The 72089-nt window shown below is 36.4% G+C and overlaps 1 protein-coding gene across 1 annotated transcript; it reads left to right on the forward strand.

Annotated features, from left to right (window-relative positions):
• The first annotated feature begins 21226 nt into the window (after positions 1-21226).
• Positions 21227-23162, forward strand: LOC129890420 (9-cis-epoxycarotenoid dioxygenase NCED2, chloroplastic). Its single transcript, XM_055965977.1, has one exon. The coding sequence runs from the start codon at positions 21354-21356 to the stop codon at positions 23094-23096; it is 1743 nt and encodes a 580-aa protein (XP_055821952.1). The 5' UTR covers positions 21227-21353; the 3' UTR covers positions 23097-23162.
• The last annotated feature ends 48927 nt before the right edge of the window (positions 23163-72089 follow it).

The raw sequence follows: 72089 nt of genomic DNA on the forward strand, positions 1-72089 counted from the left end.
GTCTCTCCACACAAATAACAACCTTCACGATGAGGAGCACCTTTCTTGCGATCCTCATAGTTCTTGCGGAAATTAGAAGATTGGTTGCGATTATTACCTCTATTGTCGCTGCCTCAGTTAGGAATGAACTTGCCTTTGTTCTTATTGTTGTCTTCCTTGGGAGGAACAATTTTTCTCCTGTTGTCCCTCCCTTTTGATAATTTTTCCCAGAAATCGGACAAAGGTTCGGTCACTACTATCGCCTCATCAACATCACCAACTTGTCACCTTTGCAGTTTTTTTTTGAAAAAGGGCATGAAGTTAAGACAAATCTTATTGAGCACACTGAAGAGAGTAGAGAAGGTCTGTCTAACTTTGAACTCAATCTCATCGAATCATTCTCTTCGTTGCATGAGGAGTTCGAAGCTTTGAGGGTGCAGGTAGAAGAATCTACGCGTACTGGTGCAGCAGGACCCATAAATGTTCACGGGACTCTTATAGAAGCTCCTAAGCTAAAGGAGTTTCGTGGGGAGAGAAATGCTCAAAATGTCGAGAACTTCTTGTGGCAAATGGATGCTTACTTTGAGCATGTTAATATTATCGGTGAGGCTACTAAAATCAGAACTGTAGCCATGTACTTGAGCGACACCGCCATGTTGTGGTGGAGGAGAAAGAAGGCAGATATGGAGCGAGGGGTCTGTTCCATTGATAAGTGGAGATAGTTCAAGGAAGAACTCAAGCAACAGTGGAGACTTGTTATTTTATTTCTTGGATGGCCTCCAAAACTGGGCCAAACAAGAACTACAAAGGCGACAAGTTGGAGACGTTGATGAGGCGATAGTAATGGCCGAATCTTTGTTCGATTTTTGGGAAACATCGTCAAGAAAGAGGGATAATAGGAGAAAAAATATTCCTCCCAAGGGAGACAACAATAAGAACAAAGGCAAGTTCATTCCTAACTGAGGCAGCGACAATAAAGGTAATAATCGTAACTAACCTTCTAATTTCTACAAGAACTATGAGGATTGCAAGAAAGGTGCTCCTTATTGTGAAGGCTATTATTTGTGTAGAGAGACTACCCATGCTACCCGCTATTATTCTTGGTTGAGTAAGTTGAGTGCTATGGTTGCTGCCCAAAAGCAGCAAGAATAAACAGCGGCACAAACTGGTAAGCAACCCGGTGAGCATGGTGGACAAGCTGATAGAGCTGAGCAAGGAGGGAACAAGGTTGTTGGCTTGTTCAATCACATGACCTTATTCAATCATATGACCTTGGATACACTTGCGACGCAGCCACCAAAAATAAATCCAAGAGATTCTATATTTGTTGATGCCAAGCTAAATGGCAAAGACGTCCGCATCATGGTGGACACAGGTGCTATGCACAATTTTGTAATAAAGAAATGAACCAAGGACTTGGGACTGTCATACATGTCCAGCGACACGTTTTTGAAGACCGTCAACACTTTCCCCACTACTGTCCATGGATTTTCCCCTAAAGTAAAGCTTTCTTTAGGGGAATAAAAAGGGTTGATGAACTTCACCATAGCACCGATGGACGTATTCGATATTGTATTGGGGCTTGATTTTTGGTACGAGATCAACGCGTTTATTTCTCCGCGTCTTAACCAACTACACATTAAGGATCATGGAGACTCATGTGTGGTACCCCTTATTCGGGTGCCATAAAATGGTATGCACATTTCCGCGATGTAACTTGTTAAAGGCTTCAAGAGAGGTGAGCCTACCTTTCTTGCTTCCTTGACTAGAGTCACTAAAGACTCTCTTGAGGCCATACCCTTACCTCCTTCTAATGAACAAGTCCTTGATGACAACAGAGATGTGATGCCGGAATAACTTCCCTAACGGTTGCCTCCACGAAGGGAGGTTGATCACCAGATCAAATTAGTTCTTGGGGTGAAGCCACCTGCCATGTCCCCTTATCGCATGGCGCCCCCGAAATTAGCAGAATTAAGGAAGCAGCTTAAAGTGTTGCTAAATGCTGGCCACATCTGACCCTCAAAGACGCCTTTTGGTGCACCTATCCTGTTCCAAAAGAAGAAGGAAGGGACACTGCGGTTGTGTATTGCTTACCGCACTTTGAACAAACTGACAGTGAAGAACAAGTACCCGATCCCTTTAATTATGGATCTGTTCGATCGCTTGGGGCAAGCAAAAGTGTTTACCAAGATGGACTTGAGAAAAGATTACTATAAAGTCTGTATTTCCGAAGGAGATAAGCCCAAAACAACCCATGTGACGCGTTATGGTGCTTTTGAGTGGTTGGTCATGTTGTTTGGCTTGACAAATGCTCCTGCTACATTTTGTGCTTTGAAGAAAAAACTGTTTCATCCATTTCTAGATCAATTTATTGTCATCTACTTGGATGACATTGTTGTTTATAGTAATAGCATAAAAGAGCATGTGGAGCATTTGCGTAGAGTGTTCCAAGTCTTGAGGGACAGTGAGTTGTGCGTCAAGTGAGAGAAGTATTGTTTTTCACAGCCTGCAATTCAGTTCTTTAGGTATACTATTAGCCACAGAGAGATAAGGATGGATGGTGATAAGGTAAAGGCAATATAAGATTGGGAGGCCCCAATGAAAGTACCTGAGCTTCGTTCCTTTCTTAGCCTTACCAACTATTACAGGCAATTTATTTTTGCTTATTCGTTAATTACATCCCCTCTTACCGACCTACTGAAGAAGGGTCGGGAGTAGAAGTGGGATGATAGAGACAATGATGTATTTGAGAAGCTTAAAGCAGCCATCACTAAAGAATCGGTCTTGGCGCTGCCTGATTTTGCCAAGGCATTCGAAATTCACACTGATGTATTTGATTTTTCTCTTGGTGGTGTCCTGATTCAAGAGGTCCACCCAATAGCCTTTGAAAGTAAAAAATTGAATGATGTCGATGGGCGTTATGCAACTCATGAAAAGGAGATGACAATCGTATTCCACTGCTTAAGTACTTGGCGTCACTATATATTAGGAGCTCAATTTGTTGTTAAAATGGACAACGTCGCGATGACGTATTTCCAAACTCAGAAGACTATGACTGCAAGCAAGCCCATTGGCAAGACTTCTTGGTCGAGTTTGATTTCTCCTTCGAGCACAAGCCTGGGAAGGCTAATGTTGTAGACGACGCACTAAGCCAAAAAATTGTTCTAGTATCCCTCATTAGCTTAACTTGCAGCAGTATTATTGACAATATTAAGGAGGGCATGTAATATGATCCTACTTCAAAGAAGCTCCTTGCCTTGGCCCAACAAGGCAAGACGAAGAAGTTCTGGGGAGAAAATGGGTTATTGTACACTACTGGCAGGCATGTGTATATTCCGAGGTGGGAAAGCCTTAGGCGTACTTTGATCAAAAAAGGGCACAATACTACTTGGGCGGGCCACTCAGGGAAGAAATAGATGTTATCTTTGTTAGAGTCCTCTTATTATTGGCCACACATGCAGGATGACATTGAGGTGTATGTACGCACCTGCCTTGTTTGCCAATAGGACAAGGTCAAGAACAAGGCGCCCGGTGAACTACTTGAGCCGCTGCCTGTTATAGAGAAACCATGGGATAGCATCACAATGGATTTCATCATTTGTCTACCAAACTCTGAGGGATTTGGTACTATCATGGTTGTTGTTTATTGATTCTCCAAGTATGCAACATTCACTGCGACCACGACTAGTTACAAAGCAAAGAAAGCTGCCCATCTCTTCTTGAGAGACGTTGTCAAACATTGGGGTATGCCCAAATATATTATCAGCGATCGCGACCCGCGTTTCACTAGAGCCTTTTGGAGAGAATTGCACTGCTCAACCAGCTTCCATCCTCAGATTGATGGGCAAACGGAGAGAATAAATGGGCTCCTAGAATGCTACCTGCGGCACTATGTTAGTGCCAATCAGAAGGATTGGGAGAAGTTGCTAGACACTGCCCAGTTCTCTTATAATTTGCAGTAAAGTGAGGCTATGAGGAGAAGCCCATTTGAATTGGCTACTGGATAGTAGCCCAACACGCCTTAATTTCTACCTATCGACGTAGGCCTAAAGAGTTCGGGAGCTTATCATATGGCGAAAGTCTGGGAGGAATAAGTCGATCTTGTGAGGTTATACCTTGACATAACATCCCAAAAAATGAAAATGTTTTGTTGACCGTAAGCGGCTTCCCATTAATTACCGTATTGGGGACAAAGTTTTGATCAAACTTAATCCCCGGCAATTCAAATCACTGAGGAAGGTGAATCAAAATCTAATTCAGCGATATGAAAGGCCTTTCGAGATTATCGCCAAGGCAGGCAAGATTTTATATCGGGTTGACATGCCCCATCACTTGAAAATACATTATGTCTTCCATACCAGCCAACTGAAACCGTACTTTGAAGATATAGAAGATAAAGGATGAGGACAGTCCAATCGACCCTAAATCTTTATCGCTCCACCATCCATGGACAAGCAAGTCGAAGCCATCATTGATCACCAATTGGTGCGTGGCAAAGAGTGGAACAATTCAAGTGTCTAGTTCCTTGTGCATTGGAAGGGAACATCGCCAGAGAAAGCAACTTGGGAAAAATATGAGGACTTGTGGCAGTTCTGCGATAAGGTCCAAGAGTACTTGCATCTATGTGGCGTCGGGATCGTCGCTAACTCAGGTGGGGGAGTTTTTGCAGCCTCGCCATGAGCTACATTGGATTCCAGCATTTCTGAGGACCAGGCAGCCTTAAGCACCATGCCAGCATGCAGCCTGCAGTGTGGGAAAACATGAGCAGGCCTGTTAGAAAACAACTTTTCCTTATTTTATTATTTTTTATAAAGATTGCCATATTTGAGTGTTTTCCTTGGGGCATCCATCCCCTTTTTTGTACCTACATAAGTCTCTTTGGACATCATAGTTTGTATCTAACTTTGAAATATATCACCAGAAAACTGGCACTTACCTCCCAAGCATCTCTTTTATTTACTCTATGTTTGTGGTTGTTTGTGTGGACTATTGTAGATGTTTTTGTTCTTGCACTTGAAGTACTTTGTTGTTGTTAGGACTGAGCCTTAGCCAAGCTGTGCAAACTTCTTTGGTTATCCTATGCGTCGTTGAAAATAGGCTCGTGATAAGTGGTATCAGAGCATTTGATTCGAACATGACATCAAAGTTGCAGCACAACAAAGAGGTTGTTCAAGAAAGAGAGATAGAGGTTCACAAGGAGACTGCCAAGAAACATAATAAAAGCAGGGGTAGGGATCCTTCCCAGCCCTCAACCAGTGGGAAGAGCCACGTTATTGAAGAAGGAGACGATTCAACAACCAGCCACCTTGATGAGAAGATCAATGGTGTTGAGGCTGGGCTGATGGCATTGAATAGACGTTTTGCCATGTACTTGAGTGACACCACCATATTGTGGTGGTAGAGAAAGAAGGTGGACATGGAGTGAGGGGTCTGTTCAAATGATGAGTGGAGACAGTTCTAGGAAGAACTCAAGCAGTAGTTCTACCCTCAAAACGTAGTGCACGAAGCTCGACAGAAGAGAAGGGAGTTGAAATAAACTTCCTCTATTCATGACTATGTCAAGGAGTTTACAAAACTCACTCTCCAAATTTCGACCTTCACCAGTGAAGACTTGTTATTTTATTTCTTGGATGACCTCCAAAACTAGGCCAAACAAGAACTACAAAGGCAACAAGTTGGTAACGTAGATGAGGCGATAGTAGAGGTCGATTCCTTATTCAATTTCTGGGTAGAATCGTCAAAGGGGAGGGACAACAGGACGACAATAATAACAAAGGCAAGTTCATTCCTAACCAAGGCCACGATAATAGAGGTAATAATTGCAACAAACCTTCTAATTTCTGCAAGAACTATAAGGATCGCAAGAAAGGTGCTCCACATCGTGAAGATTGTTATTTGTGTGGAGAGAATACCCATGTTGCTCGCTATCGTCCTTTATTAAGTAATTTGAGTGCTATGGTTTTTGCCCAAAATCAGCAAGAACAAATAGCAGCGCAAACTGGTAAGCAACCCGGTGAGCATGGTGGACAAGTTAATACAGTTGAGCAAGGAGGGAACAAGGTTGTTAGCTTGTTCAATCACATGACCCTGTTTAATCATATGAACTTGTTTGCACTTGCTGCGCAGCCATAAAAAATAAGGCCAAGAGAGTCTATGTTTGTTGATGCCAAGCTGAATGGCAAAGACGTCTGCATCATGGTGGACATAGGTGATATGCACAATTTTGTAAAGGAGGAACGAGTCAAGGACTTGGGACTGTCATATATGTCCAGCGACATGTTGTTGAATACCATTAATGCCCTCCCCCCCCCCCCACTACTGTCCATGGATTTTCCCCTAAAGTACAGCTTTCTTTGGGAGAATAGAAAGGGTTGATGGACTTCACTGTAGCACCGATGGATGTATTTAATATTGTATTAGGGATTTATTTCTGGTACAAGATCTATGCATTTATTTTGCCGCATCTCAACCAACTACACATTAAGGATCATGGAGGCTCATGCATGGTACCCTTTATTCGTGTGCCACAAAATAGTATGCACATTTCCACGATGCAGCTTGTTAAAGGCTTCAAGAGAGGTGAACCTACCTTTTATTGCTTTCTTGACTGAAGTCACTAAGGACTCTATTGAGACCATGACCTTAGCTCTTTATATTGAACAAGTCCTTGATGAAAATAGGGACGTGATGTCGAAGAACTCCCCCAGCGATTGCCTCTACGAAGGGAGGTTGAATACCAGATCGAATTAGTTCCTGGGCGAAGCTGCCTGCCATGTCCCCTTATCGCATGGCGCCCCTGATATTAGAAGAATTAAGGAAGCAGCTTAAAGAGTTATTAGATGCAGGACATCACCAAGAGCCTGGGAGGAACAAGTCGACCTTAAAAGGTCATACCTTGACAAAGCAGCCTGGAAGATGAAAACATTTGCTGACCATAAGAGGCGTCCCATTAATTACCGTATTAGGGATAAGGTTATGATAGAACTTAATCCCCAATAATTTAAATCGCTGAGGAAGGTTGGCACTTGCCTCCCAAGCATCTCTCTTATTTACTCTATCTTTGTGGCTGTTTGTGTGGACTGTTGTTGAAATTTTTGTTCTTGTACTTGAAATGCTTTCTTGTTGTTAGGACTGAGCCTTAGCCAAGAAGCACAAGCTTCTTTGGTTGTCCCATGCGCAGTTTAAAATAGGCCTACGATAAGTGGTGTCAAAGCATTTGGTTCAAACATGACGTCAAAGTCGCAGCGCAACGAAGAGGCTGTTTAGGAAAGAGAGGTAGAGGTTCGTAAGGAAACTACCAAGAAACGTGATAAAAGCAGGGGTAGGGATTCTTCCCATCCCCCAACCAGTGGGAAGAGCCACCTTATTGAAGAAGGAGACGATTCAACAACCAGCCACTTAGATGAGAAGATCAATGGCGTTGAGGCTGGACTAATAGAGTTTAACAGACGTCTTGCTATTGTTGAAAATAACTTCGGCTCCCTTGAGTTAGTTGCACTCGAAGGGCTTGAAGGAGTCAAGATAAATCTTATTGAGTAGACCGAAGAGAGTAGAGAAGGTCTCTCCAACCTTGAACTCAAGCTAACCAAAGCACTTTCTTCATTGTATGAGAAGTTCAAAGCTTTGAAGGCGTAGGTAGAAAAATCTACCCGGACAGGTGCAGCAGGACCCATAAATATTTGCGAGACTCATATAGAAGCTCTTAATCCAAAGGAGTTTCATGGGGAAAGAAATGCCCAAGACGTCGAGAACTTCTTGTGGCAAATAGATGCTTACTTTGAGCATGTTAATATTATCAGTGAGGCTGCTATAATCAGAACTACAGCCATATACTTGACCAACACTACCATATTGTAGTGGCAGAGAAAGAAGGCGGACATGGAGCAAGGGGTCTTTCTTATAGCGATGACTCATGCTTAGTCCTATATATGAGCAATTGTGGTATCGTCGCTTGATGTTAGTGTCGGATCTGGCATTCAGACGAAGTGATATAATTATGAGAAGGATGTGTGGTCAGACTTGGAATGTTCTGTGACTCGAAAGGTATGAGTAAGGTTGTGGTTCAATGATATGTTTTGAGGTTATGGCATTGAAAGATAAAAGATTGTTAAGAGACTTCATGAACATCTAATCTTGTCTGGCTATTATTCAGTAATGAAAAATAGCATTGGTATGGCTTATTCGACGTCTGAAGTAGTTTGACACTAAAGAATGGTATAATTAGGGGAATGAGTAAGCGCTAAACACTGTGACTTTGGGGACTACAGACTATGAAATTCGTCATAAAAGGATAGGTTGCATGGTGTACAATGATGATGATGTTATGTCAATCGAGACTAGAATTTCTACTGCTATTTTATAAAGTGGGTGTATATTAGGAAAGTTTATGACACGTCTACTGCCAAGATACCTATGTTTACTTAGGTAAGGTTATGTCCTGTGTTACTTCTTCTGTCGACCAGGCTTACGAAATGGTGCATATCGCTTCTGGCTAGAGATTGAAATGTTTTGGTAGTGTTTTGTAGCTATTTAATGGCTATAAATATATGGGCTAGTTGAGTATGGACTTCTCAATGGATATAATATGATGTAGTAGTGGATTTAGTGGATATTTGAGGAGTGGTACTAGTGATTCATAGAAATAGAGACATTTATGGAGTTATCAGTTATTTCACCTACTCGGGTAACGAGGTTGAAGTTGCATTCTCAACTGAGAAATCAAGTAGTTGTTACTATGAATGCTTGGATTAAGTATTATTTATAAGGAAAGTTATAATGGTGGATCGAGTGAATCAATCATGTTCTTTCTCTTCGATAAGGTGTAATATTTAGTTGACGTGGTTAAATTGGGGACTGGTAACTTCGCCAAAAGGATTAGACTAATATTGAAACAACAAGTTTATAGCTAAGGAAAGTCCCAACGAGTATACTTGTGTGAAAGAAAAGTAAGTATACCAAGGAGAAAGTACATATGTGAATTGGTTAATTCATGAGACTCGACTGTACTACGAGTTTGAGGTATCATGCCAATGGTAGTATTAACTTCATGATGATGGCAAGGGCTATTAAGCATGGTGGTGGAGTTAGAGATGGACTATGATTAGGGTGAAACTGTGCGGTAATGGCTTTCGGTTAATAGGGTCCAGTATGATAATAACAACTTTTGAGTATCAAAGGTCATGGATGCCACCACTTGATGAGTAGTGTAGATATATAGAAGGCGGTACGATGTGTTGGAGATTACTTTAGTAGAATTGAGAAAAATTTTAACTTATAATGGAATTCAGGGATGTAGTTTGGCCTTTGGAATGAGGCGAGGACAAGAATGCTTACAAGGATCACAAAGTTTAAGGATTTAACTAAGGGGATGTTGGAGAGTTGGACTATGAAACACATGGCTTCATCTGTCTTGTTCTGGTTATAAAAATAGCTCCCATTGTTCATCAGTCAGGTTGAGTATGCTTCGAGAGTGGATTCCATGGACACTCAGCTCTAGTATTGTGGCAAGTTTTATAGCGATATTGAGTTTGACGACTGGCACAGTTTTGGTCTCCTAATGAGGGACATGGTAAGATTGACGTATAAGTGTTTAATAATAGGTTAAGGTGTGTGATTGCATAGAATCTTCAAGGTATGGACTAATGTCGACTGATAAAGGGAGTAGTTTTCTTGGTTGGGATAAAATTCAAGTTTTGCATCGTAATGTATACCTTCTTGGTAGTTGGTTTTGTTAAGGTATGTCTTGGAAAGGTAAGGAATAATTGATGGTGTCGATTGTTGAGAAGTTAGGGGAACTTGTGCATAATTCGAGTGTGGAGTTATTACTTTCGATTGTAAAAGAGTTTGATGAATTCTTCATTTGAGAAGTTTGATTTAAAGTAAGATGTAATAATGATAAATGAGTTAAGGAAAGGAACACAAGTCTGGTGCATCAAAGAGTTCAAGCATTTGGTATTGGGTCATACGTATGAGTTAAGAATTTGAATTTTTTGGTCGTATTGCATGGTGGATAAAAGCTAAAAAATGCGAAGAAATAAGACCTCAATTTTAGATACCTAGGTTCAAAATTGAAGGTTGTATGGGTTTTCGCCTTTGAGTTTAGATATGATAATGCAAGGTAGGCTGGTTGAGCACGGATGTATGATGGGTCATCAATGACTTTTTAAAGGTTTGATTTGGTTTTAGATTAAGTGATAGACAGTAAGGTATCAAAGATTTTATGGTTTATGTGGGGTTAGATTGCTCAACTTATTGCATGCGACTTATGGGCGTACAGCAGGAAGGGCTTATATCTCTTTGTGGTTATTAAAGATTTTAAGTTGGATTAACACTACTCGATTGATGGGACTACACAGATTATTGCGATGCGATACATAATCACCTGATGGTATATAGGGGTTACATGCTCATGGTATGAGGAATTGTTGGGGTGTCCAAGAATTTCTCTAAGTTTTGGCTTGAAGTACATGATGGTTGAATAGTAGTTGAAATTGGGTAAGAGTAAAATTGCATGGAATTGATATTGGTAGTGTTTTAATTGTTCTATCTTAATGGAAGGGTACTATGAGATTCAAAACTTGGATTTTAGCAATTGGTTAAGACCCATATCTGTCATGGGATGCTGAAATGAAAGGAGAGAGGTCAATAGTTTAAATTTCTGGAAACCACAATGTGTTGCTAAGAGGAACTTGATACTAGTGGCAGATTGAGAAGTAAAGTAACTGGCCGGTGTGACTATGATGTTTAGTAGTATTGATAGTGTTAGCTTCACTGGATTATTATAGAGAGAATGAGAAACTTGATAAATTGAGTGTGTCTACGATTGTTATAAGACCAAGCTGGCTGATTGTGGAGTTATGGACACTATGGAAGGAATATCTTTTGATATTCGACTTCGATTCCATATATCCTTATGTGATCACCTACCTTGTTTCAAATAGAGTTTAGCATATGATTCTCTGTCTATGATTCATGACATGTTTTCACTTCAGTAGCTGAATTCCTAGTGGTGGATCGGATGTACCGATCCATGCCCTTTTTGGTAGGGTAAGATGATGACACAAGTTTGGTTAGTTCAGATGTGGTAGATTTGGACTTGCCTTATCGCAGTTGAAGGTTTTCAGAAATTCTGCAAGTGTCATCTTGATTAAGAGAATTTATAGAAGAGCTACCTCATATATTGTAGTTTCTCGACGGTCTTGGTTTTTATCTTGTCATTGAGGACATGTTCAACTAGGTGCGATTTGATACTTATAGGACCATTGGGCATAGTTCTTTCATTTGGGAATTGACTACAATCACAATTATTGTTTTAATTTTTCGGCGATGTTATTAGAGGTTTTGTATGCTTGAATGTACTGTTCATTAGGTGGTTACTTGATCATCTTCTTCTTTGAATCAACTTAGTTGGGTTCTCCCTTGAAGAGTATGCATTGTCTAATGATTAGGTAGTTGCAACTAAAGCTCATGGAAGGATTAGGTTAAGAAAAGCTAATTTAACTAAGATTAGAGATGGCTTTGTGCATTATGCATGTTTGGTGGTTGGTTTTGGATTCAGTCCGTGTTTTAGTAGGTAGTAGTTAAGAATCTTCTCATAGTTATACGGGGAAAAGGGTTCATTCCGATGGTTGTGCTGTGATTTAGAGAGTTTTGATTCATGGATTAGCATGTGGCTTAGTAATCACTCCTGACTTATAGATTTTTCAATTTTGATTTAGGAGTTCTGTTTTGGTAGTTGATCCTGATGATATGGTTTAAGGTTGAGTTCACTTGGGGGAGGAAAATATCGAACTTGGAGGTTATGCCTCAGACTCTTGGTAGCGTCGAGTATCCTTCTTTCTTTTACTTTATGTTCAAGGACGAATGTGGTTTTTAGTGGTAGATGATGTAATAACCCAAAAGGTTATTTTCAATATTTTCGATAAAATTATCATTTTACCCCTTTGGTCAGTTGTCCTGAGTCATTTTAGATTGGGTTTGAAAGTTGATAGTTGGAAATTTTGTGAAAATTTGAGGTTTTACTAAAGAAATAATTTTTAAAGGTTTAAGTTGTCAAATTTTGAGTTTCGAAGTCATTTGGAGTTTCGAGTTTCAAAATAGAATTTCATCGATTCCAACAGTTCTGGAATGTAGAAATTGGTCCAGGAGAGTTGTTGGAATCAGATTTGGAGTTGAAACGTGGATTTTGTTTCGAAGTTGGAAATTGAGTTAAAGTTTGATTCAAGTTTGACTTGGTCAATATTTGGAGTTCGGGTTCTCGGATTGGATTTCTGATGGTTCCAATAGTTTTGGGAGGTGATTCTAATGCTACAAATGGCTTCGTTGTAATTTTTAGAGGTCCTGAGGGTATTTTGGGTATTTTCAGTATTGAAGCTAGTTAAGTTGCGACTTATTGAATTCTAGATTAAAAATCCTCAAATTAGAAATTTGATGATTCCATTGAGTCCGGAACATCAAATTTAGTAGAATTGCATATATGGTTTGTGTATACGGGGTTCCGAACAAATCCCGAAGGTCCGATCGAAGACTTGAGTTTTAACTTAGTTAAATTTTTTTGTGCTGGTGTAGGGTCTGCTTAAGTGGTACCAGGTTCGCTAAAGTGAACCTTCGCTTAAGCGAGACCCATCATTTAAGAGAAGGGTCTCACTTAGGCAGGGTTCGCAAAAGCAAACCAGGTTCGCAAAAGCAAACCAGGTTCGCAAAAGCGAACCTCCGCAAAAGCGAAGACTCAGTCGCTTAAGCGATATCTAAGAGAGTTTGAGCAAGGTTTAAGGTGTTTTCACCATTTTAAATATTTTTAAGCTCGGTTTAGGCAATTTCTTCGAGGTTTCTTGCGACAAAATATTTGGATAATGTATTTCTAACACTTTTCTTTAATTTTCATTGAATATTTTTGAATTTTAACTTCAAATTGTGGATTTCAAATTGGAGATTTTAGGTTTTCTAGAACATGAACTTTTGAAGGAGAAATGGGGATTTTGAACTCATCTTAATCTCATTTTTTAAATGGTTTTCACCATCAGATTTCTGATTACTTAAGGGACATTTTCATCTAAAAATAATCAGATTTTGAGCTCAATTTCTGATATGGGATCTTAGACCATTTTACCCTTTCACCCAAATTGATTGATTTTTAGTGTCAATATCTTTGAAATGTGATTATGAGTCTATACTTTATTAGATTATGGTGATTTGGAGTATCTTCGAAGAGAAAAAGTGGTGATTTCGAATTGTTCGTGACTTTTGGCTAAGGCAAGTGGAATTCCAACACTTGTTAAGTATGTTGAACCTTGTATTTTTCTATGTGAGAGGAATAGGGTGTGTTGGGTCATTAGATTGAATTGAATTATATGAGTTGAAGTGTGATAGTGGAATTCAGATAGGGGGTAATTGTCTAAGTGTTGTGAATTATGAGACATTGATCTATTGTGTGATTGTAGACTATATGACGTCTTATTAGAATATTTATCATATTTCACTCATTACTTGTGCATATATTTTATTTTTGATGGCTGAGAAATCATATAAGTGAGGTACTGAATATTGGGAATGAGATTTCTACCGGTCGAGGTAATTTGCTGAGGTCTCTTTTGGTGGCGAGGTCTTTTTCGGCGAATATTACGGTCGAGGTCTCTTCCGGTAGATATTGGCTGAGGTCTTTTCCGGCGGATACATGTTATATGTGAGGCCCCCATGGGTTTCAGTCTGAGGTGATCAACGGATATGTATCGTAGTACAGACATGCATCATGATATTTGACATTACATTTGCATCTATTTCATCCGGTGATTGATTATGATTTGAGATTTTCTATGTTTGCCTAAGTATGGTGGTAAGAACGTATATGTACTTTCTATTCGTGGACTATCTAGTATTCTGATATAATTGTGATATAAACTGTATAGATTGGATTGTCTGAGTGCAGGTGTTTAGTTATGGAGGATTGTGGTTGGGATGTCAGGAATACCTCTGTTCCGCATTACTTTACTTAGGGATTAGTTTCCATTTTGCTGAGTATCGTGTTGTTGGTGATCACCCGACTCCTTGTTTCTACATCTATGTAGAATCTGAGCCCGGCACCTCCTGTTCTTAATACTTTTATTGATCAGGCCGAGCTTCTGGATGCATGAGAGGTAGCAGCTTGTCTTCTTCGACAGACTCTCGTCGCTCATTTACTTTATGTTTTGTTCTACTTGAGGATTGAGACATATAGACTTGTATATTTTTTTTCCTATTGAAATAGTGACTTATCTCTGTCGTATTAGACTTTACATTTTTGCTTTTCTTGTCATTTATTATGAAGTGTTTAAACTCTTAAAATGATTCGCCTTGATAGATTAAGCGAGTGTCATCACACTTGAATTTGGATCATGACACTATCTTATGTCTAGATCATATGACTGACTCACAGTAACATAATTATATTATAACTTTGTTGTAAACGAATGGGATTAACGGATCATTAATTGCCTAGATCTTCTTTTGGATTAATGGTCGTGTCAAGATTAACAAAATAACCCCCCCCCCCCCCCCGCCACTCCCTTGCTATCTCTCTCTCTCTCATATTAATTCACTATTTCTTGGTGGGCCAAAGCGGACACGTGAATCCGTTGTTTTTCAGTAAAATTAGATATTTTTTGTATATATAATTTTTAAAATTAGTATAATATTATTTGTTGGTATCCATGCTACAATAAAACTAAATGGTACATTTGTTGAAAAAATAAGTTATTTACCTACAGAATTAGCGATCAATTGTCGCTCCATACAATATTTCCTTATTTTATTTAGTGATGCACTCATATTCTAGAAATTCTAGATTCATTCGCTATTTTTTTTTATTTTCAATTTTGGACCTTCTCTTTTGTTGGTGAAAGGCAAAATATATCACTCCTTTGTCTCAATATATGTGAAGATATTTGATTCCGTATGGAATTTTTAAAAAAATTAAGATTTTTTGAATCTATAGTCTAAAATTAAATGTAATTTTTTTTAATAATTGTAAATCATTTTATAAATTTTACTAAATGTTAAAAGACATCATTTTTTTTAGAACCACTAAAAAAAAAGTCTCACATCAATTGAGATGAAAGGAGTATATATTATTTGAATGAAAAAGAAACAAATATACCTCCTCAACTTTGTGTTTTAGAGAGCATATACCTTAAAGTGGTGCATATATACTCATGATGTCTAACAAATGGTGCACATCTCACTTTTCACTAACAAACCTATATTTATTGAACAAATAAAATATTCTAAAACTAATTTTTTTTTAATTTTAAAAATGTCACATGAATTTGATAATTTCCTTGCCATTTTCTTTACCCCTTCAGATCCATCCCAAATGAAAAAGAAAAAAAAACTTTATTCCCTTCTACTCAATCATAAAATGAATTTGGGTAGAGTTTGAATAAAAAAGGGATTGCTTTTTTTTAATTGGGTCGGGTAGATGGGTAAGGAAAATGGGTGAGCCAGGTAGCTTTTTAAAGCCATGTGACATTTTTGAAATATTAAAAAAATCAGTTTTGATTTTTTTTTCAATTCAGTCTATTAACGAAAAAGGTTAATGTGCACTATTTATTAAACGACAATATATATATACACTCTTGTCAAACAACAAGGGTATATATGTATTAATTTTTTAACAATGAATATATATGTTATAAATTACAAAATTGAAGAATATATTTTTCTTTTTTTTCCTTATTTAAAATAACATGGTAACAATATTGGACTTAGATACATCATTATTTAAAAGAAAATTGTACAATGATTGTCTTAATTTCTTTTAGGCAGGGGGTGAGATTAGCTATAGGGTGGTGAGTAGGAAAAGATTCTTATATAAGACAATATGAACAGATGTGCAATGTCATTTATAAACACAACAATACATTAGTTTTCCTACAATAAAGGAACATGGAATATTATTAAAGAAATATGTAGAAGATCCTCTCAATCAATTCGTTTAACTCTTCCCTAATAGATAATGTTTGCCAAACATTTTATAAATGTTTCTTTAATTTGCAATTTGCATACAATTGAACCATAAACTATTCACCACATGTTCCATAACACCTTTTCTTTCCTTTTCGTTATTTGCTTTCACATGACACTTTGAACTTCTTCTACTTCTTAACAATATCTAACCTCTTTTTATGCTTCTATTTAGCCGAGAGTCTCTTGGAAACAGCCGTCCTACCTTGGTAGGAGTAAGGTCTGCGTACACTTTACCCTCCCCAGACCTTACATTGTGGGATTTCACTGATTTATTATTGTTGTTGTAAGTACTAAAGACTACATCGTAATTTTTCAGGATATATAATAAAAAGTTCAAGTTTGCTTTAAGTAAAATACTCTCTCCCGTCCAAAATAAATGTCACTTTAGCTCATTTCATGCCAATTAAAAAAAGTAGAAGGACTCCATCTAATCCATATTAAGTGAACTGTTGGGGATATGATACATCCTTAAGAAAATATTTAAGGACGTAAATTAAAGACTACTTTACACTATTATCAGTTCAATTATTTTCAAACTATTCTCCTAAAAAACGTAAAATAGTTAAAAGGCTTATTAAATGAAGTTAAAAACCTCATTAAATGAAGGATAAATAAAAAATAATTCTAATCAGCTACCAAACAAAACTCTTTCCATTTGGAGAAATTATAGAAATCAACACAAATACTAGTTCATTAACCACCACTTTAGACTTTCATTCTTAATTTCTATATAAGTTATAAGATATTTGATAAAATAATTAAAAAGTAAGTTATTCATCGATTGGCATTCCGATCCTGGTCATTCATAGATAGTCGGCGCTTTTAGTCATAGGCTATCGCCCATTCCTGATATAAAATTAATACGATATTTGATTTGTAATTTAAAAGTCTGTGTAACTAAAACATATATATAAATTATGAAAGAATTGGTATATTATGTTATGCAAGATAGAAAATGAAGTAATTAATATATGCATAATTCTAATCAACTATCAAACGGTCGTAAGTGTTCAAGGATCAGTTTGGATTAACCAATATTACATCAATTTAATCGGTTTTAAAATTATTAAAATCAAACCAAATCAAATAAAACATACATCCATCGATTTGGTTGTTATCGATTTCGGTTCGGTTATTTGGTTATTAACCTACACAAAAATAAAAGAAATGATTCATTCAAAAGAGAAAAAATAAATTATCTTCATGCTATTTTGGATTTTATAATTCTTATATTATAACTTTAATTATGTTTAACTTCCTGCTTATAGTGTTAGTTAAAATCCAATGTACTAAACAACACTAACTTACTGAATCATGCATAAGCTAATGATATGGTTGTACAAATAAAAAACTTATCATACCGTACTATTTTAAATTAGTGTGCTGCATTTTTTGCATAAAAAGTGTTCATGAAAAATAATATATTATGTATACATAATTATAAAAAAAATATGTATATAATTTATCGATTCAGTTCGATTATTTCTTCAATTTTTTTGAACGAAACCAAAATCAAATCAAATATTATCAATTTTTAAAAATGTAAAATCAAACCAAATAAAAAATCGGATTATTTGATCGATTTAATTTATTTTTTCTATTTAAATAAATTTTTATTCAAACTGTGAACACCCCTAACCATAATACTAGTTATATATGACAACATAATAAATCGTTTAGTAACCACCACTCGAGACTTTCATTCTTCTTTTTTCTCAAAGGCCTTTGAGCCCGTTTGGATGGGCTTAAAAAGTAACTTTTATGTATGAAGTGTTTTTAGAACTTTAAAGTGCTGAAAGTTATTTTTATAAATAAGCAGTTGGGTATTTGGATAAAAGTGCTTAAATGAGGAAAATTATGTGAATTTTAGGGTTAAAAGAATAAAAAGGGTAGTTTGAAAATTTAGTTAAAACATAAGGGATATAAAAGTAATTTCCATGGTCAAAGAAAATGACTTTAAGCACTTAGAAAAAAAAAAGTTAGGAATCTTAACTTTTCATTTATGACTGACTTTAAGAACTTTCTGGCTTAAAGTTAGCATTAGGCAAACACGTCTAAAAGCAGAAAAGAGACTTTAAGTTGGTTTATCCAAACGGGCTCTTTGCAAGGATTTCACTTGCAGGTGGACCAAATCTATGAAGCCCAGAAAGAGCAGATGCTATATATTTTGATTTATTTTATCAGAGTGCTGCGAATTTATTCAACTTTTTTATTTTATTTTTGAGCACGAATTATCAAATAAATCATCCTTCTATTAAAGTTAAGGAGCCAACAGAGCATTTAATCGTGAAATTAAATACTCAATTTTCAAAAATAAAAAAAATCGATCTTCTAAGGTCAGCTATTATAATAATTAGAATAAAAAGGAAATGATTCTACAAAGATTTTCTTTTTAAAATTATTATATACAATTAAAAAAACATATAATTAAAGAAATGTTTATAATTGATCCTAAAATGATAGTTTCAAATTAATTATTTCCTCCATCTTAATTTATGGATTCTTTTCTTGTGTGTCAATTTCAGAAAATGACATATTTTTATATTTAATGCTAATAACAATATAATTTTAAACTTTTTATTTATATTACATAAAATAATTTATAGCCTTATTTATATGTTTGATGAATTTTACATTATTATTTTAATTTTATTTTTTAATATTTGGTCCAATCAAATAGCATAACATAAATTAAAACGGGAGGAATAGATTACTTACGCCGTCCATCATAAGCGCGTCGGGAAGAAGGCAAGGAAACGTTTTACAGTTTCTGCACATTTTGTGAAACAATTAAAACTGTGCACTCAGTATACTACTGCAGAGTGCTGACTACTGCTTTGGCGAGTGCTTTTTTTTCTTTCTATCTCATCTCCAATCCAATATCAAATTTTATATTTAGCTAGCATTTAAGTTTTCAAATATTATTGATAAATAATTTTTGAGGAAAGTTTTATCATGTGTTTGACCATAAATTTTTTAAAAAATATTATTTTATACACGTAAATTTTAAAAATTATTTAAAATAATCATAAGTTATGTTATTATTTTATAATGAACATATACCATTAAAAAAAAACTTATAACATAATTGACAATAATCAATAACAACAAAATAAATAATATGGGCAAAAGCAATACATTAATCGAATTAAAAATAAATTATTTTTTTCCAATCTTGTCACTCAAATTATTCTTTTTCGTAGGAGATAATAACAAACTATGTTTTTATAAAATCTTCTCACATTCTACGAACAATCAATTCCCGACAATAAATGATGAGTGTTTTTATAAATATAAAAGTGTGGAGTAATTTTTAAGTTTTTAAAACCTCTCAAGTTCTCAAGTTCTAGTTTTTTCTAGAAGTTGAAAACTTGGGATATTTGCCAAGTAATGACAAATTGTATGGTCAAACACTAGTTTCCAAGTTTTTTTTTCAAGTTTTTCCCAAAAACTATTTGAGGTCAAACGGTACTTTGGTGTAAAATTTGATGTTTTGGTGCTTCAATCCAACACCAAATTTGGTGTAGCACTGTTCAACACACTAATTTTATTTTTTAAATATTTTAATATTATTTCATTATACAATACTTTTAATTAAATATTATATAAATTATATGTTTTAATTAAACATTTCATTATTAGTTTTATGTGATATTTTTTATAATATTAATTTAGATTAAAAAGTTAATTTGTTTATAAATTATTTTTATATACATGACCTTTTAAAAATTAAATTTATGTTAATTCTACTATAAATTTTAATTGGATATAATTACAATTAAATTTCACAAAAATTAAATATGCAAAAATATAAATTGATGGACAATGATTTCACTTTTATTTGTGTTATCCATTATTATGTATAATATGTAATATTTGTTAGCAATTTATATTATTTTAAAAAATTATGATATAAAATAATTTTATATTAAACGACTATAAAAGAAAACAATATGAAAATTATATATAGTGAATGTATTAGAAAGAATTTTTTTTTATGAAATAAGAAAATATACATGAAATAAAAAATAATAATATAATAATGAAGAGTTAGAAAAAGATTATTTTTTGGTTTAAAATTTGGTGTGGTGGATTGGAGTTAATTATACTAAAAATAGTTTAAAACTACGCATGTTTTCAAGGCTTGAACCCGTTACCTTCTGGTCATATGACAACAACTTTACCAGTTACTCCAACGCTCTAACAAATAATATTATATAATTTTTAAAAATATATATAAAATATCTGATATGACAGAAAGACCATGCATTCAAAGACATCATATATTATCTTTAAATTTGCCTAGGCATATGCTTGCTCCGTTTCCTTTTACTTGTCGATAAGAATTGTACATCTTTTTTTTAAAAAAAAATATTTCATTCATTTTATTTTATTTATCTAATTTTAAATTGATGTACAAACAACAACAATAATAAAAGATTTGCTGAAATCTCACAAAGTAGGCTTTGAGGAGAACATAGTGCACCTTACCACTATCTCTCTGAACTAGAGAGCATATTTTCGAAACACCCTTCGATCAAATAAATTAAAGCATTGATCAAAAGAAAAGCACGACAACTATTAATAAAATAGTGCAAAACATATATCCAAAAAATCTTAACATTAATAATAAGATGCAGTCACCTAAATATAATAAATCACATATGATAATCAAAAGTTCAAAATCAAAGACTATGAATATGTAAAAAGTACTATCAACTTTTAATTAATGCAGAGTATATGTATAAAAAAATTATAAGAAAATAATAAGGTGCAATCATCTAAATACTGTAAATGACGATGGCAATTAGAAACTCAAAATCAAAGACTACATATAGATAGTACTATCACTTTTTTTTCTTCTATTTAATTATGAGATAATTTCAAATATATACGATAAACTAATTAGTTTACAATAAATATAAACATATTTTATTTATATAAAAAATAGCCAAAATTATAATAAATATACAGTGACTATACATTGATTACTTATACAGGAGCTATATATTGAATATATATTATGATACATTCAAAAATTGAATATAACTTGATTATACATGAAATATACCGGAAATAATCATTTTTGGTAATTATTTTGGGCGAATGACCCAATTTTTACTTTTAATTAATTCAATTTTTTGATTTTTTCAGTTTGACATTAATACCCCTACCCCTTATGTTGCTCCCAAATGACCTTCTTACAAAATACTACCACGTGCTCTTCTCTTAGATGTCTAAGGTGGACCTTCGTTCCCCTCTTCACCATACACAGTCCCTTTTTTTCCTCAAACACTTTCTTCTATTTAAACTCCTTTCTTTCCCTCTCTTCTCCCAACCTCTCTTTCTTTGTTCTCCCTTCTTTACGGAAAATAATGACTTCTAAAATTGCAAATTATGGAGTTTCTCACTCCTTTCCACCATCTACTTCTTATTCTTCCACTTCACTCGATTTTACTCTCCCTTCGAAATCCATCTCCATGACAAGAAAAACTAAAATTCATTCTGCTCTACTCACTTTCCCAAAACAAAAAGATTCCCCCAATAAACAAGCAAAATTTCATACACCTGATTGGAACCTTTTCCAAAAGGCAGCAGCAAAAGCTTTAGATATCGTGGAAAGCGCGTTAGTCTCACTCGAATTACAAAACCCACTTCCTAAAACGTCCGATCCACGTGTACAAATTGCCGGAAACTTTGCTCCGGTACCGGAGCAATCAGTCCGGCATAATCTTCCCGTTACGGGGACGATCCCGGATTTTATTAACGGCGTTTATGTTCGTAATGGTGCTAACCCGCTTTTCGAACCTGTTGCCGGTCATCACCTTTTTGACGGTGATGGCATGGTTCATGCCGTCACCGTCGAAAATAGTTCAGTAAGCTATTCTTGCCGTTTCACTGAAACGCAAAGATTAGTTCAAGAACGTGATTTGGGTCGCCCTGTTTTTCCAAAAGCTATTGGTGAGCTCCATGGTCATTCTGGAATTGCTAGGCTATTGCTTTTCTATGCCCGTGGAGTTTTCGGGCTTGTGGATCATAGCCATGGTACCGGAGTGGCTAATGCCGGATTAGTTTACTTCAATAATCGTCTTTTAGCAATGTCTGAAGATGATGTACCTTATCATGTTAAAGTTTTGCCTTCTGGTGATCTTCAAACAGTTGGAAGGTACAATTTTGATGAACAATTGAAAAGTACAATGATTGCTCACCCGAAAATTGATCCTGTTTCGGGTGAGCTTTTTGCTTTGAGCTACGATGTAGTTCAAAAGCCTTACTTGAAATCCTTCAAGTTTTCACCGGACGGGAAGAAATCGCCCGACGTTGAAATCCCATTGGATGTTCCAACCATGATGCATGATTTCGCTATTACTGAGAATTACGTTGTAATTCCTGATCAGCAAGTTGTGTTCAAGCTTCAAGAAATGATCAAAGGAGGCTCCCCTGTGATTTATGACAAAAACAAGAAATCAAGGTTTGGAATTCTACCCAAAAATGCTAAAGATTCTGATAATATTATTTGGGTAGAATCACCCGAAACGTTCTGTTTTCATCTATGGAATGCTTGGGAAGAGCCAGAGTCAGATGAAGTAGTTGTTATTGGTTCATGCATGACACCACCAGATTCAATTTTCAATGAATGCAGTGAGAATTTAAGGAGTGTCTTGTCAGAAATAAGGCTCAATTTGAAGACGGGAGAATCGACGAAACGACAAATAGTTCCATCATCAGATCAAGTAAATTTGGAAGCTGGAATGGTGAGCAGGAATAAACTCGGTCGAAAAACACAATTTGCTTATCTTGCAATTGCAGAGCCATGGCCAAAAGTTTCTGGTTTTGCAAAAGTGGATTTATCAACAGGGGAAATTAAAAAACATATGTATGGAGATAAAAGATATGGAGGTGAGCCATTATTTTTACCAAGAAATGTGAATTCAGAAAAAGAAGATGATGGATATATTCTTGCATTTTGCCATGATGAGAAGACATGGAAATCAGAACTACAAATTGTGAATGCCATGACTCTAGAATTAGAGGCCACTGTCAAGCTACCTTCAAGAGTTCCATATGGTTTTCATGGGACTTTCATTAGCTCAATGGACTTGCAAAATCAAGTATAGTACCACGAAAATTATTGGTATATACGTACATATTAGAAAGGTAGAAAGGGTGCGGTATAATATATAAATATATATATATATATATATATATATATATATATATATATATATATATATATATATATATATATATATATATACGTACAAGTTTGTTATAGAGGAGACATGTATTATCGTTTAATTTTCATCAACATGCCATTTTCTTGGAATAGGGGGTTGAGAAGGGAGATTTTCAGAGACCAAACTTGAAGCTTGTATGTCTGTATGTAGGATTCGGAAAGCTCAGATGGTTTCTGTTTTCCTTCTTTTACCTTTTTTTTTTTGCGCCAAATATTCTCTTAGGTCTTTCACATGTACCTATTTTGTCATTGTGTGTGAGTGAATATTTTTTTGTATTTGCTTGGTTATGCATTCGGTATTCAAAACTTACATTTGATGATTAATTCAAATTTACAATAAAAAGTTAAGCGGTCCTTTGGTTTTCCCATTTTCATGGTCAAACTAGTGGAGGCAGGATAGTTAATAAAATAGAATGTATTCTCTCTAAAGTGTAGCTCTCCGCTATTTACTTTCTGCGGATCACCAACTAAAATAAGTTGAAGTTGAAGTTGAACAAATGAATTCACATGAAGGAACCCAATGAGCCTAGGGTTGGAGGGATAGAATTGGTCTTGGAATTTTTGTATATAAAGGGTCATCAAGAGCAATAATGTTCAACAAATTTTATATCATTTGTGAGTGGTGCTGCTCCTATGAAATATTAGCAAAATCAAGAATCTCCAATAGAGCAGAACATTCTTTAATTAGCAAAAATAAGAATATCAAATCAACAACACATTTTTAATTGGCTTCTCACTTGTCCAATTCTAGAAGAATGGTATGACTAGCATTTTCTACTTTGTATGCTCATAAGTCATAATTAATTACTTCGATCTTACAATTATTCGTATATCGTTTCATGGGATATATAACCGACAAGTGTGGTGAGGCGGTTGGTATTTCTCCGGTCAAAATTACAATATTGGACTTGAATTATGTTTATGAAGAAATTTTTAGCATTAAGTTTTTTTACTCTTCTTAGTGAATCTATTCATTAATTTCCAAATCAAAATTAATCAAGTGTGAATTCAAATTAGTTGAGTCATTACATATAATTTTTTTTTATATCAAATGCTTAAGGAAATAAATCATGTTAGACATAAGTCTTCTTGATGAGACATTTCTTTTGATTCGAATGGCACTTCAATAATTGCATTTAACATGTGGAAAATTGATAGAAGGGAAAAGTTGCTATCGCAGTCCCCTATTTTTGGTTGCTGCAGAATTCATTAGTGTCCTATTTTTCACATATTGTTCAAATAGCCTTTTAATTGTTTAGTAAGAGGCAAATAAATTTGCATATTTTTTGACAAATATTGAAGGTCACCTGACCCCACCCCCTTAAATTTAAGCCATGTAACTTGTGAGAGATTTTAACAAATTTATGTAGTCTTTTTCAATGTAAAAGATGAACTAATGAAATTTAGGAAGATGCAATATCCAATAGGAGATGAAAAAAAATAGGAACATTTTATAAGGTTTGAAAATGTTACACTAATGGCTAGAGCCTAGAAATACCACAAGTGAAAGTAACAACTTGTTTGTATGGTCGTTGTTCATCTTTTTGTACATGTTTTCCCTCTTAGCTTTTGTTTGAAGTTATAAGAGATTTCAAACGCTTCTTCATGAGTAATAATAATCGAATTGTCACAACCAAAAGGTTAGAAGAAATAATTTGATTTGATTTTAGAGGGTACTGATCTCCTAAAGAAGAAGAGATTACATTCTTATTTCTCATCTATAAAATAAAATAATGGGTACGAAAAATTAAAAAGGAAAAAAAGTATTCATAATATCTTGATTAAGATCTTTAATTTCATGATATGTTCCCCTATTAATACCTCTTTGTCCTATATATTGCCTTGTTCAATGCATCTTTAAAGGTTCTTTCGGCACAGACAAATCTCCCATGTGATATGCACAACTACTTTCCTTATTTTGTGATGGCCAAACAATCACATATATAAAGAGAGAAAAACCAAAGTTTCCTTTCTTCAATTTCTTCATCATCTTTTGTTTTCTTTCTTGTTTTTGTTTCTCTTTTCACTTGTCAATTTCTTTGTAACTTATTACTCTAATTGACCAAAGAGGATTTATTATAACAAAAAAGGAAAAAGGAAAAAGGAAAAATCTTCAACATTCTTATTTAAAGCATAATTTGCACTTCATCACATGAATTGTGAATAAAAGTACTTGATATTATCATTAAAATGAATTGTTAAAATGTTCAATTATTCATTAAAATGTTTATCAACTTAATAAATAATAACTTGTTATTTGTTAAAAACTTAAATGTTATTTAAATGTTTATTAACTTAACAACTTAGTAAAATTTTGTAAGTAATGACTTAGGATAGTAGTATTACAAAAAGTTTGAGTTTATCTAACTTTTTATAAAATTTTCAATTTTCAATTTTCACTTTGAAACTTAAAATTTATGACGTGTAAGAATTGTAATTTAAGTAATATTTAAAGTTTAAAAAATAAAAAGTAGTAAATATTAAGAACTTTAAATTCAATTTTGTAGTAGGCTAATGTTAAAATAGTTGAAAGTTATATTTTATAAAATGACTTGCATTAAATAAAAGCATATTTTAAAAGAAAATCAAGGTGAATAGCTGTATATTTTTTCAAATAAATAAAATTTTACAATCACAAATACTTGAAAGAGTACTTAATCTATGTAGCCCCCTTCTAGGAAGGGTTTTGTTTGAACTTGGACTCAAATATTATCCTAATATTTATAATTTTCAAAATATTATTTTCGTGAATTTTCTATCATTTCTTGAAAAACATTATTTGGAACATTTATTTGTCGTTCTTTCTTCATTGATTCTATGCCATCATCACTATTATCTCCACGTATTTTATATTCCGTCTTCTACTTGGTTGGATAATTTGGCAGTCAAAAATTTATTATCTCTTCATTGATCCAATCTCTAAACAACATTGATATTTTCAAACTATCCTTTGCTAATGAATATCGATGTTCCCCAATCATAAATCTTGTCGCACTGAAAGCTTGCTTTGAATCTATCGATGATGCTTGAACCGCTAGCACATCTCGAACAACCCTAGCAAGGTTCAAAAATTATTCTCCATAATTCTTCCACCACAGTAATAGTTGAGGTTCTCCATGTTCATCCCTAATCTTTTTTAGTCCCTGATTAATAAAAATGGCAGCTCGGTGCACTAAAGCTTTCGCTATGCGCGGGATCCGGGGAAGGGCCTGACCACAAGGGTCTATTGTACGCAGCCTTACCTTGCATTTCTGCCAGAGGTTGATTAATATATTTATTAAAATCATTATTGTTAGAAGTTTCCAGACCAAGATAATCATCCATCGTTTCATCTAAATCATTTTTTCTAGGCCTACGAGATGGAGGTACAACTGGTGGAATATTTTTTTCCATTGTTCTAAATATATCAAATGAAGGAGAGCCTTGGAGTAACTGGTAAATTTGCTGCCATGTGATCAGGAGGTCACGGGTTCAAGCCTGGAAACAGCCTCCGGCAGAAATGCAAGGTAAGGCTGCGTACAATAGACCCTTGTGGTCGGGCCCTTCTCCGGACCCTGCGCATAGAGGGAGCTTTAGTGCACCGGGCTGCCCCTTTTTTTTGTTCTAAATATATCAAATATTTTTTTAATTTTTGTTATTATGCTACTTTTATGATCTTCAACACTAGGAGTTTCATCAAATTGAATTTAAACTTAGCATAATTTTTTTACCTATTTTTAAATATTTTTTAATTTATAAGATGGGTTGAATAAAGTAGCAGTCAAATAAATTTGAGGAATAGGTGTAACAATCCGAATGTCGTTATTTAGGTGGGGCAAAAAATTTTGTAAACTAAGTTGATCCGGATCTGTACCAACCCACCATAACGGAATTATTCCCGCCACAGCGGGATGGGATCTGCCATGACAAGATGGTAGGGGATAGAATTAAAAGGTGCGAATTCTTATTTTCCTCCTTCTTCTCTAAAGTACCAAAATAGATGAGGGTTACCATAGAAACCCTCAAAGAGCCGCTCTAAGCTTGGAGAGAATGGAATTCTAGCGCAAAGAAGGCCACAACCTGCAGATTTCGGGCCTGTCTCCATTGTTTCTCCTTCCGATAGTTTGAGATCATGCTATAATCCTTCTACAACTGCTTGGTGCTAGGTAGGCTATGTTTTACCATACCATGGCTCGTGGTTCGCACCACAAGCCGTGAAGCCATCAGTGGTCCCTCCTATAAATTTTCCCTTTGACTTGTGATCTTCACAGACACTCTCCACAGCTCGTGGAGAGCACTACGGGCCGTGAAGGGTCTCGTAAAGGATCACCTGATGCCAAAAGCTGAGATTTTCTGAAAAGCTTCCTTTGAACCTCGCTCTTCTGACTTTCCAACTTTCAGGGTCTTATAATATCTCCCCTTTGGGGATATTTGTCTTCGAATGAGACTCAAACTAGCATGAATGGAAAAGGAAGGAACATAGCAGCCCAACATGAATGCAAAACATCTTGAAAATGCATAAAACATGAAATGTTCAATCTCAAACTAAAACATGATTTTAGAACTCATTTCATGAATAAGGATGCATATGAAAATATGAGAATAACTGAAACACATGGTTTGGGCTGAATGGATTATGAAGGAAGTAAATACCTAAACTAGGCACAGAAGAAAAGAGATAAGGATATCGCAACATCATATCAGCTTTAGCTTCCCATGTAGCGCCCTCAACCTATTGGTTCCTCCATAATACTTTAACTTAAGCTATTTCCTTATTCCTTAACTTCCTAACTTGCCAGTCTAGGATCTCAATCGGGACTTACTTATAAGAGATACTCTCCTTCACATCAATGCTGTATAATGGCACAATAGAGCTAGGAACACCAACAAACTTCCTCAACAAAGACACATGAAACACCTGATGTATCGATGCTAAATCTGAAGGCAAATCCAACTCATAAGCCATCTTGCCAGTCCGCCTCAAAATCTAATATGGACCAACATAGTGGGGACTTAGATTTCCTTTCTTACCAAAATTCATCACACCTTTCATGGGTGAAATTTTCAAGTAAATCTAATCATTAACCTCAAACTCAAGTTCCCTTCTTCTCACATCCGAATAGGACTTTTGTCGGCTTTGGCCTGTCTTCAATCGTTCTTTAATAAGTCTAACCTTCTCCATAGCCTCAAATACCAACTCGGGTCCTATAAATGCAACTTCACCAACCTCAAACTAACTAATAGGAAACCTACACCTCCTATCATATAAGGCCTCAAATGGAGCCATCTGAATGTTGGAATGATAACTGTTATTATAGGTAAACTCTATCAATGATAAATTATCATCCTAATTACCTCCAAAATCCATAACATAGGCTCTCAACATGTCCTCTATAGTCTGAATGGTACACTCGGCCTGACCATCCATCTGTGCATGAAAAGATGTACTAATCTTCACTTGGGTACCAATACCCTTTTGGAAAGACCTCTAAAATTGAGATGTAAACTGAGTACCTCAATTTGAAATAATATACAATGGAACACCATGAATCTTAACCAATTCTCGGACATACAACTTAGCATAGTCCTCGACTGAGTATAAAGTCTTAACAGAAAGGAAATGATCTGACTTAGTCATTCGGTCAATAATTACCTAAGTCAAATCATGTTTCCTACGGGTATGAGACAAACCTGTAATTAAGTTCATATTCAAGGCTTTCCACTTCCAAGTAGGAATCTTAATATCTTGAATCAAACCTCTCAGGTTTTTATGCTCAACCTTCACTTGTTGATAATTCGGACACTTAGCCACAAACTCCACAGTATCTCTTTTCATTCCATTCCACCAATATACTTCCCACAAATCACAATACATCTTTGGAGAACCCAGATGAATAGAATATCGCAAACTATGAGCCTCAGACAATATCATTTCCCTCAAGCCATCTACATCGGTAATATATAATTAGCCTTGATATCTCAACACACCATCTCCCCTTTGGGAGAAAGCCTTAAAGGATTTTTTGCTAACCTCCTTATTCAACTCAATCAAAGTAGGATCACAATGTTGCTTGGCCTTAACATCTACCATAAGAGATGATTCAGAACCACTTTGCACAATAACACCACCATTCTCCCAAATGGGCCAATCTATGAATATCCTGAACTAGCTCTTTCTTTTCATCCTCAACATGGGTAATACTATTCATGAATAGTCTACTAAGAGCATTGACAACCATATTTTCCTTTCTCAGATGGTATAGCAAACTCATGTTATAATCTTTCAATAATTCAAGCCATCTCCTTTGTCGAAGATTCAAATATTTTTGAGTGAAAACATAATGCAAATTCTCATGATCGGTAAATACATCTACATGAACACCATATAAATAGTGTCTTCACAACTTTAAAGAAAATACCATAGCCACTAACTCTAAGTCATGGGTCGGGTAATTCTATTCGTGAACCTTGAGTTGCCTAGAAACATAGGCTATCACATTAACATTTTGCATTAGCATACAACCAAGATAACCTCATGAAGCATCACAATAGATAACAAACCTATTAGAAGCTTCCGGCAAAGTCAACACCAGAGCATAGGTAAGTCTATCCTTCAACTCTTGAAAACTCTTTTCACATGCCTCGAACCATTGGAATTTCACCTTCTTTTGAGTCAAAGTAGTTAAGGGTGATGCAATGAAAGATAAACCTTCTACAAATCATCTATAATAACTGGCTAAACCCAAAAAACTCCAAATATCAAAAGGTAACAACGGTTTAGGCCAATTCTTAACTGCGTCGATCTTCTTTGGATCAACTATAATTTCTTCATCAGATACGATGTGGACAAGGAAAGTAACAGACCTAAATCAAAAGTATAACATATAGAATTTAGCAAATAACTGACTGTCCTTGAGAATTTTCAATACAATCCTCAAATGATCGGATGCTCTTCCTCACTCCTAGAATAGATAAAAATATCATCAATGGACAAAATTACAAACATATCCAAATATTGCTTGAACACCCTGTTTATCAAATCCATAAAACCCCTGACTGTGCACGAGAGGTAGGAGCCTCGTGTAGGGTCTGTTCCCCCCCCCCAAGAAAAAAGAAGAAGCTGTAGGGGCATTCTTTAGTCCAAAAAATATAATCAAAAATTCAAAGTGACCTAAAAGCCATTTTTGGACTGTCACATTCCCTTTTCCAGAGTTGATCTTAACTCGATCGAAGATTGATCTTTGAAAAGTAGCTTACTCCTTGAAGTTGATCGAACAAGTCATAAATCCTTGAAATGGGATACTTATTCTTAATTATGACCTTGTTCAACTGCAGATAATCAATACACATTCAGAGAGAACCATCCTTCTTCCTAACAAAGAGAACTGGAGAACCCTTAGTCTAATGAAACCCTTATCTAACAAATCCTTCAACTAATCCTTTAACTCTTTCAATTTTACCGGGCTATTTGATAAGGAGGAATAGAGATAGGATAAGTATTGGGAGAAGATTGATACCAAAGTCTATTTTCCTTCCTGGAGGAATGCTTGGTAGGTCATCGAGGAAAACTTCCGGAAACTCGTTAACAATAGAAACTGATTCAAGGGTAGAAGCTTCGGAATTAGTATCCCTAACCCGAAATAGATGATAAATGCAACCTTTGGAAATTATTTTTTCGAGCTTAAGGCATGAGATAAATTGACCCTTAAATATGAAATTACTACATTTTCATTCTAGGACTAGCTATTAGGAAACTGAAACTTGACCACACGGGTCCTATAACATATGGAAGCATAACATGCATTAAGCCAATTCATACAAAGAATAATATCAACATCGGTCATATAAAGCTCTACAAGATCAACTGAGGTAGTTTTATAAAAAAATAAAACTGGGCAATTTCTATAGAATATTTTAGCCACAACTGAATCACCAAAAAAAGCTCTAGAAAGATCTCAGAACTAATAATGAATCTCACAGAAAGATAAGGAGTAACAAATGATAAAGTAGAACCTAGATCTAATAATGCATAAACATCAAATTTGAAGACTTTCAACATATTAGTCACAACATCAGGGGAATTCTCTAACTTCGGACAAGTCTGAAGGGCATAAAATCTGTTTTGCACTGAATGCCACCCAAAGTAGTAGCATGCTTATTTGGAATATCGATAGCCTAAGTATGAGTCTGAGCCTAGGGTGTAGCACCACTCCTACACTCCCTCGAGTGATGGCCCTACTTTCCTCACCTATAACACACATATGATCCCGCTAGGCATTCTCCCTTATGATTCCTTCTACATTTCTTGCATAGAGGGGTGACTTGACCACTTAGAGCTCCTTCTTGTGCCTTAGAATTAGGCACCTTATCCTTATCAAATTTTGGAGCTAGAGTGTTAGATGAAGCTCGGTCAGAATACCTTTGACTCCTTTATGAGCATGGCAGTTCTACACTTTTTGACCACTAAATTGGACACACTCAAAACAAACTTGCTCATATGAGCCCTTAGATCCGCAACCATGAAAAGAGCATATTTGGACAATTTGGTGAACTTGTGAGCATACTCCATCACACTCATGTTACCTTGGTGCAAATTAATGAACTCTTGCACCTTTGCCTCCCTCAACTCCAATGGAAAGAATCGGTCAAGAAAAACATCCTTGAACTCCACCACTCAATAGGACTATCATCTACACCTCTTTCACCTTTCCATTGTTCATACCACACTTGAGCAACCCCTTTGAGTTGATATGCTACCAAATCTGCCTTTTCTACCAGGCTAATACCTATGATGCCAACAATCTTACCAACACCCTTCATAAACTCTTATGGATCTTCATCCACCTTTGAACCATGAAACTCGGGAGGGTTCATTCAGGTTAAATCACGAATTCGGCTAGTCGTTGTACCAACATTTGGGTTCATGGGAGCTACTACCTCACGCTTCACATGAGCTTCCATGGCATATGCAAGAACTTGAAAAGCGGCTCGAAACTCCATATGCAATACTTGTTCATTCAAGGAATCATTAGGAGCTTGTTGACCTTCCTCAAAATTCCTTTGGATAGGGTATCTTCATGAAGGCATAATTCTGTAATCATCAAGAGAAATTGTTAGAGGAGAAAACCTTAGAGTCCAACTCTATAGCACGATGAGATCATGAAAGAAGTGATATTTCTCCTAAGATGCCTTATATCTTCTTATTCATAAATGTGACAGACTTCACACCGATGAAAAAAACTCTACTCAATATGGCATGTTAGACTCTTTAGGACACTTGAACCTTGTGCTCTGATACTAAGTTTTTCATGACCCAAGCTAGACCCTAGGTACAATACGGTGATTAAAATTCCGAGGGACCCTAACCAAAAATCTTAGCATATCATTCATGATCATACATAAGGTAAATAAGCAAATAATCTAAAATATAGACACAAGAGCATATTCTCAATATAGACATACATCTCAAAATTTAGAATGAAAGACAACATAGATTCTAAACACCCAACATGCCTCTACTAACTCGATGGGGACATAAAACAAGCTCCTAACTCACCCATGACAATATAAAAGAATGAAATAGTCAAATGACTCAATGAAAATAAAGTGTTTTATCCTCGAAGCATGAGGAATCACCACAAGAGCAAATGTACTAAGCTCTAGCCATGAATGGGAGGATGAGCATGATCATCGAACTTTATGTTATGATACCATGTAGGCAAAAAATACGCATTTGTACATGGAATGCACTAAGTATGCATGAACAATAAACATAGGACATAGTCAATATGAATCATGGGATGGAATACCGATATCTTAAAACATGAGTCAAACCATGAAAATATTAAACTCTAAACTTATTGGTCAATGCATCAAAACATCATCATCATGATAACTATATAACCTTTTTTAACTAGTGTGGCATAGGAACTTTAACATACATATAAGACCATGCGATCTATTACATGGAATCCGATGAACCCCATATCAAAAGGGAAATGCTATAGGGTAGACTTCTTAATGGTATTTTCTCTTTAACTTTGCTATATATGGATCCACTAGATTCTCCATATTGGCATCTTTAAACCTGTATGGGCAACGTAGTTAGGAACTAAAGGTTGCTACTAGAATTTTCTTGGGTAGCTACAATAGTTACTGGACCAAACCTCACCTTAAAGTCCTCTTAGTGCTAAGTCTTTATTCCAATAAAACTTTCATGAAAATATAATCATTAACATCATTAGGAAAGATAATAATAAATATCAATCCATCTTTATAAATATAACATAAGAATAGCTCATCTATCAACTTCGTCATAGTAAAACCATAAAAATAGCTCATTAACTTGATTGATTCTTAAGAGTCCATGAGTTGGTGAGAATTTTCCTTATCACCTCTTTAACTTGATTGTGCAAGAATTATCGTTATTTCACCATAACTTCTTTGCTTATAGAATCATTGAACATCATTCATAAAGCTTTCATTGAAATTATTTGAAAATCATGATCATAACTCATAAATCATACTTGAAATTAGCATACAACATAGGTCTGTGAAATTCATCTTGAAATCATGCAATATAATATGAATTATACATAATTAGGCTAATAGTATTTAAATATATCATAATTAATAAGACCTAATATAAATCATGAAATCAGGACTTTTAGAAGAAGAAATCATAAGAGATTTGAGAGAAAACTTGGGATTTCTGGTTAAAGGGCCCATGAATGAATTTCGACATACCTTGACCTTTAGAAGCCCTAAATTTCAGAGAATTGAAGCTTGACCTTGAAGAAATCCTTAGAATTTGCTTGATGAAGAAGAAAACTTGGAGTGTGCACTTTTAGAGAAAAGATTTTGATTTAGAGTGTTAGAGTAAGAATAAGAGGGTTAATAGAAGTGGAAGGGTGAGAATGAGAGGGTTAAGAGGTATTAGTATAGTTAATAGGTCAGAATAAACTCCTAAAAACCGTTCAAATTCATTAATGAGAACATAGGGAAAGTCCAAAACACTCCCAACATAAAACGGAAACTACACCTGCATGACAGACCCACCATGATCCATGAACCTCACCACGAACCGTGGTGGTGATCGTGGTTTTTGAATTGAGCTTTGGGAAATTGGGGTTCTGAGGGTGACCTCCATGAAGGCCATCATGACACGTGGTTCTCACCACGGCTCATGGTGCCTTTCACATGGTGGGCATTCTGAACAGGGGCTTAAAAAGTTGGGCTTCACGGACCACACCATGGCTTATGGTTCGCACCACTGGTCTTGAAGCCATTCATGGTTCCTCTTCTAAATTTTCCCTTTGACTTGTGATGTAACGACCTGATCCATCATTAATTTTAATTAAAAAAAAGTCACAAGAATTTAGCTTGATTGGGTCCCACCACCCCACTAGAGTGGGATGGTCCCACTGGGGCGGTGCTGCCAGAGCGGGAATAAGGCTGCTAGAGCAGAAAGTCATGGGACAGAACTTAAGTCATGAATTTTTTTATTTTCCCATTTCCTCCAAGTGGAGGTTAGAGAGAGGGTTTCTGCAAAATCCTTTAAAAAGCTTCTCTTGAATAAAGAAGAGAAGGTGAGGGAATCCCAACTTTTGAAAGGCTTTAACTCATGGAATTCAATCTGGTCTTGCCCTTGGAACACTTGGAATCAGTAATTTCAACATTGTTATCTTTTGCGAATGCTTGGTGCCCAGGCAGGTTAGGCTTCTCTTTTCTGAGTAGTTAACTATACCTACTATGTAATATAAAAGGAAAATAAATGAGAATTCATATACTAAGAGCTGGTTCATGGGTTATGGGAAGAGATCCGGTTTTGATAGGGTCAAATTCAAATGTGACTTGGGTAGGAAGGTGCTGCAGTTAATTGAGAAGTTATTGATTGTAATATTTTTGTGTGTAGCTGGTTAATCTATATATGGCATAGAATCTTGTACAGAAAAATAAAACTAGTAGATTTTGTGGTTAGACTTGTAAGGTTTGGTAGTATGGACGTTGATTATTCTTGAAATTATCTTAAATGTATAATTGAGTTACTTATGATATGCCTAAACATGTACATATAAGGGTAACAGGTTAGTCCTTATATAAATGAGCACTTGCTAGCCTATTTTGTTATGAACTTGTTCTTGGTGATATAAATATTGTGAATACTGAATGTAATTGTGAATGTGGTATGTTTGGATTGTGTGTCACATTCTAACATATTTTTGTATTGGGTGTCATGTTTCGACATATTTTTGGATCGGGTGTCATGTTATAACATAAATATAATTGGATTGGGTCCTTTGAGAGGGCCAAGTATGTGTGTGTGGATGGTCCCATGAGAGGACCTGATGATATATATATTTTCATGTGATATTAAGGTTAGTGGTATATGAGCCATGGACTGAGAACTAATAAACGAATTCTTTAGTTGAGGTGTGCTAAGTATAAATAATTATGATCATAAATACACCTAGTGGTGGGTAAGAGGATGGGCCTTGTTAGGCCTAGATGTGATCTATATGGTATAATCGTATTCTATATTTATACACTTAGAAGTTAAGGGTTTTAGTTGCCAGAGAGTGTTACCATGGTGATTTTAATGAATAACTGAGGTAGGGATAATGGCTATCTAGAACTCAAGTAAGTTGGAGAGGATGGTGGTGAGACAAATATGTTTTATGTTGTGAGACAATTAGACCAACTAGTGAGGGTTAGGCGTAATCATTGAGCAGTTAAAATTGCTAAGTGGGGACTATTGAGGTGATGAAATAATAGTAAGGTAGGTCCCTAACTCACATGTTTTAAGTTGTAAGTAGGGTGGTAGTTTAACTATGTTGTTTAGGGTGGCGAATACTCTAAGAGTGAGAATAATGTGTGCACTTATTGGGCTGGGGTAGCTAAATTGAGAAAATCTAAGTATTATAATATTCTTACTTTTCTGTTCATATATTATGCGGTGGATATTATATTGAATGATGATGCCTACCAGTACGTGTTGTTTGTACTGATACTACTCTTGTTATGCCACTTGGCATAGTCTGGTTGCATAGTCAGTTATGTCTCGTAGGTGAAGACGAAGGAGATCCTCCAGCAGCTTCTACTTTTCCCTTATCTTTGTGGAGGCTGGGTCATTTGTATTTATTTTATTTCTACTCTTAGTAGCTCTTGTACCTGTTTAGACTAATATCTTTGAGAGATTTCCTGTAATTGAGTAAATGGATTGTTAATGTAGTCTAGTTAGAAATTTTGGTTAATTGTTCAAGTTTGTTTTAAATTCCGCAAATATTTTTATATAAGGGTTCTCCTACTTAGGGTGTATAGTGGGTGCCCGCATGGCTCTATGGGTTGGATCGTGATATGTGATCTTCACGGACACTCTCCACAGCTCGTAGAGAGAACCATGGGAAGTGAAGAGTTTTGTGAAGGATCACCTAATATAAAAGTTGAGATTTTCTAAAAAACTTCTGTTAAACCTCGTTCTTCTAACTTTCCATTTTTCGGGATCATACAAGTGGTAGTGGTCCAGTCCTTGAATGTAAAACTTGGTGATACTTATTAATAGGGCTGTTAATTCTTATGAGATTAAGTGTAGGGGGATTTTTGGGTTATAATGAGATCCTGTGACTGGTGAGATATCGAAAAGGAGGTCCAGTATTGGTCATTAATGTATATACAGGTATATTTCTGTATGTATAATTGTGTGTGAACTACGCATTATTGATTTTGATTGTGATTATGATTGTAGTTGTTGGATTGGATACAACACTGATACATATTGGATCAAGTGTTAGATCGACACATAATTGGATCAATACCACACCAGTATATATTAAATCGGGTATCACACCGACATATAATTTAATCAGGTATTACGTCGGTACATATTGAAATGGGTGTCATGATGACATATTTTGGATCGGATACCATGCTGATACTGAATATGGGGGAAAATTGCATAAGTATAACATGGAACCATGATACCTCTGAACACATGATAATGCATGAACAAGTAAAACATGTAATAATTTGACAAGTTGAGTTCATAAAACTTAATACAATGTAAATGAAATAATTTTGAAAATCATAAACTGTTGTAGAAAATATTGTTAACCGATATAAATCATATGAGTTATAACATGGAGTTCAGTGTACTGCCCTCACACCAAAAAAAGAGTGTCCTACTTTCCAAGGTAAGGACCATAATCTTAAGCTTAGGTGGATCCACTAGCTATTTGTCCAATATAAATATCCTACGGGGCACATAGTTTTGGGACCTGGATAATCGCCACCAGATAACTTGGTGCTAAGAAATCTCCCCACAGAAAACATGCATAATCATGTCATATTCATAGTCTTAATTTTTAAAATGGTAAGAATCTAGTAATACCAAATAATTCATGAAGACTAATAATCATAAAAATAGATCCTTTAAAGTATCATAATTTTATAACCTAATTAATTCATAAGAGACACTTGATCGAAAGCATCAAAATCGTGATAATCTTTCATAATGAGAATACTTCAATCAAGAGAAACCTAATTTCATAAAATCATATTGATACTTTATTCAAAAGTATCTGTAAATCATAATTTCTTCAATTCATAATGCATGCATCAAAGCTTGATTTCATATCAAAATTACTTGTATAGTGTTTTATTATAAACATATCATTTTGATCAATACATAACAACATCAATAATGATGAATAATATTGATATCAATTAAACCCAAACAAAATCATGAAAACCCTATAATTTGGGTAACAATCATAAAAGAGAATTTGAGGTTTCTTTTGGACTCAATGGATAAAGAGGAACCTATTGATGAATTTTTCACATACCTTGATGAAACCCTAGCTTTGATCTTCAATGGAAAGTTGGAACTTGAAGAATCCTTGAATCACCTTGAGAGAAGACATGGACAAGAAGATTTTATCTATATTTAAATTTCAAATTATATACCTAAGACAAGAACAAATTCATTTTATTTTTTAAATTTCACGAAAGGAAGATTTCACTCTTGGTGATAAAGCCTTCTTGATTTGTAATTAGGAATATAGATCAAAAAAAGAGTTATCCTCAATGAGAATGAATGAGGAGGGTTTGAGAAGTAATGTTCGTTATAGGTTATAAAAAAGTCCTAAACCAACGTAGTTCTCATGACCCAAGCCTAGGGCCTAGACGTGACATGGCGAATGAGGAACTCGAAAGTACCTTAAACAAGCTTCTTAGCATTCTTTTAGCCTTTTATAGGTAATGACAATAAATGAACAAGAGGAAATCATAATAGTAAATCTTGAACATACATATGTCCAACAATACCTCTAACCTTTAGATTTAACGGGGCTAAGACAAGTCCCTTGCTCACCATCAATCATAATATAAGAAATGCCATAGTAAAATATCTCAATATATCATAAGCTAGAAATATAAAAGAGTATTGTTCCCGAAACATGGAAACTCACCAAAAGTAGTCTTCAAATAAAATCTCAACTAGCAACGTGGAGGATAATGAGGAGAAGAACAGGTTCATCATGTAGGCAAAAGAGTATGCATTAGTACTTTGAATGTACTAAGTATGTAAGCATGCATGACCATTGAGAAAACATTAAAATATTTATGTAATATGAAACATAATGCAATGCATGCATAATCAATCATAAAGATATCCTTTAAAATATACATTTGTGGGAAGATGACCATAACCGACATCTAAGACCATGCGAGCTATTACATGGAATCAAACATAACCCTCTACGTTGGCCGGGGAGACTACTTGCCGGGATAGAACTCCGTCAACTTTATTCATTTCTTTAACTTTAACTTTAAGGGCTTTCATGAATCCATTAGCCTAAGCCTACAAGGGCTCTGATGTTGGCATATAGTTAATAATACAAGGGGTTGTGACTAGGATTTCCTTACCGAATCCCACCTCAATGCTCCATTCGGTGCTAAGTAAATCCTACGAAATAGTTTAATACTTCAAAATATTTATAGCATATAACTTGAGAATTTAAAACATCATATTCGGTGGAATAGCTCATTAAAACATTTGGTTATTCAAATATGCAAGAATTGTCCTTATTGCATAGAGAATTCATCATACATATCATTTCATCATTCTTCTATTTCATAAGACTCCCTTTTTATTATAGACATTGCATTCATAAATATTCATTTGGAGTCAAAGCTTTCAAGTCAAACTTCATTAAAAATATAGTAAAACTAGGTGGGTTCAAATCACTTCAACTTGCAAACATGTATTTAAGTAAATATGTATAAATACTTTGAAATACATTAATTAAAAATTATATTTTAAACAACCCATCATGAATTTCAAGGACCTTTAAAGAGATAAATAGAGAAACTACTTGCAAACCATCAATTCATACATATGAAATAATGGTTCATAAAAATAGACCAATAATCATTAGTTTAACCATGATTCATGCTATTAAGTAAAAATAAGAATTATCCATAAAAAAATATTACTTGAAATCAAGAGATTTAATTGAAAGAGTTTTTGGACTACATGGGTGGAAGAAGCCATGGATAAACACCCACATAACTTAGAGTAAAGCTTAAAGAAAATAAACATAACTTATCATATAATTAAAATACTTTAGGCATGAGAGTGGAAGAAATACTCTCGTTGAAGCCTTACATATCTAAAATCCAAAGCGTTACTCAGAATCGAAGGACTTAATGAACACTCTTGAATCCTAGCCTTTTCTCCTTGTTGGAGCATTTTGTGTACTACCCGAAGTATATGAATCACCGGAATAGTATTTCTACACTACTAAGAACTAAAACTATATTTTGAGAATGAGTAAAGGAGTATATAGAGAGAAGAGTTATTTGAGAAAGCTTGATGAACAAAATGATAAAATAAGGTGGGTATTTATAGGTGTGGAGGAGGGACCTAACAGTACATACCAACTATTGGATCGAATGTCACACCGACAAACTAATAATGTGGATGTGGATTCAATGAGAGAACTATTGTTGACCGATTACTTGTGAATGAATTTAATTTCATGTGTGATGATTATTGTAATTATAATTTATGCAACTGTAAGTGACCATGTCCATCCTGTATAATAATTGATGTGAAAAGATCAAAAGTTCAAATATTATATGTGTTACCATAATGTGGTGGTGTTATTTGTGTTATTATATGATGGTGGTGTGATGTGTCGCATATTTACAATATTTTTGACCCTCAAAATGATGAATTAGTGTGCGTTGCAAGCATTTTTTGTAGATATGATGCGTGTTTTATTTATGTTGCAGGAAAACTAAGTCGCGCATAAGTTTTGATAATTCTATGGATCTGAGTACTGTTTGGCTGAGGACTGAGGAATATGAGCCCCACCACGGACTGTAGTGCCTTACATGGGCCGTGGTAACTGTTGTAATGTTGATGAGAAGAGAAAGCTGCTGATGAAATTTTGATAAAGTAAATCTTCACGGAATTCATTACGGACCGTAATACCTTGCACGGGTCATGGTGGCTACCATAATATTGAGGCTGTAAAGAGGCGAATATTGTAAATTTTACCAAGTGTAACCCCACCAAACTCATTATGGCCCGTAGATCCCACTACAGACCATAGTAATTGCACGTAAATGTTGATGAAAGAAAGTAAAAAATTATCAAAGGCTATGACCACATAATCTAGTACGAATCATAGTCATCACCACGATGCGTGATGGGTGCCCATGAAGAGATGAAAGCTACACAACAGGAGCCAAGGTAAACACCACAGAATAGGACCACGGACCGTGAAGTTTAGTACGGTCTGTGGTGTGTGAGCGTGAAGAGTGCCGATTTCAGTTTTTCTAGTTGGTTTTATATTTCTATAAATACTCGAATTTATTTTATTTTTAGGGTTTAGCTTTTTTACTAGTTTTTGAGTACATTGTGAACATTGTGAATCTACACTTCGTGACTTTTGGAGATTGATTCTTGGAATATCCTTTCGGTTTTCATCCTTGATCCGTGATTCATGTGATTGATCCAATATTGACTTCTTCATCTGCGTAGGTACTAATTCATGAACTCTTCACAAATTCTTATTCTTTTACTTATAAGTATGAGTAGCTAAACCCACAATTAGGGTTGTGGGAACCATGACGAACTAACTAGAATAGGCAAAAATATGATTGATATTCGGGATTTATTTTTGCATATATTTTAATTTCTTCATTCAAAAGTCTTTCTTAGTAAGTGCACACATTAAAAACTTGCCCGTATTCATTGCTTTCCCGGGAGGGAGGTAGTGATTAGAAAAAGACTTCACAACAGAAATTCGAAGAGTCTAGCTTCGAAAGATAGGATAAACTTCATCTAAGTTACTTGAGACCTGGAGGAGATAGTATTATGACATATAGGGTGAGGGTTAGTAAAATATACATTCTAAGACCGGAAGGAGATGAATGAGATACATCTAAGAAGGATCGGTAGGTGAATTAGATATTATCTAACTCGCTAGATTTTGCATGCAATACATTAAATGATATCATGAATATGATTAGCCTATTAAATTACAAGTCATAGAGAACACAATCCTAGTCTAGTCTTCATAGTGTTTATAACCTAAATCTTATATACTTTTGTTTGCATTGTTACTTTTTCTAAACTAAAACCAAAACCCCCACTTTTACTTTATGCAAGTTTATTTTTGGAAAGTAGTAATTACAACTGAATAGTGATAGCTAATAGAACTTGTTTCAATCTATTCCTTGTGGGCTTGACCCCGACTTTTAGTTGGGTAAAATATACTACTAACGATCGTCTATATCTCTTTCAAGAGGTGTAAAATGGCACCGTTGCCGGGGAGTACGGTTTTTGAAATATTATGTTAGTTGCTACTTCAGTTTGTAGTTCTATTTCCTAATTTTTCTTTTGGTTTCTTATTTTTGTTTTTGTAGGAAACAGATAGTGCATGCCAACCACCCAAAAAAAGAGTGAACCACTACTTTCATATGATTCTAAACTACAAAGGTCAATTTGGAAGATGAATGCACAAGAGATTGCGCTAAGGTTGAGAGAGCTAGCTAAAAATCAAGCCAAGGATGGTGTTGACAACAGGGATGACCTCAATGGAGCTTTGCATGACAAAGATCAGAGACTTGTGAACTTTTCTCTGGCTGATGATGATGCTGACACAAATGTTGTAGAGGCTACTAGAGCTATTCCTCCCACCACTACCTCGAGGTGTGAAGTTCACTATTACTAGTACAATGTTGCAATTACTAAATTTGAAGGGACTATTTAGTGGAACAACTAGTGATGATGCCAACCAATACTTGATAAACTTTATCACCACTTGCAGGTCATCTGAAATCCCTGGGGTTAGCCAGTAAGCCATAAGACTGCATTTATTTTCATTGTCTCTATCTGGGGAGGCAATGAAATGGCTGAATGAACTTTCTCATGACTCTATCACAACTTGGAGGGAGTTGAGAGAGGCACTTCTGGAAAGGTTCTTCCCATTATCCAAGAAGCTATAGATCAACGATGAGATTAATGCTCATAAGAAGCGATCTAATGAAGTAGTGCATGAGACTTAGAAAAGATTCATATAGAAGATAAAGTATTGTCCAAATCACAATTTGACTGACAAGCACTTGAAAGAGATATTCTACAGGTCTTGCAATTTGTGACCAAACCAGTGATAGATGCGGCTTATGGGGGATCCTTTATGGCTAGGATATTTAAGGAAGCCACAATAATTCTTGATCAGCTCATAAAGAACAATAGGGCTTGGTATACCAGAGATGTAGATTGTTCAGGATTCACATTTGAGATGTCACCAGAACAAAAGTGAAAATAGGAAGAGCATGATCAAGAAATGGCTCACATGAGAATGCAGATGGACTTATTGACCAAGCGCCTGTTAGATAGAGAATTAGAGAAGGTGAAAGTTGTGGATACTGGAAGTCAATATGATGAGCCAAACTTTAACTATTAGGAGGAATACAAGTTTTAAATAGCTAGGAGGTTTACGGACATACAACTTTGGGAACCAAGGTCGGACTTTCAAAGAGAAAACTACTATTACCAAACTAAAAATTGTGATCAAAGAGGGTGGCATAACAAAGACAACTTCAAAAATGATAGAAATGGGGTGTATGTGCCACCTATAAATCAAGAGAGAGTCGGTAATAATAATGGTGGCTCTAAGATGGAAGAGATGATGGAAAAGGTCCTATAAAAATTTAAGGCAACTGAGTTTGGAGTCAAAGATATGCAAGGTGACATGTCTAATATCAGCCAGTTGGTGGATTCACACTCTACCGCTTCAGATAGGCCAGTTGTCAGCAACACTTAATCAAAGGAAGAATGGTACTTTACCTAGTGACACGGTGCAAAATCCTAGGAAAGATGGGAAATGCATGACAGTGACAACGAGGAGTGGTAAGGTACTTTCTGACACTATTATTGTAGGCACTGAACAAACTAAGAATGAAACTTTTGAGACTGATGGGCAGGCCAAGCATTAGGAAGATAGGGCAATTTTTTCGATGAAGATGATGAGGGTGATAAGATAGTAATGCAGTAGAAAAAGATCGAAGAGAATAGTGGTACTTAACAAAGAGAAGTAGAGAGATCTCAACCTTTGCGGCCTGTTCGTAAGACACCACCTCCATTCCCACATAGATTGAAGAAAAAAGCCAAGGATGACAAGTTTCTAAAATTTATTTTAATGCTTAAGGAAATATCATTCAATATCCCCTTAGTAGAAGCACTTGAGCAAATGCCAGGTTATGCCAAATTCATGAAGGATTTGGTTACAAAGAAGAGAACGGTTTGTTTTGAGCTAGCCGATAACTTACATCACTGTAGTCCCATTTCTACAAGGTTATTTATGGAAAATAAAAAAGATCCGGGAGCATTCACCATACCTTGTACCATTGGTGCTTTTGATTTTGCAAGGGCTCTATATAACTTAGGCGCTAGCATAAATTTAATATCGCTAGCCATCTATATACAGTTGGGCTTGGGAGCCCCCAAATCGACGTCTATATGGCTGTTGATGGTGGATAGGTCTGTGAAATGCCCAGCTGGAATTTTGTGTGATGTGTTGGTGCAAGTGGGCAGGTTCATTTTTTCTGCTGATTTTGTCATATTAGATTGCCAAGTTAATTTTGAGGTTCCTATTATCCTGGAGAGACCATTTTTGGTGATTGGCAGAGCATTGGTAGATGTGGAACATGGAGAACTCATATTTAGACACAACAATGAAGAGGTCAATTTCAATGTATGTGCCTTTATAAAGCAACCAATGGATATGACCGTAATGTCTGTGCTTGATATTAAGGTAGAGAGTGTTGTTGATGTGACCATTGAGAAAAGGCTTGCTGTTGAGCCTTTAGCAGTAGTAATCATTAATTTTGATGGTGATGGTATTGAGGGGTACGATGAATTTGTAAATGCTTTGCAAGGTATGAGTTCATACTCATATGCTCCCAAAAAGCTTGACCTTGACTTAAAGAACATGTCGACTTCACCTGCTAAACCATCCATAGAGGAGCCACTTATACGTGAGCTCAAAGAATTGCCAATCCATTTGAAGTACGTATTTATTGGTGAACATAACACTTTGCTAATCATTATTGCTACAGATTTGAGTGACGAATAGGTTACAACACTGGTGTAGGTATTACAGAGGTATAAGAAAGCTATTGGGTGGACTATTGCTGATATCATAGGTATTCTTTCTGGCATTTGCACTCATAAAATTCAGTTGGAGGAGGATTGTATTTCCAACATTAAACACCAGAGGATATTAAACACACATATGCAAGAGGTAGTAAAGAAAGAAATCATTAAGTGGTTAGATGAAGGTGTGGTCTATCCTATATTCGACAGCAACTGGGTGAGTCCTGTTCAATGTGTCCCTAATAAAGAAGGTATGACAGTTGTCGTGAATGATAAGAATGAGCTAGTCCCATTTAGGCCAGTCATTGGATGACGAGTCTGCATGGACTACAGAAAGCTTAACAAATAGACTTTGAAGGATCATTTTCCAATGTCCTTAATGGACCAAATATTAGATAGGTTGGTAGGTAGAGGTTGGTACTATTTTCTTGATGGGTACTCTGGCTACAACCATATCTCTATAGCACAAGAGGACCAGGAGAAGACCACCTTCACATGTTCGTATGACACTTTTGCATTCAAGCGCATGCCATTTGGACTATGTAATGCTCCTGCCACATTCCAGCACTGCATGATGTCTATATTCTCTAACATGATGGAGGACACTATTGAGGTATTTATAGATGATTTTTCAGTGGTAGATGATATTTTTACTGATTTTTTGTTAAATCTTAGTAGGGCTTTGCAAAGATGTGAAGAGGCTCACCTAGTTTTAAACTGGGAAAATGCCATTTCATGGTCAAAGAGGGTATTGTGCTAGGTCACAAGATTTTTGAAAAAGGGTTGGAGGTCGATAAGGCAAAGATAGAAGTGATTGAGAAATTTTCTCCTCCTATCTCTGTAAAGGTTATCTGCAGCTTCCTCGGCCATGCAAGTTTTTATAGGCGTTTTATCAAGGATTTCTCAAAAATTGCAAACCCTTTGTAAAAGTTATTGGAGAAGGAGATAAAGTTCTACTTAAATGAGGCATGCATGAAAGCGTTTGAGTGCTTGAAGGAGAAGTTGATCTCAGCCCCAGTGATTGTTGCTCTTGATTGGTCTGCCCTATTTGAGATTATGTGTGATGCTAGTGATGTCGTATTGGGGGTTGTTCTAGGGAAGAAGCGCAACAAGCTTTTTTATCCCATATAGTATACTAGCAAAATGCTAAATATGACCCAAAAGAATTACACTGTCACCAAGCAGGAACTGTTGGTAGTAGTGTATGCATTTGAAAAATTTAGAGCATACCTTTTGGGTATCAAAGTGATTGTGCACATGGACCATGCAGCCTTGCGATATTTGATAACAAAAAGGATGCTAAGACAAGGTCGATCAGATGAGTCCTATTGCTACAAGAATTTAATTTTGAGGTAAGGGATCGTAAAGGGATTGAAAATCATATAGCTGAACACTTGTCCAGGCTAGAAGATGAAAATAGAGGTAAGATTGAGATTGACATTGTTGATTCCTTCCTAGATAAACACGTTTTAACTGCTATTCTTGATCTCATTCCTTGGTTTGTTTATTATGCTAACTATCTTGTTAGTGATCTTATGCCTGAAGATCTTACTTTTTACTAGCGAAAGAAGTTTTTGCATGATATTCATAGGTACTTCTGGGATGAGCCATACCTATTCAGGATATCTGCTGACAATGTCATCAGGAGTTATATCCTAGAAGCAGAGATGTTGAGCATTTTGGAGGCTTGCCACTTATCACAGGTAGGTAGAAACCACAGTGGTAGCCGTACAACGCAAAAGATACTGCAATGTGGATACTACTGGCCTACTATCTATAAAGATGTGCATGACCTAGTGAAGATCTGTGATTAATGTCAAAGGCAGGGGAACATATCTAGGCGTCAAGATCTACATATGACACCAATCTTAGAGGTGGAGTTATTTTATGTATGGGGTATCAATTTCATGGGGCCATTCGTGAGCTCATATGGGATGAAGTACATTCTTGTAGCAGTTGATTATGTTTCCAAATAGGTGGAAGCTGTCACCTTACTAGATAATGAGAGCAAGAGTGTTGTTGGTTTTTTGCAAAAAACATCTTTTCCTGGTTTGGGACTCCTAGAGCTATCATCAATGATGGGGGCTCCCATTTATGCAATAAGATCTTTTGGACTCTACTAGCAAAATATGGTGTACAACAATACAAGGTAGCTACTCCATATCATCCCAATCTAGTGGGCAGGTTGAGGTATCGAACCAAGAAATTAAGGAGATTCTAAAGAAGTATATAAATGCCAATAGAACTGATTGGGCAAGAAAGCTTGATGACGCTGTATGGGCATATCAGAAAGCCTTCAAAATACCCATTGGTATGTCCCCATACCAGTTAGTGTTTAGAAAGGCTTATTATTTGCCTGTGGTGCTGGAGCATAAGGCATTGTGGGCCTTGAAAAAGTTGAACTTAAATTAGAGTAAAGCTACGCATATGAGGCCGGATCAAATCAATGAAATGGATGTGTTTTGTTTGCGTGTGTATGAGAGTGCTTTTCTTTACAAAGAGAGGATGAAACTATATCAAGATAGCCATATTGAGCAGCACCACTTCAGCAGTGGGGACAAAGTGTTGTTGTTTAATTCTAGGCTGAAGTTGTTTCCAGGCAAGCAGAGGTCAAAGTCGTGTGGAACTTTCACCATCACACAAGTATTTGCTTATGGAGCAGTGGAACTTAAAGCTCAAGATGGTCATAGGTTCAAAGTGAATGGACAATGAGTGAAGCGGTACTTGAGATCTCTGGACCAAGTAAAAGTGGTTGAAGAACTCCTACTTGATGAAGTCTGAGTAGTCAAGAGACCTACATCATGCCGTGATGTTAAATCAAGTGTTGCTTGGGAGGTAACCCAATGATTGTATTAGTATTAGATATGTTAAATTTTGTTATTTGATGATTTTATAGTGTCATGGTGTGTTCAGTGAGTGCAGGGTCTCAGAGGAGGAGAACAACATAAAAAATTAGCAGAAGCTCCCCACTACGAGCACCTATACGGACCGTATATGGTACCATGCCTCGTGGTGGACTGGCATGATGAGAACAGTCTCTAGGACCCTTAGGATTACAGAGGGAATTACGGTTCATAAAGGACTTAATGGACCATTCTGCCTTCTGTGAATCCCAAGTAAGGCCCTCACCTGTTATCCAAGTCCACCAATATGGTGGTTATTACGGCCCGTGACAAATTTCACTGACCATTTTTCCATCTGTACTACCCAGGTAAGACCACCTCTATTTTGTTCAACTCTTACACCACGAAGAGGAATAGGTCCATGGTCCTCTTCACGAGTACTCACCATGGGCCTTTAAGCCTAGTAGGCTAAATTATGTTTAATCGATCCAATTTTGACCCGGGTCCAAATTAATTAGCGCTTCTGGTTATTACCCATTTCCGCCATAAAATTTGGTCTATTCTCATTCTTTCCTACTACGTAACAACACAACAAACACCTCTTCCAAATTCCTTTGTGAAAGACCTTCCCTCTCCTAAAGATTCAGAGTTCCATAGTATTTTGTGAGTGTTGTTGCGTGCTCTACTACTTCGAATGGTTTAGTCAATTTGGAACAAATCAAGTAAGTATTCTTTTCAATTTCTTGTATTGTTGATGTGATCTTGTTAAAACTATGAGCCACATTGCAAGTTTCATGACTGGGATAGGTTCGAATTTATTGTCTTTGTGATGGTTCAATTTATTGTGGTAGTTGGGTTCGAATTTGTGATTATGTGACATAGGAGTCAAGTGCATAATGATAGTAGTTTAACAATGTAAGCGTACATGTGTTTTGTATGTCTAAATGGGCTAGAGTTGTGTCAAAGGTTGTAAAGTTTGGTTGTTAATGGTGGAACTGAGAGGTCGGGGATGATGACCTTCACCACAGACCGTATTTCACTTCAAGATCCGTGGTGGAGGCCGTTTGTCCTCTCTACCAAAAATTTCCAAGTATAGGATCATAGAAGATAGTACGGACCGTGAAGTTTATCACGGATCGTGGTGCAGTTCCATGGTTCCTACATTTAGAAATTTTCCAAGCACTTCCTGAGATATATCCACTGGAAGGCAACACGGAAGACTTCACGGTCTGTGATGGTCTTCACGGCCCATGTGGTCTCCTGTACTGCAACACTTGACATTTTTCTAAATTTCTAAAAAATACAAAACTATTTTTATTTTCAGTTTTTGCTTGCGATCACCCTATGATAGATTGAGCGACGTCACTTCTTAAAGGTTATTTTCATGCTTGTATGAATCATGGGGAAGTATGAGTACCCATTTTAATTTATTGCATCATTTTTTTAAACTACTCACTATTTGGAGATTTTGCAAGTACCATGGCACGACCATGTACCAAGAATGCTTCCGATACTAACTCCACGACTCCCCATCCGAAGAATCAGAGCATGAGTCAGAATATGAGTCAGCGCAATAGTCGGGAAATAATGAATCAAGTGGGTCAGAGGTCCAAGTGGATACCCACATCTCTCCTCATGCTCCCCGCACGACTAGGTACAAAGTAGTTGCTGAGGCTGAGGCCACTCCCTCCCATTCTGAAGATGAGGCAACCAGCTCAGCCAATGAGGCAACTGGGGATGATGCAAAATCTAGAGAGGTGGGCAGTGATGCTACTGAGGAGAGTGCTTCTAGTGATGGGGATGATGGACTGGACTCTATAGAGAAGTTTGCTCATGCAAAGGAAAGTGACCCACTCGTATGCCAGAATTCATCACTTTTCTAAGAAACAGGTGGTTTGTTCTGAATGGCCTAACCAAAAGGTCTAAAGGCTTGTGTAAATGATCCATAGTGCCAGAGGTTCAAGTGATCCCTAAAAATCTCTCCTCCATACCTGAGCTCAAAGACCTCTTCTACAAGCATCATTTTGGGTGGATGACTAAAGACCCAGGATATTATGGTGAAAATCTAGTCCGGGAGTTCTATTCAGCCTATGCAGCCTCAATGTTCAATGATATGGCTGAGGGGATATCTAAAAAGAAAGAGAGGGAATTAGCGTTAAAGCAACCACCATTGAATAAAGTCATAGTTTGAGGAATGATAGTGGATATCTCAGAGACTACAATCAACAGGTTCCTATATGGCCCGAAATTCCAGACTGATGTTCGTATAGGTCTTTATGAGCACCGCCACCATGAGGTTAGTGATGAGGAAAATATGAGTGATCTTGTAGTGCGCCAAATGATTTTAGAATAGATCAGAAAACATATTGCTACTAAGGGAGTAAATATACCATGGGTCGCAAATGTGAGGCAACAGATTAATAAGGCGTCCCTCATATTTCCAGCTAAGTTTTGGTGGGCCATTGTCTGTGCCTATCTCCGACTAACTTTAAATGACAACACCCTTCATACCATGCAGGCATCTCTAGTATCTTGCATTATGGCTCGATTTGGACTACACAACATGAGGCTAATTGCGACCAAAATTCATTCGAGCATTTAATGAATGGGCTGGACTCCCATTTCCTTATTTGATCTTTGATTTATGCGATGCCACAAGGATAATGGTAAATCATCACTTTGACAGGCGCATCCCAACATCTAAGTCCACAAATATGACACTCATAAAGGATTCGGACAACCCACTGTAAAACTCCAAGCTAGTTTGATATATTAGGCCAGTCACTATGCCTACAGGACCACTTCCTCCTACTCTTACTTTAGAGGGTGAGACGTCATTCCCTCAGACGGAGGAGGCCATCGAGCAGCCTGAGGGTAACACCAGACCTACCCTTTCTACACCCATAATTTTAGGTATTATGATAACTATCCCTTATGTACTTCTTAAGTATATGGTACAAGACCACAGGTAGACACAGGCGTTGGTTGCTCAAGTGATTGAGCGACTACCTTGGGTGGTCCAAACACTGATACAGGAGGAGGCTACTCAAATTCAAACTGAGCTCCGTTAGGAGGTGGTACTGATATAGAGCCGTATTGATGGCCTTGATGCATACATCACTACTCAGAGTAGTCGTATAAGTGATGCAGAGACTTAGTCCTTCAAGAAAGAGCTCGCTTCCCTAAAGGAAGTTGTAGGTAAATTGGAAGCAAAGTCTTCCTCTACTATTTTGGCGAGCACTTCAAATACTTTTCTATAGTTATTATCGGCACTGCCCGCACCTGTACATCTACATGGAGTTTAGGGATCAGTTTTGATACCCGAGACTGATAAAAAAAGAAAGGTCAAGAAGTGGCAACAGGAATATAATTCCCTAGATTATGAAAAAAGAGCCAGAAGAGCACAAAGAAAAGATGAAAAAAGGGCTCGTCGCACTTTTATGAGAGAATTTCAGGAGAAATAGGAGCTTGAGAAGCAGCAGCTTGAGGCTGCTAAGGCTGGAGCATCATCTAGTGGTGCTGCATTTTTCGATGCTCCAACTGAGACTGTGAGTAAAGTGCATCCTGGCGCACTTACTCCTACTACAGGTGATGACCCTCCGAGAGAGCCTACACCACCACCTACTGATACCTAAGATGTTAAAACTATGATCTCTCCCCTTATACCCATTATTGAGTTTGTTGACATGCAATTGAGGACAATGCACACTCTTTTGATAAGGGGTGGGGCATCCCTGACGCTTAGAGTTTTTGTTGCCATATTTCTTTTCTCTCAAGCGTATATCTAGTAGAACTAGTATGTTTAGGATTGTTGTTGTGTAAATACAAGAGTCTGTAGATGGATATAATATCCTGTGAAAGAAAGGTGTTGAATTAAACTAAAATGACTCCCAACTGAAATTTTTCTGAAACACTATGTGATTGATCTGGATTTTGAAAATTGACTTGTTAGGATCTGTATAGCACATAACACATATTGACTTGTCAATCAAATGCCAACTAGGACATGATTGGGTTAATTAGTGCTTAATAGTATAACATATGTGCTATGTGCGTGTGAGCTTAACTACTTAGTTCGAACAATGCACTTGTAAGCTAGAACTTGCCTGGTTTGTCTTACTGAAATGATTGAATAACCTTATTAGGGCATGATCATAGGCTGTTTTTGAAAAAGAATCACTTAGCCTAAATTGAAAAAACCAAATGAAATTGTACCCTTTGAACCAAAATTTAGAGCTTTAATGAACCTACTCTTTGAATAACTAAAATCCGTTCCCTTGCTGTCAATGAATCTAAATTTTGGTCCTGGTCCCTCCAAAGACATTGTGGGCCCCGGGCCCCAACTCAGTCCAAAAGTAGGATTGATATTCGAGATTTGTTTTTGCATGTATTTTGATTTCTTCATTCAAAAGTCTTTCTTAGTAAGTGCACACATTAAAAACTTGCCTGTATTCATTGCTTGTCCAGGAGGGAGGTAGTGATTAGGAGAAGACTTCACAACAGAAATTCGAAAAGTCTGGCTTCGAAAGAAAGGATAAACTTCATCTAAGTTACTTGAGATCTGAGGGAGATAGTATTCTGGGATCTAGGGTGAGGGTTAGTAAAATATATATTCTAAGACCGGGAGGAGATAAATGAGATACATCTAAGAAGGACTGGGAGATGAATTAGATGTTACCTAACTCGCTAGATTTTTCATACAATACATTAAACAATATCATGAATACGATTAGCCTATTAACTTACAAGTCATAGGGAATACAATCCTAGTCTAGTCTTTATAGTGTTTACAACCTAAATCTTATATACTTGTCTTTGCATTGTTACTTCTTCTAAACTAAAATCAAACCCCCACCTTTACTTTATGCAAGTTTATTTTTGGAAAGTAGTAATTACAACTGAATAGTGATAGGTAATAGAACTTGTTTCAACCTATTTCCTGTGGGTTAGACCCCGACTCTTAGTTGGGTAAAATATACTGCTAACGATCGTCTATATCTTTTTTGAGAGGTGTAATTGAGCATTATCATGGTGTTATCAGTGTTACTATATTGTGGTGGTTAAATTTGTTTCCGTATTCCAAGTGTGGAAAGGTGTGGGAGTAAGAAGGGGAGTGGTCAATATGGGGATAAAGGGACTAGGTTATGCCTTGTGAAGAAAATTCAGTCTGGGGTGGTTAGTAAAGCCTTGCTATAATATATTATTTGGTCAAAGGCTGAATTATGGTAAAGAGAAACATGTACGATTGTAGTAAGTGGGTTAGATGAATTTGGAGTGATGTGTAGTTGGAAACTCCTCTACGGGTGATAGAAGGTCTAAGCCTTGATCTGTATTAGAGTTGACAGTAGACCAAATAGAAGACTAATATTATGATACATAATAGTAGTGATCCAGGAAAGTAGGATAGTTAGAGTGGGTGTATAAAAGCTGGGTCAGGGTATCTATTTTAGCATGTTCTTCTTTTGGTTGATTTTTTTATATTATGTGGTGGGTATTGAGTTGACCGATAATGCCTACCTATACGTGTTTTTTGTACTGATACTACTCTTGATATGCCACTTGGCATAGTCTGATTGCAGAGTCAGTGATGTTTCATAGGTACAGACGAAGATGACTCTCCAATAACTTCTATGTTTTCTTCCTATTGGTGGGAGTTGTGTCATAATTTTATTTATATATTGTATTCTTAGAAGGTTTTGTACCTATCTAGACTAGTATCCCTTGGAGTATTAGAATGCTTCTTATAATTATCCTTTCTGTTGTTGACTTGTTGATATGTGTCTTGACTTGTAATACTGCATTTTGATTACTAGCTTACATTCATATCTTTAGAATCGGTTAATGACCTTATCAATACACTGTTTACTTTCTATATTTATATTACACTTTCTCTTTCTTTGTGAGTACATGGCATATTCTGGTGGTTGCTTTGCAACCTCAACTGTGAGACTTCCATTTTATGAATCCAGGATGAGCTACTTTTTTCAGTTGCCATGGATTCCTCTTTGTTTCTTTTTCCATATTTTCAGACTCTGACTATGTATGTTTCCTTGTTTGGGTTTGCATTCCTTATTCTAGACACTTTAGAGTTTTGGTACCTCGACTTTCAGTTTCCAAGGGAGAATATTTCTGTATGTGTTTTTAGGATAATGAAATTTGTCTATGGGAATTTAATGTTTTATTGTTTTAAATTTTTATCTTAGTTGCTTGGTTAACTACGAGTTGGATAGGTAGTTGGTTCTTTCACTAGAGGGTAAGTGTAGGTGCCATTTTCAGCGGTCTTGATCGTGACAATTTGGTTGGGTATGATATGCATGTTCACCTATATATATATATATATGTATGTATGTATGTATGTATGTATGTATGTATATTCATGACATATTATTACATGAGCATACCATGCATATTTGATTATTATGAGGTCAGATGTTGGCCATGAAGACTATCAAAGTTTTAGTTTCAGGTGTTATCTTTATTACTCTTTTTGCAATAGCTATTTATGATTCTAACTTTTGCCTTATATAGTAGTACATTTTTATCAAAATTAATGTCCCACTGCCTGGGGATAATGCATTTTTGTTTCGGCGAGCTAGTCTAGGTAGAAATTTTGATCGACCCCTCCGTTAAGATTCAAGTTTCATTTTTGATTAGTATGCTCCACCTTTTTCTGGGGAAATCATAGGATGTTTACTTTTATTGTACAATTTGGATATATGTCCCGATCAATGCTTATGACACTCTTAGAGTCTATTGTGGAAATAGTATTGTGAGTTTCTATTTGGAGCTTCTAGTCTATAGGCAATAGGCTTCGCAGTACATATATGTATGTATGTATGTCTTCAGTTGATGCCTCATTGGCCAACCAATCCCTCATTAATTTTGGCTTTTGTACCTTTGTCAATATGACATATTTCAATTCATGTCATGACCTTAACGGTCCATACTTAGTATTATAGATGTTGTGTTGATCGACCTTCTAGTCCTATAGTTTAGTCAACAAGTATATTTTTGTCACGCTCCGGGAGGGTACCCTAGACGTGAAAAGCACTCAAAAGCCATTTCTGGCCTTCAAGCAAACCACCTGATTCAGTCATACTATCATTCAATCACATTCACTCAATGGAGGATTCAATCATAAACATACTATCCACATTATGGGGGCCGAAGGCCAAACACTATCAACTCAACAAAAAATATATAATAAGACTCCCCAAAATAACAGTCCAACCTCCCCACACTCTAGTCTATGAAGCCTATATAAGCATCTATGAGGTGCCAATGACAAGCCCATGGCTACCAACAAGCAAGATAAAGAAAACAAACAAAACAGTAAAGAAAGTCTGGCATCCTCCGGAAACTAGGAGGGCTCACCAAGTAACTGGATATGTGTAGATCTTCAACGGTGCACCGGTTGATGATCTCTGGTACCTGTCTCTGCATCATGAAACGATGCAGGCCAAATGGCGTCAGTATGTGGAATGTACGAGTATGTAAAATGGCCGAATAAAACAACATTAGAAAAAGATCAACCAACTCGGAAATCTCAACTCATAAAGAAGTGACAACTCACTCAAGTGTCCTAAGTCTAACAAGAAATGGTTTAGACGGGACCAATTCACATGCCACTCAAATCAACTGACTCAGAGCACTATCAAGACCTAAATGGGATCCGACAACCATCACTTATGAGCTAGTGATAGTACAACAATCAGACGTTGTTACCACATCCGTCCATACCTTTCCAGGGCATGAACGTCTCCCTAATCATGGATTCCATTGATTAGTCAAGTCCTATCATTTCAAGACAATAAAATGGGAAACATCCGACTTTAATGGTTCGATCCCCCGGGAAGCATCCGACTTTAATGGTTCCATCCCTACCTACGTTGCTGGTGTAGTTTCTGGGGTTCGAGTATGGACTATACTCTCACCCACTTTGGATCTCGATACTCCTCCCATGACTCCATGCTCATAAGACTCCCTCCAATCATCTCAAACAAGCCCTCAAGGCTAATTTCATTTAGAATTTTGCCAACTCATCAACTCTATTCTCATTTCAACTCAATCAAGTCATAATGGCAAGTCTCATTTAGGACCTTGTCCACTCATCAATTCTATCCTCCAATCAACTCAATCAAGCCTAATTTAAATAAGCATTTATAACCTCCCACAAACATAACAAACCATTCCTCTCCTCATTTATCATCTTCTTATGACTCATCACACTCAAAGGTTTTAACCAACAATTCAAGAGGAATAACACATTTAAAGAAATTAACACATTCAACATAATCATATGGTTAAGGAAATCAACTGAGCATATTAGCAAACCATCTCCATCAACTCATGCTAACATGAAGGTTTTAGAAATTCTTAGCTCAATAACTTCAACACAATAAAAATCAAATTAATAGGACACAAGACTCATTCAAACATAAACCATATCAAGAAACTCCATTCTCATGGACATCTAACCTCAAAGAAGAGTAGGGCACATGGGTGGACTCAACCCATGCTTTGAGTAGCCTTACATACCTTAGAATAGATTCTTGAAGAAACCTTGTTGTTGGGTCTTCAATGGAAACTTGGAGTCTTGAAGCTCTTGGAACAATTCCTTGTTGGTAATGGAGAAGAAGAAGAAGAAGAAGAAGAAAAAGAGAGGGATTTCTAGGGCTTTTTAGAGAGAGAGTGAGAGGCTAAAAATAGTCCCAAAATGCTCAAGGCTCGAGTATATATATAATTTGGGACAATTCCCAAATTGCACTTTCTCCAAAATTCTAAAAAATAGGCTGAAAACGCTCTTGGCGCGATAGTGGCGCGTCGCGCCATTGCAACGCCAGGTCGATTAGGCCTAAAACCTGCACATCTATTAGTGGCGCGCCGCGCCAAGGACCAAACTACTGAGGCATGTTCCTGGCGCAATAGTGGTGCGTCACGCCACTACGCCATGCCCAGGTTCCCACTAGTTGCAACCTAGGCCTAAAATTCCTGTCGAGCTAGTTCGTCTTAGGATCGTCATATCTTTTGACTCCAAACTCCAAAAATTACATTTTTAGTGGCGTTAGAAAGAAGACTCGACGACCTTTAATTTAATAGGTCGTGGGCCACCCAGATTGTCGTATTTCAAATGATATGGCCATTAGAAGTCGACTCCTTATACAAACTTTTTCAACAATTTATCCAAGACGAATCCTTTCGGACTTAGCTTGGCTCTAAGGGTCCCCTATGAACCCACATCACCTCTAACACTCTTTAGTTACTTAGGAACTCATTCTAACTTATGCATACGCTTGATTTTACATGTGTAATACATGTTCCTTCACAATAATTGAGTTCAACCCTACACGTATACAAGAAAGGTCTGAATCTTAGGGAAAATTTTTGGGAGGTGTTACAATATCCTCGTCTTGGGATCATTCATCCTCGAATGACGAGTAAACCAAGAATGGGAATCGAGGTACAAATCACAATCAGAATTCAGTCATTCAACCAATCAATTTCTCAAACAAAAATTACTATCCAAAATCAAAATGCAGAAACGAATTCAAGTCAAGAAAATGAGCGATCTCTTTTTTCCTCAATTTGCAGATTTGGCGATCGAGAATTTGGACCGGAACCTCTTCATAGGATAAGCTATTCTTAACTCCAATACTATCAATGGGGACTACCAATGAGGGATCACCCAAGTACTTCTTCAACATCGAAACATGAAATACCGGATGAATGGCGGCTAGCTCCGAGGGTAACTCCAATTCATAAGCGACACTCCATATCCTCCTCATAATCTGGTAAGGACCAATGTATCAAGGACTAAGCTTCCCCTTCCTTACAAACCTCATGACACCCTTCATGGGTGACACTTTTAAATACACCCAATCATCCACTTCAAACTCTAAGTCTCTTTTCCTCACATCGGTGTAAGCTTTTTGGTGGCTTTGGGTTGTCTTTAGCCTACCTTGAATAACTCTCACCTTCTCCATGGCTTGGTAAACAAAATTAGGCCCAATCAACTCAACTTCACCAACTTCAAACCATCCAATTGGCGATCTACACCTCCTCCCGTACAAAGCTTCATAAGGATCCATTTGAATGCTTGCATGATAGCTATTATTATATGCAAACTCTATAAGAGGTAAGTGGTCATCCCAATTTTCTTTGAAGTCAAGCACATAGGCCCTCAACATATCCTCTAATGTCTGGATGGTGTGCTATGCTTGGCCATCTGTCTGGGGATGAAAGGCCGTACTCAAATTCACCTTCGAACCCAGTCCCTTCTGAAAGGATTTCCAAAATTGGGAAGTGAATTGAGCTACTCTATCTGAGATGATAGACAAGGGAACCCCATGCAATCTAACGATCTCTTGAATGTATAAACTTGCATAATCTTCTGCGGTGTCAGTAGTCTTAACTGCCAAGAAGTGAGCTGATTTCGTCATTTTATCCACAATTACTCAAATTGAATCATATTGTTTTCGGGACCTCGGCAAACCCATAATAAAGTCCATGTTGATCATCTCCCACTTTCATTCCGGAATTTCTATACTTTGAGCCAAGCCACATGTCATTGATGCTCAACTTTCACCTGTTGGCAATTCGGGCACTTGGAGACAAATTTCACAATATCTCTCTTTATCCCACTCCACCAATAGATTTCCCTCAAGTCATGGTATATTTTTATAGAGCCCAAATGAATAGAGTATCTGGAACTATGCGCTTTGCCAATAATCCTCTCTCGAACATCATCGACATCAGGTACACACAACCTATTTGGTACCTTAACATACCATCTCCCCCTTTGGTAAAAACCATCACCTCTTGTTTGTGGAAAACTTCCTTCAATTGGAGAAGTACGGGATCCTGATCTTGTTTCTCCTTTACCTCTGCCACAAGTGAGGATGCAGACCCCTCCCGAATATTAACTCCAACTTCATTATTCTCTTCAAGACGAACTCCCAATCGAGCTAATATGTGCACCTCTCTAGCCAATTCTTTCCTTCCCTCCTCCGTATGGGCAGTGCTACACATAGACAACCTACTAAGAGCATCGGCAACGATATTAGCTTTACCTAGGTGGTAGAGGATGCTCATATCATAGTCTTTGAGTAGCTCGAGCCATCTCCTTTACCTCAGGTTGAGTTCCTTCTGGCTGAAGATGTATTGTAAGCTCTTGTGATCGGTGAACACATCAACATGCACTGCATACAAGTAGTGGAGCCAAATTTTAAGCGCAAATACCACAGCTACCAGTTTGAGGTCATGAGTTGGGGAATTCCTCTCGTGAATCTTAAGCTGTCTTGAAGCATAGGCTATCACCTTCCCCCTCTGCATCAACAAACAGCCCAACCCAATTCTAGATGCATCACAATAGATCAAAAAGCCCTCTTTTCCATCGGGCAAAGTCAAGACAGGAGCAGTGGTTAGCTTGATCTTCAATTTCTGGAAACTCTCCTCACAAGCATCAGACCATTGGAACTTAGCTTTCTTTTAGGCAGCTTAGTCAATGGTGATGATATGTATGAGAATTCCTCTACAAACCTTCGATAATAGCCGGCCAAACCCAAGAAGCTTTTTATCTCTATCGAGGATGTGGGTCTGGGCCAATTCTTCACTGCCTCAATTTTCTAAGCATCAACCTGAATACCATCTCCAGATACAATGTGGCCTAGGAAAGCCACTGATGCAAGCCAAAATTCACACTTGGAGAACTTTGCATACAATACCTGGTCCTTCAAAGTTTGTAAGATGACTCTAAGATGATGGGCGTGCTCCTCCTCATTCTTGGAGTAGACCAAGATATCATCTATGAATACGATCACAAACATATCAAGATATGGTTTAAACACTCGATTCATGAGATTCATAAAAGTCATGGGGGCATTAGTCAACCCAAAGGACATGACCAAAAATTCAAAGTAGCCATAACGGGTCTGAAATGCTGTCTTTGGAATATCACACTCCCTCACCTTCAACTGATGGTAGCCAGATCTTAGGTCTATTTTTGAGAAACAAGTGGCATCCTGAAGTTGATCAAATAAATCATCTATTCTTGGGAGAGGGTATTTGTTCTTTGTGGTGACCTTGTTTAGCTGCCTGTAATCAATACATATTCTAAGGGACCCATCTTTCTTCTGCACAAATAGGACGGGAGCACCCCATAGTGAGACACTCAGCCTAATGAATCCCTTATCTAACAAGTCTTTCAACTGTTCCTTCAACTCTTTCAACTCAGCCGGAGCCATTCTATATGAAGGGATAGAGATAGGCTGGGTATCAGGAAGAACATCAATCCCAAAGTCGATCTCCCTATCAGGAGGGACTCCAGGCAGATCTTTAGGAAAGACATCTGGAAACTCATTGACAATCGAAACCAACTCAAGGGATAGAGACTCAATACTGTCATTTTTCACTCAGACAAGGTGATAAATACACCCCTTTGAGATTAGCTTCCTGGCCCTAAGGTATGAAATAAACTTACCCTTAGGCACAACAGGACTACCCTTCCATTCTATGACAGCCTCATTTGGGAATTTGAACTTAACAATCTGAGTCCTACAATCAATAGAAGCATAACAGACATAAAACCAGTCTATGCTAAGGATCACATCAAAATCAACCATGTCCAACTCAACTAAGTTAGCCAAGGTATCTTTCTGATGAATTGACACAGTGCAATCTCTATAGACTCTCTCAACTAACACAGAATCACCGACAGGAGTAGCTACGCTGAAAGGCTCAAGAAGATATTCAGGAATTTTATTGAATTTACTAGCCACGTAAGGGGTCACAAAAGATAGTGTGGCACCCGGATCCATCAAAATATAATAGTCTAGAGAAGAGACTCAAATCATACCCATTATGACGTTTGGAGAGTTCTCCTGATCTTGGCGACTACCCATGGCATATAAATGGTTTGTACCTCCCCTCATGCCTGAAGTAGTGCCCCTCCGATCACCCCTATCCGGTGGTGCGGTGGTAGAATGCTGGGCTCTGTTTCCCCCTGTTGGACACTCTCTCTGAAAATGGTCCATTTGGCTGCATTTATAACAACCAGCCCTTCCCGCTCTGCACTCTCCCAAGTGAAGCCTACCGCACATGCCGCATGGTGGCTTCCTTCTCAAACCTTGACCCTCGCTAGCCTGGGGTTGAGAACCCTGGGGTCTGACATTCTGATGACTCTATCTCTGTCGTTCATACCTGGGCTACGGTATAGATGCACTTGCAGTCGATAAGGCATAGTTGGAAGGCCTCTTCTGGAAGAAGGACCTATTGCTCTTGTTCTGCCTTTGTTCATTCTCATGTCCCGCTGATTTTGCTTTCTTACTCAGATGCTCCTCCCTGTCTTTCCTCTACCTGCTGAGCATACACCATCAATCTTAAAGTATCCATGTCGGAGATTAACAATGCTGCTTTGCACTCCCTCTTCACATGTCTCCCCAATCCGGAGACGAACTTTCTCATCTTCGACCTCACATCTAGGATCATTTCTGGAGCATACCTGGACAGCTGGATGAACTTCAGGTTGTACTCTTTAACAATCATGCCTTCTTGTTTCATATTCACAAACTCCTCTAATTTTTCTTCCCTCAATTCTCGAGGAAAGAAGTGGTCAAGAAAGGCTCCCTCAAATTCATCCCACATAGCAGGTTCGGCATCCTGACCTCTACCTTATTCCCATTGGTTATACCAAATGTTTGCCACATCCTTGAGTTGATAAGACACTAACTCAACCCCCTCAATCTCCGTAGCATGCATAGCTTTCAGGATCTTCCACATCTCATTAATAAAATTTTGGGGATCTTTATCAACCTTAGAACCCGTGAAAGCCGGCGGATTCATTCTCAGAAAGTCTCTAATTTTGGTGGCAGCCAATGGCTCTTGGGAACTAGAGCTAAGAGTTGCGAGCTCTGGTTACCATTTCAGGCAGCCACTAATTGAGTGAGCATAGCAATCGCCCCTCGAAATTCTGCCTCTGAAGTGGGTGTAGGCGGAATAGCAAGCACTTGAGGTGCCTTCGCATATCTTGCGGGTCGGCCTCTAGCCCTCGATGGGCGTACCTCTGACTGGGGCATCTCCACATTATCAGTGTTTCTTTGGCTAGCAGTACGTTTGGGAGGCATTGTCTGCAACGTATAAATGCACGAATTAGAAGGGAGTTTTATAGAGTTTAACTCTATCGCATGAATTCAGAGTATGAAAGAAGTAAAATAATTCCTAATGTCTTATAGTCTCCTAATTATAAGTGTGGTGCACAATCCACCCATAAGCAAGACTACACTAGATACGGCTTCATAGACTTCCTAAGACTCTTGAACTTTGTGCTCTGATACCATATTTGTCACGCCTCGGGAGGGTACCCTAGACGTGATCGGCACTCGAAAGCCATTTCTGGCCTTCAAGCGAACCACCTGATTCAGTCACACTATCATTCAATCACATTCACTCAATGGAGGATTCAATCATAAACACACTATTAATATTTTGGGGGCCAAAGGCCAAACACTATCAACTCAACAAAACAAATATAATAAGACTCCTTAAAATAACAGTCCAACCTCCCCACACTCTAGTCTATGAAGCCTCTATAAGCATCTAGGAGGTGCCAATGACAAGCCCATGGCTACCAACAAGCAAGATAAAGAAAACAAACAAAACGGTAAAGAAAGTCTGGCATCCTCCAGAAACTAGGAGGGCTCACCAAGTAACTGGATATGTGTAGATCTTCAACGGTGCGCCGGTTGATGATCTCTGGTACCTGTCTCTACATCATGAAATGATGCAGGCCAAATAGAATCAGTACGTGGAATGTACGAGTACGTAAAATGGCCGAATAAAATAACATCAGAAAAAGATCAACCAACTCGGAAATCTCAACTCATAAAGAAGTGACAACTCACTCAAGTGTCCTAAGTTTAACAAGAAATGGTTTAGACGGGACCAATTCACATGCCACTCAACTCAACTGACTCAGAGCACTATCAAGACCTAAATGGGAGTTTCTCTTATCCAACAACCATCACTTATGAGCCAGTGATAGTACAATAATCAGACGTTGTTTCCACGTCTGTCCATACCTTTCCAGGGCATGAACGCCTCCCTAATCATGGATTCCATCGATTAGTCAAGTCCTATCATTTTAGGACAATAAAATGGGAAACATCCGACTTTAACGGCTCAATCCCCCAGGAAGCATCCGACTTTAATAGTTCTATCCCTACCTATATTGGCGGCATAGTTTTTGGGATTCGAGTATGGACTATACTCTCACCCACTTTGGTGCTCGATACTCCTCCCATGACTCCATGCTCATAAGACTCCCTCCAATCATCTCAAACAAGCCCTCACGATTAGTTTCATTTAGAATTTTGCCAACTCATCAAATCTATTCTTATTTCAACTCAATCAAGTCATAATGGCAAGTCTCATTTAGGACCTTATCCACTCGTCAATTTTATCCTCCAATCAACTCAATCAAGCTTAATTTAAATAAGTATTTATAACCTCCCACAAACATAACAAACCATTCCTCTCCTCATTTATCACCTCCTTATGACTCATCACACTCAAAGGTTTTAACCAACAATTCAAGAGGAATAACACATTTAAGGAAATTAACACATTCAACATAATCATATGGTTAAGGAAATCAACTGAGCATATTAGCAAACCATCTCCATCAACTCATGCTAACATGAAGGTTTTAGAAATTCTTAGCTCAATAACTTCAACACAATAAAAATCAAATTAATAGGACACAAGACTCATTCAAACATAAACCATATCAAGAAACTCCATTCTCATGGACATCTAACCTCAAAGAAGAGTAGGGCACATGGGTGGACTCAACCCATGCTTTGAGTAGCCTTACATACCTTAGAATAGATTCTTGAAGAAACCTTGTTGTTGGGTCTTCAATGGAAACTTGGAGTCTTGAAGCTCTTGCAACAATTCCTTGTTGGAAATGGAGAAGAAGACGAAGAAGAAGAAGAAAAAGAGAGGGATTTCTAGGGCTTTTTAGAGAGAGAGTGAGAGGCTGAAAATAGTCCCAAAATGCTCAAGGCTCGAGTATATATATAATTTGGGACAATTCCCAAATTGCACTTTCTCCAAAATTCTAAAAAATAGGCTGAAAACGCTCTTGGCGCGATAGTGGCGCGTCGCGCCATTGCAACGCCAGGTCGATTAGGCCTAAAACCTGCACATCTATTAGTGGCGCGCCGCGCCAAGGACCAAACTACTGAGGCATGTTCCTGGCGCGATAGTGGTGCATCGCGCCACTGCAGTGCCAAGCCCAGGTTCCGAGCAGTTGCAACCCAGGCCTAAAATATCTGTCGAGCTAGTTCGTCTTAGGATCATCATATTTTTTGACTCCAAACTCCAAAAATTATATTCTTGGTGGCGTTGGAAAGAAGACTCGATGATCTTTAATTTAATAGGTCTTGTTCTACCCAAATTGTAGTATTTCAAATGATATGGCCGTTAGAAGTCGACCCCTTATACAAACTCCTTCAACAACTTACCCAAGACGAATCCTTTCGAACTTAGCTTGGCTCTAAGGATCCCCCATGACCCTACATCACCTCTAACACTCTTTAGTTACTTAGGAACTCATTCTAACTCTTGCATACGCTTCACAATAATTGAGTTCGACCCTACACGTATACAAGAAAGGTCCGAATCTTAAGAAAAAATTTTGGGGGGTGTTACAGTTTTAGTAGATAACTCGGTCGAATAAGGCATTCATACCTCCCCTAATTTGGAGTGTGTCATTTGAATAACGATCTTCATCACCATCATCAAGACAACTCATACACTATTGTCATGACTCAAGCTAGGACTTAGGAGTGAAATGATGATTAAAATCCTGAAGGACTCCAACCAAGCCTCTTAGCATACATAACACGACAATTTCAAGAAAGAAACAGAAGATAACTTAAAATGTAGAACAATCTCAATAAAAATCTAACAATAACTACTCAACATGAGAAGAGTCCAGGAATAACATCTAAAATGCGGAAGACATCATACTAGTCTGGCATACCCTCTACTAATATAAACAGGGGCATAGAACAAGTTCCTAGATCATCACAACATAATAAAAGAATATTTCTGAAAATAAAAGAAAAGACATGGTGGGTTTTTCCTCGAATGATGAGGACTCATCAAAAGCTAACTCTGAGTAGATCACCAACTAGCCATGTGCAAGAGGGTGAGAGTCGAATTTTACTTTATAAGGTAATATAGACAAAAATATGCGTTAGTACATAAAATGCACTAAGTATGGAGAATATGCAATGCATGTCGTAAATCATGATAATGCAATAATCAAGATTATAAATATAGTTAAAACCTTTAAAACATCATGGGAAACATAATACATGATCAATGCAAACTTGTAAGAAAATCATAAGTCCAAACATAACATAGTGAGAAAATCATAAGTCATAGTGAGAGCCATAAGTCCTTGTGAGAGATATCATTAACCGACATAAACCATGTGAGCTATAACATGGAGTCTGGTATTTTTTTCGCACACCAAAAAGATAGGGTTCATAATTTCCAAGGCCAGAACCATAACATCGCCTAAGTGAATCCACTAAGCTACTGAGGAATCAAGCCTCAACTATTAGGTGACTCTTTTTAAGGAATCAAGCCTCTACTAACGGGTAATTCTTCTTCCTATGGTGGCTCATAGTTATGGGACAATGAAATTTATACTAACGATCTCATGCTTTTACTAATGGGTGAGCCTCTATCCCAAGGTCCACTCGGTGCTAGTTCAACTCTCAATGGAATATCATTCATAATATACCATAAGCTTTGAAGATGGTAAGAATCTAGTAATTATAATACCAAGTTCATCATAAATACTTGAAAATCATACGAATAGCTCCTTGAACGTATCATGATATCACAACATATTCATAAAGATACTTATCTAAAGCATAAAAATTATGATAAGCTTTTCATAAAATTCATATTGATACTTCATCTAGTTACATCCTTAAAATCATAGTTCATAAACTCATGATGCATGCATAAGTCTCAAATCAGAGCTCATAGTCATAAAATAGTTATAATGCATGTAAAAATCCTTGAAAATATGTAATTAAGATGAATTCATGCATAATAAGATCATTGGGGATGAATAAATCCATAATTGAATGAACCCAATGCTAAATCATCAAAACCTTAGAATCATTGAATTGAAATTGATAGAAAATGGAGAAATCTTTGGGACTCCATGGATGAAAAGGATCCATGGATAAAATTCTCACATACCTTGATGATCCTTAGCAATGAAATTAAAAAATGAGACTTGAGCTCTTGAAACTCCAGCTTTGATGGAGAAGAAAACCTTGAGAGAGAAATCCTTATGAGCCTTAGAGAGTTTTAGGTGAATGAAAGGGAATGAGGAAAATTAGGAGGATTTGGGCATTTATAGTTTGTGGAAAAAATAGCCTAAAACGACATGAGATTGGGATTAAAAGAGTAAATAATGACCAAAATACCCCTTGAAAAATAACTGACGAAACACCCTTCACGGATGCTCTCCACGGGCCGTGCAAACCTTCGTGATTCGTGAAGGTGTTCGTAGACTGGAGGGAAAAATTTAATTCTTGAAGATGAACTTCTACGGAACCTATACAGGTTGTATGAAACTCCACGGGTCGTTAAATGGCTCGTGAAAGGCATGATCCCTGGTCCTTGGAGATTTGATTCAACGGATGGGTCCACGACCTGTATAACTCTTCACGGGCCATATAGGAGCTCGTGAACCACAAATTTACATATTCCTAAAGCCTTTCTTACACGGACCTTCCTACGGTCCGTGAAACTTAATACAGACCGTACAAGGGCCCGGAATAACTAATCCCAAATTTTCTTCTCTGGTAGCCCTTTCACGGATGGTCTCCACAGTCCGTGGTGGCTTATATGGTATTTTTATCCTGATATAGAACGACCTCTACTATTTTTAGCAATTGAATGTACAACCTCCCATTGGTAACAATAATAAAGCAACTTAATCATTACACCCAAATTGAGGATATTGGTGTTTCTGCACCAGGATCAAAGTATGGTGCCCATTTAAGTAATCTTAGATGATGTTTACTTAATCAAACAATCTTTTGAATTATTCCAGCCCGTAATTATATTGGTACTCCAAATCAATATAAGTATTCTTGGAATCAATATGCATAATTAAAATAGAGCTCCTAAATAGATTTCTCTGACAAAAGACTTTCTTATAAGCTTGATTTTAGGTAAGTGAAAGAAAATTCACCCAATATTGTGATCAAATTGCATTTAGTTCCTAGAGTATCAAAATAGTCATTGCATGAGAATTCTTTTGCAGGTGATGATAAAGGAGTAGATAAATCTTCATGGCTCAAAATAACCATCGGATGAGCTATGATATGTGCAATTCTTCTTTTGATTTGAGCAAATTGGTTGGATTTGTTGGACTATAGTTCAACGAAAATATAGCTATTAGGTGATTGATGTATGTGGTGCATCTCACTCGTCGGTTGGTGCATAATTGATCATACCGCATTGGTTCATTGAGGCATGACAATTTTATTGGGGTATATATCATTAACCACGTGTTAAGATATGATAAATTTAATATTTGTCATGGTTAATGTGTATATATATAGAGAGAGTATTTATTATATGATAATTCTTTGTTGAATTTTAATAATGATTTGAGTAGATCATGTATTCTTGTATGTGTCTTTTACTTATATGTAGATGATCTAGTGTATAAAACATAACTTATGCATAAAAAATTAAAACATCTATTCTTATTAAATTATAAATTTATGTTTATAAATTAAGATGAAAATTGGACAAAGTTATTGATATGATTGTATTACAAAATTAAAATAATTTATTTTGATTATGAAAACAGTATAGTTCTAATTTATTGTGCTAGTAGTTTGTGTATGTATTGAACCGATCATGTAGAGATAAGTATTTTATATTAACATAATAAAATACAACAACAACAACAACCCAGTGAAATTCCACAACATGGGGTCTGGAGAGGGTAGAATGTACGCAGACCTTACTCCTACCAAGGTAGGACGGCTGTTTCCTGGAGACCCTCGGCTCAGTAAAAGCATAAATACATAAATGCTAAAATCTTTAATTTATTAAATGTACTTATACTCTCTCAGTCTTGACATAATTATTATTACTTGGGTATATTATTCATTAATTTGAATTATTAAATGATGATATTCTTTTTTGAGTTAATATGCATGGTATTATACATTGATGAAGTGAAAGTAAGTTGATGAAATTTGTGTCTCATTTTAGAGATTGATGATGCACTTTTATAAAAGCTTATAGATATTTTTGTGTAAATTTGGTAGGAGAATTTTACATCCAACACATTAAATAAGTTAAACAAAAAATAATTAATAAATTAAATTATTAGTAATTTAGTTTAATTGATTAGTGTCTGAATTTTATCATGCAGAGTTAAAATAAGGTTTAATGAAAAAAAATAAAATTGAACTGAGGAGTGCAATTACAAAGTTTTAATAGAATAATTCGAAATTTATCATGGTAGGATTAATTCAGATTTTCTGAATTAATTCAATAATAGAAAGCTTCTTTAATTAACTTATGTGGTTCCCATTGTGCCTGACTAATTAAAACTTAAATAAAATATAATTTTCTTGACAGAAAAGAATGGTCTAGTAGGTTTGGGAAAGATCGTGACTTTATAACATGTGTCTATATAAAGAATCTTTTTTTATCAATGAGGAAGTAATGTTTATATAAATTTTTGTATACACATTTTTCAATGCGGTATTACTTGGGTGACACAACATAAGATCACACTCAACTTTATTTTTAAAATCAATGATGGTTCTATTGATATGCTAAAAAGGGGTAAAAATCATTTTCGCTTTTCAACTTTATTTTTAAAATTAAATTCTTTTTAATTTTATTTTTATTTTTTTATTATTGTACTCCATACATTTTATATTACTTAACTCTTTTTATATATATCACACCCTTTAAAAAGATTAATTAGATGCGTATTTTACTAAATTAACATTATTAATAATATTTTAAAATCTTAAACTTGACTACTATTACTTTATGAAGTTATTTAATATTAAGGGTAGAAATAAAAAGATATTAAAAATTTCTTAAATGTAATAAATTGGACAAGTAAATTATAACAACTATTTTTAGAATATGAGTCAAGTAATATAAATGGTGGTGGATATTCTCTTCTATATAAACAAACAAGTTTTGATTGACATTGATGGAGGATTACATAAATTATAATCTAAAATAATTTAAAATCTAAATAGTAAAATCTTTAAAAACTTTTCCTTAATTAAATTAATTATTTTTATTTCTTACATTGAAATACATTTGTATAGTTATTATTCTATGTTATTTTTACTTCCATAAATAAATATTAGAGTTTTGATTATTTTTAATAAAATTAATTTTCTCATTATGTTAATTTACTTCATTATAGAACATCATTAACTTATATACTTAATTAGTATTTTTTTACTTTTTGTCCAAAAAATAATATTTATGCCTTTAAGAAAAATTTGTTACATTAAATTAAAAAAATAAAAATATCATGATTTCTAAAAAGGTAAAAAAAATGATAATGAAAGGATATAATAGGCATTTAAAAAATTTAATTAGGATAAAGGGGGGGAGTTTGTGTAACGACTCAGCCCGTCGTTATAAAAAAATATCTGCGATAAAGATATACGAATTTTATTTGTCATAATACTAGAATCAATACCTTGGTATGGAATGCATTAGTTGTGAATTAAGGTTATACTATGCTCCTATCTCAAAGTTGAGTTAAAAGTGTCTTTCCAATTTAGTTTTGGACTTAAGTTCAAATTAGGGTCAACTTCAAACGACTTTATTTCTCAGCCTATAATGCATTAGGTGGTCCATGCCCTATCAAATTCAAGATCTATGAGTATTCTTTCCTACTCCATCGAATTTGCCTCATTTGGAGTTCAGACTAAAAAGTTATGCCCATTTTATTGAGCACTGTCCGTGCTGGGCTGCAGAGCGGGATTAGGGTTGCTGGTGCGGGGATTTGATCAGACATAATGGAAAAGAGGTGTCTTTTTATTATTTCATTCTTCCCCTAAGTGTCAAAGTTGATGAGGGTTACCCTAGAAACTCCAAGAAGCTATTATATGCTTGGAAAGAAGGGGAGAAGAAATTCCTAACGCAAGGATGACTACAACCCATGGATTTCAGGCGCGTCTCCATAGATTCTCCTTCTGAAAGTCAGTGATCATGCTATAATCCTTCTATAATTTCTTGGATCCCAAGGCTAGGTTTCTCAATTTAGTAATAATAAATTCATTATCATTGCTTAATATAATATAGATTGACGGGAGATTTCATGCCTAAGTCTTCGAACACGGAATCCTGATGGTTAAATGGTTGTCAATTGATGTTTAGAGTGCGAATATATGTTGTGGGTCATGATTATTATGTGACTAGTGATAAAGGTCCAATTTTTGAATGTTAACCTTGGTGAAAACTATTTAGAAGGCCAATAACCCTTGCGGGATTAAATGTAGACTATTGTTGGGTTGTTAGGAGATCTTGAGACCTATGGGTTATGAGTTATTGATGTATATAAAGGGATGTGACTATACTAATAATTGTGTGTGTTTATGCTGATTGTTCCTTGTGAATTACTTGAGTAATGCGAATCATGAAATAAAAAGAAGAATGTGAATGACTTAGTGTTGATAGATCTCATGCCATGAACCTATTTAATTACCTATGGTTGTAGGTTATGATTTAGTGTATATCATAAAGAGATCCTTAATAGTGACTGAGTAATGTTGTGATGTTTACCATGCATTTAATTGTTGTGGTTGAATGATTGATATGTTGTTGTGATGGGTCTACAATTCCAAGATTGTGAAATTCATAATCTTGAACTTGCTCTACCCAAAAGTGATGTCTTAAATAAAGAAGGCTTGATGAAAATTGTTAATGAAGGGAAAAATAGAATGAAACTAATAAAATGACTATTTGTGAACAACTACATGCAATGACCCTGATGTGATTGTGACATTGGATCGGGTGTCTCCTTCTGACACATATATTGGATCGGATATCACATTCTGATACATATATTAGATCGATTATCGTGTTCTGACATATATATTAGATTGGATGTCATGTTTCGACACATACTAACTATTGAATAGGATGTCACGCCGACACACTAGCAGTTTGAGTATGGGTTCCATGAGAGAAACATTGTGTGGCTATCATCTATAATTGATCTTGACTATATGTTTGATGATAGAGAAACTGACTCAATTATAATTTAGCATGCCCATCTTGTGTAATAATTGATATGAAAGGTCTAAAGGTCCAAGCGTTACCATGTTGACTGTTGTATCTGAGATTTACATTGTCAAACTGCATATTACTTTGAAATGGTAAATTGATAATGTGTTAATGTATATGCTCGTTCGGATTATGTTATGGTTGCTAGACTTTTCCGTATCGTAGGCATGAGTTCATGGATAAATAAGTGGAGATGCATTGTTAAGTGAAATTAGTGACTAAAAGTCAGATATTGTTGATGTCATGTGAGAACATATGTTAAAGGGGGAATTTGCAGAGAATTCAGAACTTCTCTCTCTGGACAAGCCGCTCTAGAGGGAGGATCTCGTTGTGGCGAGGCCGCCAGAGCGGGATAGGTTCCTCCACAGTGGGTCAGTGTGGTTAGAATATGAGCCTTAGCCCACTTAAATATTTTTCTCTTTCGAGTGAGATGTTAATTATTCTAAGGCCATGTGTTGGTGTGAAAGCTAAAGGCAGTAGACTGGTTAGACAAAGTTAATGAGCCTCGTAGTTCAAAAAATTATCTGTGTGATAAAAGGGCTAGGCCTTGATCTGAATTAGAGTTGGCAGCGGACTAGCTAGAAGGGATGAGAGTTAGGCTTGAACAACTTTAATGAGGTTAATGGGAATGACAAGAGTTTGTCCATAAAGGTTGCCGAATGTATTTTCTTAGGAGCACGCTTCTTGTCGATTTTCTTATATTATGCGGTGGGTATTGAGTTGACCGATGATGCCTACTAGTACGTGTTGTTTGTACTGATACTACTCTTGCTATGACACTTGACATAGTTTGGTTGTAGGGTCAGTGATGTTTCACAGATGAAGACGAAGATGATTCTCCGACAGCTTCTACTCTTCCTTCCTTATGGTAGGAGCTGTGTCATTACTCTATTTATACTTTGTATTTTTAGAAACTCTTATACATGTTTAGACTAGTATCCTTGGGGGTTTTAGAATATTTCTTGTGATAAACGTTAGAGTTTTAAAATTCAATTATAGTGTA

This window comes from Solanum dulcamara, chromosome 5 (genome assembly GCF_947179165.1).
Source record: "Solanum dulcamara chromosome 5, daSolDulc1.2, whole genome shotgun sequence".
Lineage (NCBI taxonomy): Eukaryota > Viridiplantae > Streptophyta > Magnoliopsida > Solanales > Solanaceae > Solanum > Solanum dulcamara.

What these genes read in the sequence shown, in the direction of transcription:
- LOC129890420 (XM_055965977.1), top strand. Translation starts at nt 21,354, where the DNA reads ATGACTTCTAAAATTGCAAATTATGGAGTTTCTCACTCCTTTCCACCA.